This window comes from Malus domestica, chromosome 16 (genome assembly GCF_042453785.1).
Source record: "Malus domestica chromosome 16, GDT2T_hap1".
Taxonomy (NCBI): Eukaryota; Viridiplantae; Streptophyta; class Magnoliopsida; order Rosales; family Rosaceae; genus Malus; species Malus domestica.
In genome coordinates, this window is record NC_091676.1 from 38,014,553 (window position 1) to 38,086,641 (window position 72,089).

Genomic DNA, 72,089 nt, shown 5'->3' on the forward strand with positions numbered 1-72,089 from the left:
ACAGCTCTATGTCCCATTTGTCCACATGTAAAGCATCATCTGTTTTCTCGCCTACTCTCTCCAAAGTGTATGCTATTGCACTTACGGCACAAAGGTACATTCATTCTACCAGAGTCACTTCGCCTCTGTAATCTAGGATCTCCAGTAAATCTACCACCTCGCATCTGACCAATGGTACTAAAATCTCTGCTGGCAGAACTAGAATTAACTCCACTTCTTTTGAAGCTCTAAGTCTTGCGAGGTTCTTAAGACACATGACTTTTACCTTGGTCATCTTTCCTTTGATTCTCATTCTTTTCCTTGTCTCAAATTGTAAACTCTTGTTTCTTACCGTCCATATATGCCGGAGGAATAAACCTTTTCTTAAACAACTTTTTAAACAATTCTCATTCAGCTGTTTCCTCCGGTGACATCGTATAAGACTCCTATCTCCACCAAGATGCAATTTCAATACTCAGAAACCAGGTAGTCATCTCGACCTACCATTCAAAAGAAAGATTCCCTTAACTTGCAGAATCTTAAACGCCTTTTCCAAATGATTAAGCCATCGATCTGCTCCCTCCGGTCTTTCATGTCCATAAAGTGATTCAGATTCAACTTATAACCATTCTCAAAAGGAGTCCTTTGGGAAGGACGAATAATAGACTGAATCACATTAGTAGTAGTTTCCCATAACTAAGTTAAATCAGGGAAACTAAGCTCATCTGAACAAAATGGCTATCTATGAGGCGGTAAAGTTCTGACAGAAGACACTAGGAAATTCTCAAGATGTCCAGGACTGCAACCTAGGCTTTGATACCAACTGACACACCCCGTCCCGAAGGAGGGCATGCTAGCCGTCACGTGAGAGTGACGTAACCATTTACACAGTTTGGAAGCTTTAAAGATGCAATTACTAAGATGTAACACCCGAGGGTGAGTCCTACTTTTGTGAATTCTGTCAGAACACCGTTAGATTCCTCGTGGCCACCAAAGCTCTGCTATCTTGAACCTGGAGGGGCGCAAAACAAAGTTGAGTGGGTCAGTAAAACAAAGTTTTTAGAAAATATTTCATTTAACAACACTTCTAACCCCTCGCTGTAAAACCTGTATACTTTCCCAGAAAATAGTATATATATAACCATATATAATCTCAAAACTCAAATCACAAGTCTTTAACACTTTTCAAGAAAATATGCCATGCTATGCATCAAAACATAATAAAGATGCATCAATATAACAGGTGAAATAAGGAATCAACCGGAGACCCTGCAGTTGGTCCTGTACGGTTAATTCTATAGCTCAATATCAAATCCAACCGGAGTCACCGTTATGACCTGTATGGCACTACTCTGCACATAAATCGGAACTACCTAAAGTAGTCTGTACAACAAGAATGGTGTAAGAATACGCTCTAGTGCTTCTCTCATCAACAGCTGTATAATAATCTAAAGTCACCTACAAGTCGGAACCACCTCTAATGGTCTGTACGACATGTCAGAATCACCACTAGTGATCTGTACGACATGCACCTACTTGGATCTAAGGTGAGCGTGTGGTGCGGGGTGAATAATATAAGCACTAACACCAGGGGTGCAGGTTATGAGCTCTCAACACAATTCACATCAACAATAATTCATATGAACAAAATAAAACTCACCTGATACTCACCTGTGCGTCCACAGCACCATTTCATATATGCATCAAATACTAATTCATATAATTCATATATATGTATGCATGGCAATTTAAAACATACTTTCATTTAAATTCAATTTCTAGGAAAATCAATAGTATGTAGGTAAATACAAAACATATTGCCCACTAACCTGGAGTTTGCCCTACAACTCCCTAGCACAACACATCAAGGCATCATGACGATCGGCGCCTAGAACAATAATCAAATCAAACCTCAGAATTCAAATCGATAGAATATGTAACTTATATAAAATACGTCACTACGTAGATCGATCCGGAAGATCTGTAACTCAGATTTCTAATCCATAACTTCCAGAGATCCACAATATATCTCTAGAACAACATCCTACAATTTCCTTACCATCCAACGGTCGGATCTCCGTCAATTGTCAAAACCAAGTGACGGTTAACATTCTATTTTATGAACTTACAACTCCAATTCCGGAATATCCATAAATCAGATTCCCAATCCGTAAGTTCCTATGATCCTCAAATATTACGTATTACAACGTATCAAAGATTGGTGATGATCCAACGGTCGGATCGTCAATTCACATTTTCACCTAACCACGAATCGTAACGAACTTAGGTTCAATTACTCAATTTACGTCAATCAATTATCAAACTGAACCTAGAACATTAAACACATGCTAATAATGAAATTGGTGGGCCATTGGCCACGCGCTGCCGCACGGGCCGTCGCGGGTGGCGGTTGGCCGCCCTGGCTCGCCGGAAAATCCAACAATCTCCAAAAATTACCAAAATTTACAGAAATGAAGATCTCAATGAGTAGAGTAAACTTTATACCTGAGGCCAAGGCCAATTTGGCTTGGAAACACTTCAATTTTATCAAAATCCGTGCGGACCGTAGAAATGGGTGAGTTCCAATTCATCCTCAAATCAACTCCGCCATCCCAACCAATGCTTGGGCTTTGTTCTAGGCCTCAAGAGGAAGCTATGGGTGGTGGTAATTGGAAGAAATTGCTTCAAACATAGGAGAATTTTGAACATGAAGCTCGCGGCACCCACGGGTGCGTTCTTCACCAAACCACCATCAAATTTCATGATTTTTGGGGTGAAACATGAAGAGGGAAGGCCTATGTGTTGATTGGGAGTGATACCTTGATCCAATATGCTAGAATTCCGGTGAAAATCGTCGGAAAAATGGAGATGGGTGCGTGGGTACACGGGTTGGGGGAAAACCCGTTTCTGTTCTTCTTCCTCCGCTTCTTGCCCTCTCTCCTTTCCTCATTTCCCCTTCTCTGATTGGCCAGAAGCTTCTCTCTCTTCTCCCCATTCGCCCAGCTTCTCTCATTTCTCTCCCGGAGCTCCTGCTCTCTTCCTCTGGTTGGGCAGTTTTGCCCAATCTCTTCTTCCTCTTCTTCACCAGTCACGCACACACACATATACACACACAAAACCTTCCTTTTTATTTTTATTTTTATTTTCTTTCCCTTACATCCGAGCCATCCATTTCAGATTTCCTTTAATCTTGGCCATCCAAATGGCACACCAAATTTTTATAATAAATTTCATAAAATGCCCAAACTTCAAACTTTAAAATCTTTTTCGTTATAACTCCAAATCACGAACCGTCTGCGCCCACACTTCCGTAGCAACGAGTATTACGAGGATATGTCAAGAAAACAAATCTTAGATGGCACGACACAACGATTAACCTCGAATAATGCGCGTGCCTCAAAGGGCATTTTTGTAAAATCCTTTATTAAAACTTTAAAAACTCTTAAAATCAGGGACGGGCTGTCACATTATTAACATTAGTAAATTTATTCGACTAAACTTGACATGGATACATTTTAAAATCAAAGAAAAAAGAATGTACTCATATAAGTTAAAAATGGATTAGAAAAAAATTGATTAGATTTTGTATAAAAAAAGGGTACATTTTACATATAACAAATTGGTATATTTAATAATGAGTACATTTTGAGATTAAAAAGTTTTACATGAATGGGTAAATATAATTAGCATGTGTACATTTAGTAAAATAAAAAGTAAAAATAAAAAAATATATATGGGTACAAATACAAATAAACTTTAAAAAATATGGGCACAAAAATAAATTAATATATGGGTACAAATAAAAACTGAAAAGAAAATTGGTACAAGTTAAAAAAGAATTACAAATTAAAAATGGGTACAAACTAAAACTAAAAATATATGATAAAAAATTTAATCATAAATATAAATATACTAATTGTAACATTTTTAACATTAAATGAATATATTTAGAAATAAAAAAAAAATTTATTATTGAAATAATTAATGATGTTATTAATACCCAAGGACCTTGATCAAAAATTGAAAAGAATAGGATTTTAATAAATGAAGTAGCAAAAGAAAGGATGAGAACCTAATTTCTCATTTTTTTAATATTAGATACATCTTAACATCACCTGTAGTCTGTAGATGAGGCTTCAATAAAAAAAAAAATTTGGATTTGTGAATTACATTATTGCCCATCATTTTTTGGTGTGATAGAAAACTAAATAATATTTTCATCATCTTCTGATTGACAAAGAGGGTTCTATTAATAGATAGTTTAAATTTAATTAATATCTCAATATGCTTGGAAGAAGTAGTGGGTCCCACGTCTGCCAAGTCAGCAATTAACAGATAAACTGACGAAATATGTAAATGAGGTCTAATAATTCGTAAATTGATGTATGACATTGTAATCAATGAAATTGTAAAGTGATGTATGATATTGTAATGTCCAAAATATGAGATACTTAAAGTTGAGGTGGTAAAATGTAATTTACCCTTTCCTTTTATTTTTCTCCTGAATGAATTGAAATTTAATTCTAAACTATTCAAGTTTGACATCCATATTTTCGATCAACATTTATTAAATTTATGAATTATTTATTGCAAGCCAATATTAGTATCAGACCTATAATCCATTTGAAATTCAAGCGTAAAAATTAGGAAATAAAAGTGTCATTTGCTTTTCAAAAAGATGCGGTGCTTGAATACTAGGAAGTATTTTTGCTCACTACCTTGAATTATAGTGTATGCTCATCATCTACCTAATCATCTGTCACGTATCTTTTCATCTAACTCTAGTTAATTTTTACATTAAATGTTACTTTTTCAATTTTGAAAAAAAATAATCAAGGTTAAGAGTAAGGACACGTGACAAATGATTAAATGTATGATGAGCAAACACCATTGTTTAGGGGTGGTAAGTAAAAATGCTCCCTGAATACTATCAAGCGGTGTAACACAAAAAAGAAACAAAAGACACGTGTACCAATTCGATCTCTTAAAATTCTATCTTTCTAACGATCATGATACATTAAGTGTTTGGTAATTATTAATTATCAATAAACACCATATTACTACTAAACACTACTCATGCACATGTGATGCCCTAGACATACTTTGCGAATGTTAACGCTAAAAATTGGTATGGTTATCAAAAGACTTTGGCAGTCAAATATGGTGACCATGGAGGCTGTGAAATGGTGTACTTAACAGTAGAAGATTAAGTGGTTTGCAGTGGCTTTCTTTTTGGTAGATTGTTTTTTACCCTTTTGGTTTTTAGACAATAAACATTGTTTTCGGCAATCCTCTTGGTGAACGATTTGTAAAAACAATAAAACCCCTTTAGTAAGTCCTTAAAGAGATTTGTGATATGTCCTGGATCTGGGATGAGGTAGCCTCCCCTCCCAGCTAAACTTGTTTTTTTTTTTACAACCAAAAAAAAAAAAAAATTGATATTTAATCATAAAATCTGAATATTTATTGTGAAACAAAAACTAATGAAATTGTTCTTACACCAATTACTATACACATTACAAGCAATTTGAAAAAAAAAAAGTGATATTAAATTATTAATCAAATTCACTTGAATTCAAGTACAAATTTAATTGGTGTCACATTATTTGGTGTCTCTAACATTATGTGTTAATGTGGAGCACTTTTAGGCTCACATAATGGTGCAGGCTGAGAAAGAGGCCGCGAAAAGCCCAAGGTTAAGTCAAAGCCCAAGGTCCAAGGAGCTTAGAAGAGAATACTCTCGAGCGCTAAAGTTGGCCCCCAACTAGCTCACCCTGACTAGGTTATGTAAAATGTTTTCCAACCACCAGAGGCACATGGGAAACCTGACAACTTTATAGCACAAGGTTTCAGGGGCAGGTCCACTCAGACGTCAATCAGGTCACTTGGCAACTTGCAATTAGGAGTAGAGGCTTAGGGTGAGATGTAAAGGTGGTTGGGACGATGCTCGAAGAGGCATGGTTGGATAATCGAGACCAAACAAGGCATTCGGCATTCATCCCTTTGAAAATGCGTGCCATTTTGACTAAGCACCTGTCACTTCATCGCCGAATACCCAGTCAATATGTGAAAAGGTGTCAATACGCTTGTCTACGTAGGTGGCGCACTAAATGCCAGATTGGGGAAACCTAAGGCTAGGGGAGTTCATTAAGGGCCTTTATAAATGGGTGGGAACCTCTAGAAAGGGGGTCAGACGACCGAGAAAAGAGAGAGTTCATGTTAATTGACGAGCGATATTTGTAGTCTTGAAGTCATAACAATTTGAGCAACACAGTGGATGTAGCCCAGTTTTGAAGGATGAACCTTAAATCTCTGAGTCCATATCCCAAGGTCACCAAGGGTTTATTATTTTAATTTGTTAACCAGCATTGAGCGTTAACATTATAAATAAAAAAAATTCCATTTTAATTCCTACGTCAACATAAATGAAATGCTACATATTTGTTAGAATTTATCAAAGGAATACGTCCTATCATTGGGTTAATTTCACAAAGATCCCTGAGGTTTATCCTTGGGTTACGTTCAAGAAAAAGAATATCAGGCATCACTTGCAAGAGATTTATGTCGCATAATTCTGCTCGAACCTTTTAAATAATCAGATGCCTTCTCCCTCCCTTATATTCGATGCCACTAAATTGGCTAACAAGAGACGATTTCGTGGTTATAGCATTCTATATTAATTGTCCAACGGGGAGTTTCGAACACAAAACGCAAGAATAAAGACCAAAAACTCTATCAACTAGGATACGTAACTTTCTATTATTGTTTTTGGTCTAGCTACGCGTATTAGAATTTGAATGTACAGAAAATTGATTGAACAGTTGCAATTCAAAGTGATCCGGACCATCCATTTTTCTACTAGGATAAGTAACTTTCTACTATTGCGTTATAAAATCCAGATTTCAGATAGTTTTACCAGGTCTACATCATTCAATCAATTTAGATAGTTTTTGGGGCAATATAACGCTAGTGCAGTTGGTATTAAAAGAATTGCAAGGTACCAGGGAATACCACGCTATCTGCATCTTTTTGACAAGGTTACATATTCTTTCGACTTAATTGCCATGCAAACTGATCAACAGCCGCCATAGCACGAGATGCTGAGCCAATAGAACCATCATACCTGCACAATTGAATGATAATTCACAAATGATCATACATATCTTGAAATTCCAAAACCCTGTCCGTTGTTTAGAGTAAAATTAAAGGCAGTACGTGCTTACAATCCAACCAACAGAAATGCTGCTGTTTGCATAACGATAGCGCCTTCACCAGAATGTTTTGATGTGTTCATGCATCTTGCACAGAACCAATTATCATGAATTGATGTCACCACATCTGTCATTATTTTAGATCCAGCAATATATACCACAATTAGATGTCAAAACTAGGTGAGGTGAGGTCTACAGTACTATACTCGGTATACTAACAAAGATTCATACACGATCAAATCCTTCCTGGTATGCACATACGAGCACTTCTCATGAACTGATATGATAACATCTATCATAGTACGTGCAATGTTTATTCTATTATATTTTTTTGTGTCTCGGGTTCGAGACTTGGGAGCAGCCTCTCCATAAATGGGGGTAAGGCTAGCCGACATTCACCTCTCCCAGACCCTGCGCAAAGCGGGAGCCTTGTGCACTGGGTACGACCTTTTTTATTTCCGTCATTGGTTTTCTGTTCTCATAAACACCCCATTTCTTGTAATGAAAGAACGCACATACGGCTAACAACAAAAAAACACACATAGTTCATATATTGAAAAACTTACAGTCAAAATTCATGACAACTTTTCAGTTTTCAGTAATTCCATACAAGACCACTTCAAATTCCTTAATAACAGAAAGCAAAATCATGCCCCTCCTCCCAATCCTCCAGTTAAGCAGACAAATATTAGGAACTGTGATTGCACATTGCACCCACAGGAAACACTTACATTGGTTTGTTCCAATAACGAAGCTCTCAGTCTGCTGCTTGTCACATTTGATGAAATCAACAAATTGACTCAATTCGATCGGATTCACTTTTATTCCTTCCTCTTCAGCGCTGCATGCATGCAATCAACCTTCAGGTACAGTGTATCCAAACAGAACAACATGACAAGCATGACAAATTTTAAGTAAAATTCTCTTTTCACCTAAACCAAGCATCCAGTCCAGAGAATATAAAAGCAACAATAGATGTGAAGGTGAATGTTCCGTTCTGTATCATATACTTCAGAAAGAAGGAGCACATAGGAAATATGACATGCTAAGTGAATGTAGATATTTTTCATGCAGAGATCCATAAACAAGTCATGAGCAGGATCAAAATGAACTGGAAAAATAATGCCAAATGTGGATGAGAAAATAGAATCACATGTGTGAAAAAGATGGACAGAAAATAAGGATTCAGGACGTCAAGGAGAGCCTGATTTTAATCCTTATACCATTAGAAGGAGAACAGTCAGATGTTCAGAACAGATTAGAGAATTTGCTAATCCTTGTATTCCTCCTTCAACGTTCAAAAGTTTCATTAAGACTATGGTTTGTGTTAAGAGGACGCTAATCCTCTAAACAAATCCAGAAACCGCTAAAGTACATCCATTGTGCCTTACCTTTAAGTATCTGAGGTATACCCCTATACTTGAAACATCATTTACATACTCCCTGTTTTTTATCTTTCTCTGGATATATATGTAACAACAGCAACATGCAGCAAAACCAATTTGCACATATCGACCTCCAACAAGAATCCAATACTGATATGAAGGGACTGGGGAGTATCTAACATCCAATTTGACTGTTAAGCAAATGTACTAAATTTCCCAAGAAATTCCCCCCACATTTCTGCATTGAACAAGGTATTTTAGAAGTCCTATAATGAATATTTCAACTAGTCCCTAAAATTTGAACTGATGAAATTTTAATAATGAATAGGAGTTGAAAAGCTAAACTAGTCCTAGCGTGTAACTTTTTTATTTTGGAAAATGAAATTCGAGCAGGTAGTACAACACTACAACTGAATGAAAACTGTTGCCCTCTAGGTAATCTTGGGGATATTCTTGGCCATAACGTATTCAGAAATGAAATCAAAATTAATCATCTGCATTGGCTGCAAATTGTTATGAAGGCACATGAATTTAAGAATATTTTACCAAAATGCAGGCGGTTCAACTTCAAATCAAATTTGAGAAAGGGAAAAAGATTGAGTTACTAATGTTGAAGAGGGTAAAGATGATCAAGGCAACAAGTCAACTCATATGAACCCCAAAACTTGAGACGTGAAAATTGAATCAAACCTATGTCATAACCCTTGCAAAAATATAAATTTTCCTTGGAATCAAACAAAGATAGTTCTCAAAGATGAAACCTAAAAATCGGAGGAAATGTGAAGTCGGGCGGTCCAGAACCACGATGAAATTTAGACTATAGAGAAGAGAAAACAAATTCCTTAAGTATAATGCCAACTTTGTGAAAAGCCGATAGATATAGCATGACACTCCCATTGACAGAGAAGAACACCATGTGTCTTGTGTCAATTCTTTTATAATAGAAACACCTAAAAAGATGCTTTTAACTTGCTCCTTCCAGAACAGTCACACAGACACTTATCAAGGTCATCAAAACCCAGGCTTTATTAGTCTTGTGGTCTTGAAGAAAGTAAATAACCAAACTCGTAGATAATAATCAACCCCTGCTCATGACACTAGCAAAAGTTTTACTAAACACATCTTAAAACTCAGGAGTCCAATATTTGCACCAAATGGAACCATTCTTGTCAAACACATTATCCTTCTCCTTCTATCGCCTCCTGTTTATTTTATGAAGATAATTGATGAGACTAATTGACAGTGACTAAACCCTCAATCAACTATCAGCTCAATCTCTGGAAGAAATTGGATAATCAATGTGGATTCGAACAAATATTTCGAGGACGAAGTTATAAATCGAATCGCATTTGTACAATCTGGAACACAAATTCATAAACAAAAAGCAGAAAACAGAAAACAAAAGCAAAAAATTAATGGAATTGAAAGGAACATACATGGTAGACAACAAGCGAGATGGTCCAGTTGGGTCGTAGTTGATGAGTAAAGCTGCTTTTAATGGCTCATCTGCAACCATTTCAATTCAACGCTCAATGCCATGAACGAAAACCAATATATAACGATTCAGGCAGTCAGTAGGAGAAGCAATGTTGAGAGGAGCTGCTTTTAGTATAAGCTGCTTTTAGTGACTCAGGACTCACCAGGAGAAGCAATGTTGAGGGAAGCCCACTTGTCCCAAGCTTTACGCACAAAACCCCAATCCATTTCTCGCCTCCTATGAAGTGGTAGCGAATTGCCCTCCCGGAGCGGGAAACGGGAGCGCCGGGCTTTCGCCCCAATTCGTTTGAGTGACAGTTTTGAGCGGCTTGAAACTTTTTTTCAGGAATCGATTCCCTCTTCGACGCAATTCGACCATTTCCACCCCTAAAAACCCCTGGACAATAGACAATTAATTTTTCATTTATAACTGACGTCAGTCTTTTGTCATATGGCCTAAGAGTTAGGTTCCCTAAGGGTGCGTTTGGTACGTGGGACGAGACGGGACGGAACGGGACGAGGCGTTCCGTCCCGCGTTTGGTGTGCCAAAAATGGGTGGAACGGGCTGTTCCACGGGACAGATTTTGGGTGTTTTTGCGTCCCACCTGCCCCCTGGAACGGGTTTGTTCCACGTCTGTGGAACACACTGTTTTACCATTTTAAGACAAATATACCCCATGTATTTTTCAAAAATTACACCTTCGTTCCGTCCCGTCCCGTCCCGTTCCGTCCCGTCCCGTCCCGTCCCGTTCCGTCCCGTCTGCGTACCAAACGGCTCGGGACGAGACGGAACGGCTCGGGACGCCGTTCCGTCCCACGTTTGGTGAGCTTAAAAACTGTGGAATGGGTTGACCCAATCTCGTTGACTCTCTCTCTCTCCTCCCTCTAGGATTTTCTTCTATTTCCGTACAACCGTACGGACAACCTCGAACCTAGCTCACTAATTTCAGATCGGGGTTTTGGTAGTTGTTTTCGTGTTCCGTGTGAGCTCAGGACTCGATCTATACCTTTGGTTGGTTGTGAAAGCTTCAAAAACCCCCAATGAGGTGCACTGTTCACTCAACGTGATAGCGATAGTTTCTTGAAGTTTTGAGCTTTTTGGAGGTCTTAAAGCTTCGAAAACTCGAGAACCAAAAACCCCCAATGAGGTGTTCACTCGACGTGATAGCGATAGTTTCTTGAAGTTTTGAGCTTTTTGGAGGTCTTAAATCATCTTTGCGAAGCTTTTAGAAGAATTTTGAAGGATTTTGGACGTCGGGAAACCCTAGTTCGCGGAGTTGCAAAGGTGGCCGGACTATCGTGGGTTTTTTCCAGCGAGTTTCCGGTGGATTTAAGACTTGAGAGTGGTAAGGTTTTGTTCATCTCATTACAAGCTTCATTTTGGTATATAATTCATGAATTTTGGTTGAGAATCGAAGAAGATATGAAGTTTTAAAGATTTTTCTAGTTTCCAGCGATAGCGGCGTCGGACTCCAGAGAACCAAGGTTGAAGGAGGAGAATATTCCGTCAAAGTTGACGGAATATGCTAACGCCGTCAGGTAATTATAACGGTATATGCTGATTTTTAACGGAATATTCCTTAACGCCGTTAAGGAATCCGTTTGGTGTGCCAGGCACGTGCCTGCGCATGGGCCGCGCGTCTAGCCGTGCCTTGGCCGACGCGTGACGGCGCGTGGGTGCTCAGAAAATTCTTTTAAAAATATGGGGGTGTTTATGAGGTTGAGTAGGTCTTGGTGGTATATTCAAATACCCTATTTGAGCAATGTGTCAGAAGTTATTTCCTAGTTTTGTGTATGTGCTTTAAATAACGTTTATATAGTTGTTTCGCATATAGGTGAGACCTATCCTGAGGACGAGCACAGTCAAGCAAGGCTCGGGCGTTACGACCCTTCCACATATCAGTGAGTGGGCTTTTGGTTTTCAGTATATACTTATATACTTGGTATTTTTCCTAGAAATGCGTTTAAATGAAATTATGTTTTGAATTGCCATGCTTATTGAATTATGCTTAGAGTATGAATTAGTATAGTATGCATAAATGTGATTTGACACTGTGGACGCTCAGGCAAGTACCAGGTAAGTTGTGGACTGCTTATATGTGATTTGATGATGATGTGAGATATGTTGAGAATTTGTAACATGCACCCCGGTGTTAGTGTTCCCGCCCGTGGCCAGGGCATAGGCCTTCACGTGATGTTCACCTCCTGCACCATACGCTCACCTTGGATCCAAGTTAGGTGCATAGTCTTGTCGTACAGACCACTATAGTTGGTTTCGACTCGTAGGTGACCCGCGATTATTCGCACAGTCTTCACGTGATCATAGCACTAGAGTGTATTTATTTATTTTCACCCAGTCATGTGGTACATACCACTTTAGGTGGTTTCGACTCGTGTGCAGGCATACTTGTTGAGCTATAGATTTAGCCGTACAAGCTACTTTAGGTGGATCCGGTTGATATGTTATTTCACTGGAGTTACTTATTCTGTTATTTTGAGGTTCGGCATGGCATACTTATGAATATCATTTCTGAGCATGGTTTTGAGATATGTATATGTATATATGCATTCTATTTTTTGGAAAATTATACAGGTTTTACGGCAAGGGGTTAGAACTTTTATTAAATGAAATGGTTTTGAAAAACTTTGTTTTTACCCACTCACACTTTCTGTTTTGCGCCCCTTCAGGTTCTAGTTAGGAGTGCTTGTTGGTGGCTTATGAGGAATTCACGGCAGCTCTGACAGATTATCACCAATGTAGGATTAACTTTGATGTTGTATAATTAGTATTCTTCATGCTGGACTGCACTTAGGCTACTTATGCTCTGATTGTGAACTCACACTTATTCTCGTTTTGCACCTTACCTTATCTAGTGCTCTAGTTAGTTGGTTTTTATTTATTCGCATTTCCTTATATCTTTATTGCTTCCGCATTGTGCACATGGCTACGTCGCATGCCTCGATCTAGGTCGGGGTGTGTCAGTTTGGTATCAGAGCCTAGGTTTGGCAATCCTGCATATCTTGTGAATATTCTAATTGTTTTGGTGTCTTCTGTCAGAATATTGCCGCCTCATAGAGAGCCACGTCCTTCAGTTGAGCCTAGTTTCCCTGATATTGCTCAGTTAGGGGAAGCTATAGCTAATGCTATTTAGTCTTCGCTTCGTCCTTCCCAAAAGACTCATCTGGAGACTGTATATAATTTGAAGTTGAATCATTTCTTAGGTAATGAAGGGTCTGAAGGAGCAGAGAAATGGATTAATCATCTTGAGAAGACCTTCTGTTTGATGCATAGGCAGGGGAATCTTCCGGAGGATGGGTGGGTTGAGACGACCACCTGGTTTTTAGGTGAGTAGCCTACATCATGGTGGAGACATGAGTCTTATCAGTTGTCACCAGAGGAAGCTGCTGATTGGGAAGTTTTTAAACAGTTATTTTCGAAGAGATTTATTCCTCCTGAGTATATAGATCGTAAGAAACAAGAGTTTACAAATTTGAAGCAGAGGAAGATGACGGCTAATGAGTACTACAGGAGGTTTACTGATTTATCTCGTTATTACCCGGAGGTTGCTGCTAATCCAGTTGAGATGCTTCATCGCTTTAGATTGGGTACTAAAAAGAAGTGGCATTCTATGGTGACCACAGCTTCCTGTGCTACGTACTAAGAGTTTTATGAGGTTCTGCTGCGAATTGAAGATTCAGAGAATATGCCCAACGATAATGAGGAGGAGGAAAATGATGGAAATCAGAAGAAAGATGATAAAGGTAAAGGTCAGTCATCTTTGGTACATCACAAGACTCAGAGCTTTAAAAGAGGTGAAACTAGTTCCAGTTTTTCTAGCAGAAGTATGAGTTCCATTGGTAAGAGGAGAGGTGGTAGATTTTCTGGGGGTCCTCGTTTTCAGAGGCAGAGAGATTCTGGTGGCACAGGTGCACCTTTATGTCGTAGGTGCAATAATCGGCACTTTGGAGAGTGTAGGCGAGGTAGTAACATATGCTATATTTGTGGTCAAATGGGGCATAGGGCTATGCATTGTCCCCAGAATTAGCAAAGGCCCCAGCAGCCTTCTTTACCACCACTAGTGCCGATTCAGCATATTTTAGGAGCTAGCAGTTATGGTCAGGCGGGTCGCGGAGGTACTTATCATTATTAGAGCGATGTAGCTCCTTATTCTGCAGGGCAGTATCAGTATTATCAAGACCCGTATCAACATAGTGGTTATCCTCAGTATCCTGGAGGTAATATGCCATATCCTCCGTATTCAGTTGGTGGATCTCAGTGGTATCCTGGAGGACAGTCCCAACACGTAGAGGTTGCTTTTAGTAGTGCTGGATCTTCAAGGTATCCTGGTCAGCCGAGTCAGGGACAAGGTGTGCAGGGACGAAGTAATCAAGCTAGCAAAGGTCGTGGAGGTCGACATCAGACCCAGGGACGTCCATCACATGACATTGCAGGATGCTCAGAATAATCCTGATTTGATCATGGGTACGTTGAATATTCTTGGTCATTTTGCTAGAGTATTAATTGATTGTGGTGCTACGCATTCTATTATTTCTCTTACGTTTGCTAAGTTGACGCAACCTCATCCTACGCCTCTTGGGTATGATTTAGAGTTTGCAATGCCTAGATTGGAGCGATGTTATGTTAGTTGTGTATATCCAAGATGTCCCGTGTTAGTGGAGGATGTAGTTATGCCAGCTAATCTTATCCCGTTAGATATTGTGGATTTTGATGTGATTTTGGGCACAGATTGGTTGCATTACAGTCGTGCCAATATAGATTGCTACGGAAAAATAGTTACTTTTCATTGTCTTGGATTGCCCGAGGTTATTTTTGTGGTCGAGCGTAGTTGGGTGAGGCATGGTGTTATTTCTGTTGTAAGAGATAAGAAGTTGTTAGAGAAAGGTTGTTGGGGATATTTGGCTCATGTAGTGCTAAATGATAATGTTCCTAGTAGTGTGGAGAATGTTCGAGTGGTCAGGCATTTTCCTGATGTGTCCCCTGATGATTTACCTGGATTGCCGCCAGACCGAAATGTGGAGTTCACTATTGATTTGCTTCTACATACATATCTTATATCTTTAACTCCTTATCGAATGGCTCCTGCTGAATTGAGGGAATTGAAGATTCAATTGCAGGAATTAGTAGATAAGGGTTTTATTTAGCCTAGTACTTCACCTTAGGGAGCTCTAGTGTTATTTATGAGGAAGAAAGACAGAACCTTGAGGCTATGTATTGATTATAAGCAATTGAATCGGGTAACGGTTAAAAACCGTTATCCATTGCCGCGTATAGACGATTTATTTGATCAGCTTCGAGGTGCCTATGTGTTTTCTAAGATTGATTTAAGGTTTGGTTACTATCAATTGAAGATTAAAAGTGAAGATTTTCTTAAAACAACTTTTAGGACTCGGTATGGTCATTATGAGTTTCTTGTGATGCCATTCGGGTTAACTAATGCACCTGCAGCTTTTATGGATTTGATGAACCGAGTATTCCAGCAATATCTAGACAGGTTTGTTACTGTTTTCATTAATGATATTCTGGTATACTCAAAGTCTAAATCAGAGCATGTTCGACATCTTACTTTGGTGCTAAAGAAATTAAGGGAACATCAGTTGTATGCTAAGTTTAGCAAATGCCAATTTTGGCTGGATTAAGTGGCATTTTTGGGACATGTCATATGTGCTCAAGGTATTCAGGTGGATTCTCAGAAAGTGGCAGCTGTTGAGAATTGGGAGCAACCACGAACCATCACTAAGGTACGAAGTTTTCTTGGTTTAGTAAGTTATTATCAACGGTTTGTTAAAGATTTTTCAGTTATTGCATTACCGCTGACGAGATTAACCAGGAAGGATGTTAAGTTTGAGTGGGATGATAATTGTGAGCAGAGTTTTCAGCAGTTGAAATATTGTCTCACTCATGCACCTGTTTTGGCGTTTCCTGATGATAGTGGTAATTTTGAGAACTACAATGATGCTTCCTTGAATAGCCTAGGTTGTGTGTTGATGCAGCATAATAGGGTGATTGCTTATGCTTCGCGACAATTGAAGCCTCATGAGATGAATTATCCTACTCATGATCTTAAGTTAGCAGCTATCATTTTTGCTTTGAAGATTTGGAGACATTATCTTTGTGGCGAAAAATGTAAGATCTTTACGGATCATAAAAGTCTTTAGTATCGTTTTACTCAGAGGGATCTTAATCTTCGACAACGAAGGTGGATTAAATTGCTCAGTGATTATGATTGCACGATTGAGTATCACCCTGGTCGTGCGAATGTAGTGGCGGATACACTTAGTAGGAAGCCTCAAGGGAGAATTAATGCTTTGTACGCTTGTCATGTTCCTCTTCTTGCGGATTTAAGGTCCATTGGAGTGAAGTTAGGAGTGGAAGATCGAGAGGAAGCCTTACTTGCTAATTTTCAAGTCAGGCTAATATTAATTGATCGAGTGCTCGAAGATTAGATGAATGATGAGGAAACCCAGGAATTAATTCATGCAAGGAATAAAGGGAAAAAGAAAGATCTTAGAATTCGGGAGATTGATGGCATGCTTATGCAGGAGAACAGAATGTACATGCTGAATAATGTGGAATTAAAGAAAGAAATTTTGGATGAAGTGCACTGTTGGGTTTATGCAATGCATCCTGAAGGTACTAAAATGTATCATACCATTCGACCATTTTATAATTGGCCGGGTATGAAAAGAGAAATTGCTGAATATGTGAGTAGGTGTGCTATTTGTCAGCAGGTCAAAGCTGAAAGGAAAAAGCCATTTGGATTGATGCAGCCACTTCCCGTTCCACAATGGAAATGGGAAAACATTACCATGGATTTTGTGTACAAGCTTCCTTGTACACGAAATGGTTATGATGGAATTTGGGTGATAGTTGATTGGCTTACTAAATCAGCGCATTTTATTCCAGTGAGGGAGAAATATCCTTTAAGCCAACTAGCTGCATTGTTCATATCGAAGATTGTGAAGTACCATGGGATTCCAACTAGTATTATCTCGGATCGAGATCCTAGATTCACTTTTAAGTTCTGGGTGGCATTTCAGGAGTCTCTTGGTTCAAGATTACTTTATAGTACGACATATCATCCTTAGACAGACAAACAATATGAGAGGACTATTCAAACACTGGAAGATATGCTAAGATCTTCTGTCTTACAGTTTGGTGACGCTTGGCATCAGCGGTTAGATTTAATGGAGTTTGCATATAATAATAGCTATCATTCGAGTATTGGTATGTCACAATTTGAGGCACTTTATGGAAAATCTTGTCATACACCTTTATGTTGGTCAGAGGTTGGTGAAAGAGTTTTGGTAGGCCCTGAGATTGTAGATGAGACTACTCAGAATATGCAGGTAATTAAGTCTAACCTAAAAGCAGCCCAGGATCGACAGAAAAGTTTAGCAGACAAGCGTGCCACTGACCGAGTGTATAAAGTTGGTGATTGGGTGTTTTTGAAGCTATCACCATGGAGAGGTGTGGTACGGTTCGGAAAGAAAGGTAAGCTAAGTCCTAGGTACATCGGACCATACCTGATCACCAAGTGAGTCGGTAAAGTTGCTTACAGGCTTGAGTTACCTCCAGAGTTGTCTAAAGTGCACAATGTTTTTCATGTCTCTATGTTTCGTCATTATGTTTCTAATCCATCGCATGTGATACCTCCTCAACCATTGGAAATTAATTCGGATTTGACTTATGATGAGGAGCCAGTGACGATTTTGGATTGGAAAGATAAGGTTTTGAGGAATAAGACCGTGCGCTTGGTGAAAGTTTTATGGAGGAATCACTTACTAGAGGAAGCCACTTGGGAGACTGAGGAACGTATGAAAGAGATGTATCCACGCTTATTTTATGGTTATTAGCGGTTGATCATTGTTGTTTGGAAATTTCAGGGATGAAATTTTATCAAGGGCCGTAGGTTGTGACAGCTCGTCCCAAAATATAATTTATCAATGGTGTGAATTGAATAATTTACGCTTGGACGTTGAGTTGTGTTGTATGTTGAGCTTAATATTTTGACCAATTATTTCCTTTCTTACAGATTTGGACCCAATTGGGACTTAAGATTTTGTTTGTTTTTGGTTTGCTTGGCTAAACCTGGACCCACACACACACACACACACACACACACACACACACACCAACCAATCCCGTTGATTCTCTCTCTCTCCTCCCTCTTGGATTTTCTTCCATTTCCGTACAACCGTATGGACAACCTTGAACCTAGCTCACTAATTTCAGATCAGGGTTTTGGTAGTTGTTTTCGTGTTCCTTGTGAGCCCAGGACTCGATCTATACCTTTGGTTGGTCGTGAAAACTTTGAAAACCCGAGAACCGAAAACCCCCGATGAGGTGCACTATTCACTCGACGTGATTGCGATAGTTTCTTGAAGTTTTGAGCTTTTTGGAGGTCTTAAATCATCTTTGCAAAGCTTTTAGAAGAATTTTGAAGGATTTTGGACGTCGGGAAACCCCAATTCGCGGAGTTGCAGAGGTGGCCGGACTATCGTGGGTTTTTCCAGTGAGTTTCTGGTGGATTTAAGACTTGAGAGTGGTAAGGATTTGTTCCTCTCATTACAAGCTTCATTTTGGTATATAATTCATGAATTTTGGTTGAGAATCGAAGAAGATATGAAGTTTTAGAGATTTTTCCAGTTTCCGGCGATAGCAGAGGCACCGACGCCGGACTTCGGCAAGCCAAGGTTGAAGGAGGAGAATATTCCATCAAAGTTGACGGAATATGCTAATGCCGTCAGGTAATTATAATGGTATATGCTGATTTTTAACGGAATATTCCCTAATGCCGTTAGGAAATCCGTTTGGTGTGCTAGGCACGTGCATGTGCGTGGGCCGCGCATCTGGCCGTGCCTTGGCCAGCCCGTGAGGGCGTGTGGGTGCTCAGAAAATTCTTCTAAAAATATGGGGGTGTTCCTGAGGTTGAGTAGGTCTTGGTGGTATATTCAAATACCCTATTTGAGCAATGTGTGAGAACTTATTTCCTAGTTTTGTGTATGTGCTTTAAATAATGTTTATATAGTTGTTTCGCATATAGGTGAGACCTATCCGGAGGACGAGCGCAGTTAAGCAAGGCTCGGGGGTTACGACCCTTCCACATATCAGTGAGTGGGCTTTTGGTTTTCAGTATATACTTATATACTTGGTATTTTTCCCAGAAAATGCGTTTAAATGAAATTATATTTTGAATTGCCATGCTTATTGAATTATGCTTAGAGTATTAATTAGTATAGTATGCATAAATGTGATTTGACGCTATGGACGCTCAGGTAAGTACCAGGTAAGTTGTAGACTCCTTATATGTGATTTGATGATGATTTGAGATGTGTTGAGAATTTGTAACCTGCTCCCCGGTGTTAATGCTCCTGCTCGTGGCCCCACGTGATGTTCACTTCTCGCACCATACGCTCACCTTGGATCTAAGTTAGGTGCACAGTCTTGTCGTACATACCACTATAGGTGGTTCCGACTCATAGGTGACCTGCGATTATTCGCACGGTCTTTACGTGATCGTAGCACTAGAGCGTATTTATTTATTTACGCCCAGTCTTATCGTACATACCACTTTACGTGGTTCCGACTCGTGTGCAGACGTACTTGTTGAGTTATAAAGTCAGCCGTACATGCCACTTTAGGTGGATCCGGCTGATATGTTATTTCACCGGAGTTACTTATTATGTTATTTTAAGGTTTGGTATAGCATACTTATGAATATCGTTTCTGAGCATGGTTTTGAGATATGTATATGTATATATGCATTCTATTTTTTGGGAAATTATACGGGTTTTACGGTGAGAGGTTATAACTTTTGTTAAATGAAATGGTTTTGAAAAGCTTTGTTTTTACCCACTCACACTTTCAGTTTTGCGCCCCTCTAGGTTCTAGTTAGGAGTGTTTGTTGGTGGCTTATGAGGAATTCACGGCAGCTCTGATAGATTATCACCAATGTAGGATTATCTTTGATGTTGTATAATTAGTATGCATCTTGCTGGACTGCACTTAGGCTACTTATGCTCTGATTGTGAACTCACACTTATTCTCGTCTTGCACCTTACCTTATCTAGTGCTCTAGTTAGTTGGTTTTTATTTATTCGCATTTCCTTATATTTTTATTGCTTCCGCACTATGCACATGGCTACGTCACCCTCGCGTGACGGCCAGCATGCCTCGATCTAGGTCGGAGTGTGTCAATATTTCATATCATCTCCAACCAAAGGGGCCAAAGGGCCATAAGCCAAGCATAATTTATTATTTTAATTGAATTAACATGGTTACTTAAATTAACTATCTTATTAAAATAAGGTTTTCGGACATATTAAAAACTACAACAACTTCAATTTAAAGATTCAACAACTTCAATTTAAAGATTCAACAATTTCATTTTAAAAACTATAACTTAAATTTAAAGACTACAACTTCAATTTAAAGACTACAACAACTTAAATTTTAAAACTACAACTTAAATTTAAAAACTACAACTTAAATATTAAAGACTACAACAACTTCAATTTAAAGACTATAATCATCATCTTCATCCTCCATTGTAAGAGTATAGTCGGATGTAAACAACTCCCATTGGGCCATAATTTCCCTCTTTTTCCTATCAAACTCATTGGAGTGTAATCCGAAGTGTTCCTTTACATGTTCCTATCATCCATCTCTTCTTGTATTTGTTTTGCCCGTTCTTCGTGCCTATGGTTCATTTCTTCTGCGGCAAAGGTATTTTGCTCCGCCATTAATTGCAATGAGGGCACCATTTCCTGTTGAAAGGCGTAATCATCATTTGCCTTGCCTTTTTCCTTCAATTTTGGGCCTTATTTTGTCCCGTAGCCCCAGGTTGGAAGCTTCACCCGGAGACAGATTTTCTACCCTTGTTTCTTGAATGGTAGGATATCCATGTTCATCCCCAACTGCATTTGAGGAAACATTTCCGAACACTCGGTGTAGGACCAAATCTTTCTTGAGGTGGATCTTCAAATAATACCCACCCTTTACAAATTTCCCAACAACTGTGATGACTAAAGGGTTTCGAGTTGTCCTCCCTATACAATTCCTCCGATTGGCGTACCTATAAAATATAATTACAAAAATTAAAGGAAATTAATTTATGAAATTAAATGTAATATAATTAAATATTTAAAATAATTTGTGAAAACACTTACTTCGTCGTAGTAATTGGCTATGCTTTCATGTCTGCTTTCGGCCTTTAACATTGCTTGATGTTATTTATTCAAACTTGGATGAAGATGTTTTTTCCATCTTGAAGAACAACTCTCGTGGTTTCGGGAATTCGGTGGAGTGGTGCCTTCGTAGAACTCATAGTACTTTTTGGACGTACGAGTCCAAACACCTTCACTTGTTTGAGAACTCCCCTTCACACTATCTTTTGAGATCCTACCTTTCATTGTAGATGTGGCAATTTGAAAATTATTGAAAAAATTGAAGGAAAGATTATTGGAAGAGGTAAGAGAATAGAATGTGAAGAATTAAAATAAAATGAGGTAAGATAGTATGAAATGCTGAAAATTATGTGAAAAATGGTGTAGGAATGACTTAGGTATTTATAGGAAAAAAAATTTGTACGAAAAAGAAAATTCAAATGCAATGGTAACTTGGCGTTGCTAGCTGGCATCATGCTGATGCTAGGTAACCGTTGCTTTTGAATTTTGGGCCGGCCCGGGGCTGGCTAGCTCCCTCATTTAGGCCAGCCAGTTGGCCTGTTTTCTAATTTTTGGCCCTGTGGGGCCCATGAGCCCTTTGGCCTAGTCCTATTTTGGAGACAGTTTTCGTGTCATTTCGAGCTATTTTTAGCCCTATATCCCTTTGGCCGGGTCGGTTGGAGATGGCCTGAAGGCATTGGGTGCTGTGCTACCGGAGACGACACCATTGAAAAGGCTGGAAGGGGAAGGAGATAAGGGTATATTGGGTAAAAAAAACTGATTCCGGCTTCATGCTTTCTTCCGGAATCCAAATACCATATATTGGTTGGTAATCTGATTCTAGGCAATTTAGGGATCTAATTCCCTATTTTCGGTGGGCTCCACATACAATTTCATTCCCCCAATTTTAGTAAACACTTGAATCCCTTAGAATAAGTGCAATTCTCATTCCTTTCACTTCATTCCCCTTACGTAAACATGCCCTTATATGAACTAAGAACCTGAAAAACAAATGATCAACCGCTTGAAATTAAAACCTAAACTAAGAAAAGTAAAGAATAATAAGAATATGAAGTTTTTTTGTGATCGCGAGATCCCATATGCAATCATGCAAATTCTTAAAAATGATCTCAATCCAACCCTTATTCTTGAATTTATTAATAATTTACCATATGCAGTACCGAATCAGAAATTGTCGATAGTTGCTGCCAATCGCCTTTGCAATGGCAGGATCCTGATCCGTGATGATCATTTTGAACTGCTCACCTGGCACAACTTTAAGGAATTATTCAAGCAACCACTCAAAGTTATAGGTCTTTTCAATTTTGATGAATCTACAACCCAATATTGTGGTTTGACCATGATTATTGACTTCTTGCAAAGAAGCAAACATCATCCCGTAGACATTGGTATTGAAAGTAGTACCAAACACAATCACATCACCAAAACATGCATAAGCACGTCTTGACTTAGCCTTCATCCAAAAGAAATTGGCAAGTATTATGGTTTCTTCAATCTCCATCTTGAATTAGAATGACTCATTTTTCTTTTCATCACCCTCAAAATGCTTTTTTGGCATTTTCACATCATTCATGATTAGATGAGCTCGAAAGTCCCTTTTGGCATTATACAAATCATTGGGGATACAACCAGTATTTTTGATTCCTCCACTTTGCACCTCCAATAAACCCACTTGTATACTCGTGGAAATATATCAACTTCGAACATTAATCAATCATCACCTTCTTTGCCTTATGTCTCTCTTTGAAAACTGTTACTACAAACTTATCATGAACATTTAGGTTCAACAACGCAACTTTTCCTTAGCAGTCAATTCTAGTATCTACTCTTTTACCTTTCCAATTGAGTTTGGGATTAATATCCACCTTCTTTTTGCCTTGTTTGCAACAAAAAAATTCCTTCCTTACCAACCCCTCACCAACACCGCCCTTTTTATCACTATGTTCCCGAATACCACCCCCAGCTACTATTGTATAAATTTTGTAAAAACATAGCCTTCATCAAACGAATCAAACTCCATATTCACTTTGAGTTCTAACTTATCCTACATTTGTTACCACAAATTTAGCCCTTGCTGCACCAATTTCATCTCGTGCATCTAAATACTCAATTTCTTCTATATTTTCATTTACTTCTCTGTTATCCCCTATTGAAATCCAAATCAATAACTTGTTGCTTCAAAGTCACACAAATATAACCCAGTTTATCACAATCTAGCACGAGTTTCACCAATATTTACATAAAATATCTGTTTCGAACCAAATGACCCAAGTTATAACAAGTAGCATGATTGATCGGATTTCACGAAAGCAAAAATAGCATAGAAACTTACCCAAAATTGAATTTCACAACCCATAACTTTGAAATAAATCTCAAAGAGAGAAAGAAAGAGTAGAGGCTGATGCTAAAACTTGAAGCAATGCATCGCCATGAACCACCATGCTTCACATCTGGACAACAACAGCGACAACGACGACAAGGGTTTCTGGACAAAGGTCTGGGCTCATTCACTATGAATTTTGATAGGTGTCAGTGATTTGGAAGAACCAAAATCATTTGACCAGATGAAGATGTACATCACTACCAAAACTCGATAGGTTGTTTGTGAAGTGGAACCAAACTCATGAATTATATGGGTCTTTAGGACCCAGTTCTATTGATATACTTGGCTAATCACAGCCATTGGATCTTCTTCTACATGGATCGTCCACATGAGAGAAATGCTCTTTGTTTCTTTCCTCAAAGAGGCACATAAAAGTGGAGAGCACTTATGTATGTGCATCTATTCTTTTTCATATTTTGAAAAGAAAAAGGAAAATATTAATTTTTTTACATCGTACGTGTCCTTCTACAAATATTGCACAACATACATTGCAAATCCAACTGTGATTATTATTTTAAAGTGCAAAGGTGAAAGCCATCCTGTCAAACAGTTAAAAAGTGGATGTATTGGATACATTTTTTTGTATGATTCTTGGTCATATTACGTTACATAGTACATGTTAGTTTTATGTTTTGTACATCTACAAACAGGGGAAAGGCAAGAAGTGCTACGCAGCAATGCAAGTTTGGTATATTTTGTTAGACTACCTGTGAATGACAATGAGTTAACAACTAGGTTTCTTGAATCACATGTAAACTCATTGTGCGAGTTGTGTTGTTGAAGGAATCTGAGATCCTTGATATAATAGGAGTTGTGGAGTTTAGTTATTGTGCAGTTAATTAATAGGAGTACTTGTAGGGTATTCACTGAGATATTAGAGTCATGATGGGACTTGAACTTGTTATAAGGATAGAGTTTATCTTCGCTACTGATAATAGGCCGGTAAGTGTGGAACTCTGATAGGAAAATTTGGTGTATATATACATATTGAAGAAGTCCCCGCTTCCACAAAATAAGACTCTCGAGAACTAAACCCTATTTACTAGTAGAGATCATCACTGTGTGCTGGAAGTAGAAGGCTGATTCATTTGGTCATTCAATGGAAGCAACATCAGGTAAATCGTTTTGCAGATTGCATGTAGAGTTGTGTGTTGAGGTTGTTCGTGGATGTAATCCTATCACTACGTTGATTATGTTGTTGACTTGTGTGTACTTATATATTCCAACATGTGGTATCAAAGTCACTCAACGTGGCTAGGGTTCTTTGCTCTCATTAAAGACCATGATAGAGTTTTGATAAATGCAAAACCACATATAATCGTGGACAAAATTATGCTTCCGCTGTATGTTCTTGCTTTATCAATTAGTGACTTACCTTTATACTAAAATATGATAATAGGCTACTTGGTGTTTCTCGAGTTGTGTTTGTTATATTTTGCAGGAAACCTAATTTCATCAGATGAGGACAACGCTGGAAAGACCAGTAAAAATTCAGAAGAACTTTTGGATGCATAATATGCTTGTCAATAATGAACTGACAAACATAATATGAATTATAAACAAGGATTACAACATCTAATCTACTCAAAAGTGTTTGGATTGTTGTTTTTGGCTTGTTAATCAAATGATTGGATATGTGGTTTATTTGTATTAAGTGAATAATAATCTGCTCAAAAGTGTTTATTTATTCAAGTTAAACAAGTAAATCAATGTATAATGAGTCATTAAACTGACAAGATTATACTCTTCATCTTCTTGAAAGTGTTGAAATTGTGTAAATTGCCCTTGTGTTTAATGACTCAGTTATACAAACCTAATATAAATGGTTTCTATCTAAAGATGATACCATGGTTATATGACTTTGGATGGGGAAATATTGAAATAATAGTTTTTCCTTATTTGATAAATTAGCTACTGAATAATATTGTTTTCGTGATCTTCTTCAGCACCTCACATGACGTCTCTCAACTTTAACAATATAGAGACCTTGACTGGCTCCAACTTCAAGAAATGGAAGGAGGATGTCGAGATTGTGCTTGGTCTCATGGATCTTGACCTGGCACTGAGGGAAGAAAAGCTTAAAGCCATCACTTCCAAGAGTACTGCAGATGAAAAAGTGAAGCTTGAAAAATGGGAGAGGGCAAATCGAATGTCCATGATGATAATGAAGAAAGCAATGGCTCAGTTGGTCAAAGGGGGTATTCCTAAGACTGACAATGCAAGGGAATTCTTGGCTGCAGTAGGAGAGAAGTTTAAGGAGTCAGAAAAGGTAGAAATTGGGACCTTCCTTACGCAAATAACATCAATGAAGTACAATGGTGTGGGAAGTGTCAGAAAGCATATATTGAAGATGGTTGACCTTGCCCAGAAACTGAAGGATCTTAAAGTATCTATGACTGACCAATTTTTAGTCCACATGGCTTTAAATTCTTTACCTCCTAAATATGGGCAGCTCAAATTCTTATACAACACTCAAAAGGATAAATAGGGTATCAATGAACTAATTTCAATGTGTACTCAAGAAGATGATCAACTCAAAAAGGACAAGGCAATGGCTCAGTCGGTCAAAGAGGGTATTCCTAAGACTGCCAATGCAAGAGAATTCTTGGTTGCAGTAGGAGAGAAGTTTAAGGAGTCAGAAAAGGCAGAAACTAGGACCTTCCTTACGCAAATCACATCAATGAAGTACGATGGTGTGGGAAGTGTCAAAGAGCATATATTGACGATGGTTGATCTTGCCCAGAAACTGAAGGATCTTGAGGTACCTATGACTGACCAATTTTTAGTCCACATGGCTTTAAATTCTTTACCTCCTAAATATGGGCAACTCAAAGTCTCATACAACACTCAAAAGGATAAATAGGGTATGAATTTTGTGCTCAAGAAAAAGATCAACTCAATGCCGAGATGGCTTTCAATTTTTAGTCCACATGGCTTTCAATGTGTGCTCAAGAAAAAGATCAACTCAAAAAGGACAAGGCAGTGGATGTGAATTTTGTGCAAGCTGAAAAATGCAAAAGAGACTCTACTTTTGGTTCAACTATACCTGCTGGTAATAAGAAGAAGAAAGAAAACTTTTCTTCATTTAAAAGTACTAACCCCTCTAAAGGATCTCACAAAATTATGCCTGTTAATGCCGAGATTGAGAAAGAAAAAGAATGTTATTTTTGCAAAGAAACAAGAAACAGGTCACTTAAGAAAGAATTGCACTGGATTAAAAAATTGGCTTGTCACTAAACGTAACATCATAAATATTTTTGTATGTGTTGAATCAAATTTAGTTTTTATTCCCCCTCAAAGTTGGTGGTTTAACACTAGTTGCTCCATTCATATAACTAATTCCTTGCAGGGATTCTAAAAAACAAGGGAGATAAACAATGAAGTCTACAATGTCTATGTAGGAAATGGGAGCAAAGTTGCTGTTGAATCCATAGGGAGAGTCGAATTAGTCCTTTCATCTGGTTTTAGAATTAAGTCCAATCTTTTATGTACCTTCCATGAGAAGGAATTTGATTTTTGCATCTAAGTTAGTTAAGTCAGGCTTTACCTTTGTTGGTGACGATCACTGTGTTAAGTTTTACCATTCAAATAATATTAATGAAATGCTTGGGAAAGCTTATCTTGAAATCGATATGTGGCAATTAGACTGTTCATATAAAAATGAATGCTTTAGTGTTCAAGCTGTTGGTTCAAAATTACTGTCCACTTCTGAAAAATCCTCCATGCTTTGGCATAAAAGGTTGGGACGTATATCTAAAGAAAGAATCCTCGCCTTGACAAAACAAAATATGTTGCCACAACTTGATTTTAGTGACTTCAAAGAATGTGTCGATTGTTTCAAAGGAAAACTCACCAACACTAGAAAGTTAGGTTCAAACCATAGTCAATCCCTGCTAGAAATCATACATATTGACATAGGTGGACCTTTTCCAAACAAAACCATTTGTGGAAAATCATATTTCATATCCTTTATTGATGATTTTTCACGTTATGCATATGTTTATCTCATCTCGGAAAAATCTGAAGCTTTGGAGTGTTTTAAATCTTTTCATTTAAAGGTTGAAAAACAACTTGAAAAACAAATTAAAATTGTGAGATCCGATAGAGGTGGTGAGTATTTTGGCAGGTACACTGAGGTTGGACAACATAAGGGGCCTTTTGCAACTTATCTTGAACAAAACGGCATCGTAGCACAATATACCACCCCAGGGACTCCCCAATAGAATGGGGTGGCAAAAAGAAGAAATCGTACTCTCAAGGATATGATAAGGTCTATGTTTGCACACTCACATCTCCTTATTTTTCTTTGGGGAGAGGCTTTGAAAACAGCAACATATATCTTGAACCGAGTACCAAGCAAGTCTGTCAACTTGGTGCCATTTGAAGCATGGGCTGGAAGATAATTGAGTTTCAACCATTTCCATGTTTGGGGATGTAAAGCCGAGGCAAGATTCTACAATCCAATGAAGAAGAAGCTTGATCCAAGAACTACAAGTTGTAGGTTCATTGGATACTCCGAAAGATCAAAGGGGTTTAAGTTTTATTGCCCTAACAGTCATTCCAGAATTATGGAGACACACAATGCTAAGTTTCTCGAGCATTTGAATGGAGATGATGACAGCCCTTCACATTCAATATCATCAAATTTTGAAGAACTATCACAAGAAGGTGAGTTGCTTGAGAAGTAACCAATTGCTGTGTGCATTCCTCTCGAGTCACAAACATTTCTTACACCTGATAGTCTCCCTGAGCAACAAGTAGATGGAATGATGAATGATTACCAAATTCCCCATGATGAAGAGCAAAGTACTAACATTGCAGACGTGGAAGATAATAATATTCATGATCACATAGATGGCATGGCTGTTGCATCGATTCAGGCACCAGTCAGAAAGTCACAACGAGTTCGCAAGGCTATTACGTTACCAGATTTTGTGTATCTTAATGAGGCAGAACATAACGTAGGGGATGCTGATGATCCTACATCCTATCACGAAGCAATCTCAAGTACAAGATCAAAGTTATGGAATGAAGCCATGCATGAAGAATTACAGTCTATGGAGAAGAATAGAGTATGGACCTTAGCACCAAAACCCACGGGGGTTCACAAACTCATGGGTTGCAATTGGGTCTTTAAAACAAAGAGAGATTCAGAGGGTAATATTGACAAACATAAAATGAGGCTAGTGGCAAAAGGCTTTACACAGAAAAAAGGAGTCGATTACAACGAGACATTTTCTGCTGTCTCAACCAAAGACTCCATGAGAATAATACTAGCTCTCATAACTCATTTTGATTTAGAGCTTATTCAGATGGACGTTAAAACAACTTTTCTTAATGGGGATCTTGAAGAAGACATATACCTGAGCCAACCACCAAGATTTGTTGAAAGGGGGAAAGAATTAATGGTTTGTAAGCTGAACAAGTCGATTTATGGGCTGAAACAGGCTTTGAGGCAATGGAACAAAAAGTTTGATAATGTGATGGAGAAGTCAGGTTTTCAAGAGAATAAACTGGATGAGTGTGTATACTTTAAAGTCTGTGGTACCAAGGTAATATACTTGGTATTGTATGTAGATGACATATTAATGGCGAGCTCTGATATGTTTTTGTTACAGTTGACTAAGGGCATGTTAGCTCAGAACTTCGATATGAAAGACTTGGGAGAGGCTCAGTTTGTTTTAGGGATAGAAATCATTCGAGATCATGCCAATAGATCCCTTGGTCTTTCACAAAGACGATATATTGATAGGGTGACTAAAAGATTTAGCATGGATAAATGTTCAAATGGAAAGCTCCTATTGAAAAAGGAGAAAAATTGACTTGCGAGTAGTGTCCTAAGAATGATCTGGAGAAAGAAGGAATGAAAGACAAGCCGTATACGTCACTAGTAGAGAGCTTGATGTATGCACAAGTATGTATAAGACCGGATTTAGCCTTTGCGGTGAGTGTATTGGGCATGTTTCAATCAAATCCTGGTGCATCTCATTGGGTTGCAACTAAAAAGGTCTTGAGGTATCTTAAAATAACCAGGGATTTTATGTTGACATATAGTCATGTGGACAAACTTGAGTTGGTGGCATTCTCCGACTCTGACTTTGCAGGGTGTATAGATGATATGAGGTCAACTAATGGCTACATTTTTCTGCTAGCTAATGGGGCAGTTTCGTGGAAGAGTTCAAAGCAAAAGAGTATTGCATCTTCTATGATGGAGGCTGAATACATGGGGTGTTATGCAACAACTCAACAAGCCATCTGGCTTAAAAATATGATGAAGGGACTTGTGATTATTGACAATATTGAAAGGCCTCTCAAACTTTATTATGATAATAAAGCTGCAGCCTTCTTTTCGAAGAATAATAAGAGGTCTTATGGGAGTAGGTTAATGGACATAAAGTTTCTGAAAGTGAGAGATGAAGTTAAGAAGGGGACTACTGATATTGAGTATATTAATACAAGTTTGATGGTTGCTGATCCAATGACAAAGGCTTTACCAGTGGGAGTCTTCAAGAGGCATGTTTTTAACATGGGAGTAAGAGAGTTCTTTGATTCAGTTAATGAGTGGGAGTAAGCACTCTAAAGACTGTGTTGAACTTGTTTTATTTTGGTTGTTTATTTTGATGTCAGTAGCTAGTTTTAGAACAATGCTATGAATTATTATTGTTTTTGATAATCTATGCAATTTGTCATTTCAAATAGTTTTGGTACTGAAAGGAATTTCAGTTTGTTTTGAGGAACCAGTGTTTTTGTTTGTTGGTTCTCAACATCGTGAGTCTGGTAGTAACATAGTGTTTCATGATAAATGTGTATGTAATTATAGAGTATCAAGTACAGGTTATTCGTACTTGGGCTTTCTATGGTTCTGCATTTTTCTTGGAATGAGAAGTTACTAACTAAAGTGGTTGCAAGCTTTTGTAAACTCAATGATCATCATGATTCTTATTGTATTGAGGAATATCATTGACATTCAAGTGGGAGAATGTTAGACTATGTGTGAATGACAATGAGATAACAACTAGGTTTCTTGAATCACACGTAAACTCATTGTGCGAGTTGTGTGGTTGAAGGAATCTGAGATCCTTGATATAATAGGACTTGTGGAGTTTAGTTATTGTGCAGTCAATTAACAAGAGTACTTGTAGGGTATTCACTGAGATATTAGAATCACGATGGGACTTGAACTTGTTATGAGGATAGAGTTTATCTTCACTACTGATAATAGGCCGGTAAGTGTGGAACTTTGATAGGATAATTTGGTGTATATATACATATTGAAGAAGTCCTTGCTTCCACACAATAAGACTCTCGAGAACTAAACCCTATTTACTAGTAGAGATCATCACTGTGTGCTGGTAGTAGAAGACTGATTCACTTGTTCATTCAATGGCAGCAACATCAGGTAAGTCGTTTTGTAGATTGCATGTAGAGTTGTGTGTTGAGGTTGTTCGTGGATGTAATCCTATCGCTACATTGATTATGTTGTTGACTTGTGTGTACTCATATATTCCAACATATTTTGCTTTACAAGAAAAAAAGTAGTGAGCAAGATACCTAGATGGAAGGGGTACCTACAGCTTACAACACCTATATATACACACAAACACACATACATACACACATACACAAATGCTTTCACATAAGGAAAAGAAGATACCAAAACCTTCCGTACCAATAAGAAACAGGAACAACCTCAACTTAATTCCATGTCTTGGGGGAAGCCACTCAACCCTAAAATTACCACCACCACCACCCTGATCCAACGTTAAACTGCTCGTAATACCCCGAAAACACTTTTGCCCTATATATGTTGTCGCTTTTCGGGTTAGCCCTTAATGACAAGAAAATTAACCCAAGGATCAGCCACGCACACTTTGGTTTGGTTTGCAGCCATAATCTGCACCGTCGTAGCCATAGCCGTGATCATTGCAGGCATCGTGGTGTTTTCCGGCTACATGATCATCCATCCAAGGGTGCCTTTAATCACCGTCACCTCTGCTTATCTCGATAACTTTCAAAACACCGAGGCCAGTCTTCTTGAAACGGAGATCACCATTGTTGTAAGGGCGGAGAACGACAACACCAATGCGCATGCAAGCTTTTCGGATACAAGCTTCATGCTGAGCTTCCGAGGGCTGAACATTGCGGGGCTGGTGGCGTATCCGTTCGAAGTCAATAAAAATAGCTTGGTTGATTTCCATTACTTGGTGCAATCATCGTAGATTCCGCTGAATCCGGAGCTGATGGATGAAGCGGGACAGAATTGTTTTTAACTTGAAGGGAAATTTGAGGGCAAGGTGGAGAGTAGGGTTGCTTGGTTCAGTTAAGTTCTGGGGTCATTTGAATTGTCAGCTCAAGTTTCATCCTTCAAATGGAACTCACCTTGCAGCTCAAGGGAAAAATAGTCAAAACACAGATCCATTGTCATCTTTCAATTTTTACGTACGCAAATTGAGTTCTTCTCCTTTCCTCCATTAAAATAATAGGCTTCATTTCAATTTTCAGGATTAGGATTATTGAAAAACAAATAATCGGTGGATGTAGTCTCTCTCTTTTGCTTTTCCCCTCTTTGTATTCCTTTCTAAATTTTTCTCTTTCACGAAGAAAGAAGAAAGGGTTCGTTGTAATTTCAAAACCTACCTGGAAGCTCCTTTACGCAACCAATAAAAAACACTTATATGAAGCTTTCTGAAATCAAATGATGGCTTTGCTAATGTAGCTCTTAAATATGTTAACGCTTGTATTTCGGAGCGTTTATTGAGAAGCTCCTTTAGTCCCTTATCAACCGTGGAGGGCTAAGAGTGATCGCGATTATGTTTTAGTTCCCTAAAACATTCTTTTTAGTGTCTAGTTTTGGTTACGTAGTTTTCATCTCTACCAATACATGACTATAATAGTTTGTTGTATTGGAAGCGATAATAAGGGGAGAGAGAGAAGGACATAGAAAATCCACACAGGCTCCACCAAAAGCTTTTTGTCATATGACTAGGATTTGGATCCTATTCGGATCCAAATTGTGGGGATTTTAGGAATTCTCACATCCTAACCGTTTATCGTACATCATTCGATCAGAAATTATTTTGAATTTTTTATTTAAAATTTAACATAAATAGTACCTAACGAAAACTGACCACACGATATACGATGAACGATCATGATGTGAGGATCCCCACAAAGAGGATCCAGAGAGGATCCTCATCCATATGACTAAATGTAGTTAGCTCAGGTAGTCGACCTGAAAGCTACTTGTAACTAACCCTGTTTGCTAACGAGGATATAGCCCTTACTGGCCAGTATATACTCTAAGTATGACCTTAAGCAATAAGAATTGAAGTAAAAAAAACAAATGAAGCTTTCAGTATTCAGTGAACAAATGACAAGCCATGACAATCGTGCAAATTAAGCAAAGAACAAGGTAAAGCTACCTAGAAGCAACTAAGAGCACTTCCAGTGTGTAAAGGCTCCCTTTGGTAATAGGCAATTCAATCCCCTCAAGGAATAGTAACCGCCCTTAATGAATTGTAATTGCCTATTGCATTTCCATCCCTAAATTGAATAGCCAAAGCAATTCGCATTAAAATATTAGTATTTTTTATTTTATAAAATAATAAAAAAAATATTTTTTTTAATTCAAATAGGGTTTTATTTTAAATAAAGTACCAAATTAAATAAATATGAAATTATATAAAGTACTATATTAAATAAATACAAATTACATAAAGTACCGAATGGTGTTATTAACTTAAAATTTTAAAATTATATATTTATAGAAGAAAATACAAATTACATATTTATAGAAGAAAAAAAAATTATAATTTTTAAATTTTGTTTTTGAATTTTTTCGGATATTAAAATTTTTATTAACTTAATTAATCTGGACTATTGGATTATGTCACAGCCCGTCCCGAAATAAATTATCGATGACGTGAATTGACTATTTTACCCTTGGATGTGAACGTTGTGGTGTGTTATGCATGTAGATGGGGGTTCAAACTTACATTTTTTTGCTAATTTTTGGAAGAAATTAGAAAGGAATTTTTGTGGTTTTGGTTGGTGACCCACGTGGACCACACACACATACAAACTTTCCTTCTCTCTTCTTTGCCGTGCTCTCTCCCTCGGACTCACTCTCTCTCTCCTTCCCTCACGTACAGACGAATGCCAAACTCACACTTCAAGCGTGGATCGACGTCAAGAAGGTAAGATTCGAACTCCTTGCAAGTCCCTGAGTTCATATATACCATTTTTAAGACCTGAAAACCTCAAAAACCCCGAGAACTCTAACCTCTGATTTGGTGCACTATTCATGCACACGTAAATGTGAAGGTTTTAGGTGATTTGAAGCTTGTAGGAAGCTTAAAACATCCCTACGAAGCTTAGAGAAGAAAAACCAAGCGATTTGGACGTCGGGATCGTCAGTTTCAAGCTTGGCTGGTTTTCCTTGAAATTCTCCGACGAGATCCCGTGAGATTTAGGCCCTAAAACTGGTATGGGTTTGTTCTACATGTCCTAAGCTTCATTTTGATATATAATTCGTGAAATTTGGCTGAAAAACGACAAAGATATAAAGGTTTAAAGAAATTCCCAGTTTCCAGAGCCGGCGACGGTCGCCAGAGTCCTGAGGTTAGGGGTGATGGAATATTCCGTCAACTTTGACGAAATATTCCTAACGGCGTTGGTTAGTTTAACGGATTTCGTTATTTAACAAAATATTCCATGGAATATTCCTAACGGGGTTAAGGGATTCTGTTAGGGTCCCTGCTCGTGGGCGGCGTATGTTGCCGTGCCTTGGCCGGCGCGTGGCAGCGCGTAAGTGGTCAGAAAATTATTCTAAAAATATGGGGATGTTCGTGGAGTTGTGTAGATCACGTTGGTATATTCAAACACCCCATTTGAGCATTGTATGAGAAGTTATTAGTTAGTTTTGGTTAGGTGCTTTAAATTAACGTTTATTCAGTTAATTCGCATATAGGTGAGACTTATCCTGAGGACGAGCGTAGTCAAGGGCAACTCGGGGGCTACGACCCTTCGACATACCAGTGAGTGGGTTTTTGATTTTCAGTATATACTTATATACTTGATATTTTCCCAGAAAATGCAATTAAATGAAAGTATGCCTTGAATGTCATGCATATAGATTTATATTTTGTATTTGCTAGTATATGGTGCATAATATATAATTGTGGTGCTGTGGACGCTTAGGTAAGTACCAGGTGAGTTATGTTTGGTTATGTGAATCATCGATGATGTGATATGTGATTGAGAAACATTGAGCTCATAAACCTGCACCTAGGGTGATTATGATTTAGCCAGAGATATGGCACATGCCTGTTATTGATGTCACCTCCTGCACTATATGCTCACATTGGATCCAATTTAGGTGCACAGTCCTGTCGTACATACCATTATAGGTGGTTCCGACTCATAGGTGACTAGCGATTTATGGCCCAGCTATCATGAGAGAGTAGTATCGAGCATATTTATATTACACCCAGTATTGTCATATAGACCTTTTCATTGGTTCTGACTCGTGTGCAGTAGAGTGCTGTATAGGTCAATGTAGTGACTCCGGCTAGATTTGACTATTGAGCTATGAATTCAGCCGTACAGACTTCCATAGGGGTTCCGGTTAATATGTTATATTTCCATGAATTTATTCTCACCTGAATTACTTACTATGTTATATCTTGGCATGGCATACTTATGATTATGAATATGTGAAGCATGATTTGAATTGATATATTTACATATATATTTATACATATGTTTATATTCTACTTTTGAGAAAATTTATACATGTTTTACAGCGAGGGGTTAGAACTGTTGAGAAATTAAATGTTTTTGTAAAACATTTGTTTTTGCCCACTCACGTTTTCTGTTTTGCGCCCCTCCAAGTTTTAGGTAGACTACTGTTGGTGGCGTACGAGGATTCCGTCGGTTCTGACCTATAAAAATAATAGTAGGACATCTTATGGTACTGTATAATTAGTACTTGTCTTACTGGACGACACCTAGACTTTCTATGCTCTGAATAGGAGTATTTACACTTGTATTTCACTCATAGCACTTCCTGTTTATTAGTGCTCTTTAGTAGCTTTCGGTACTGTGCACATGACTATGTCACCCTCACGTGACGGCCAGCATGCCTCGATCTCGATCGGGGTGTGTCAATTGGATTACAAAAAAAATTGAAATCCAACAGTCCAGATTTTGACTCATAGCCTAATGGTAACAATTTTTTTTATATAAAATTTTTAAAGCCGGAAAACATGGACCGTTAATCTAGAAATCAAACGGTCCAGATTGTCATGTCATCTAGCTGTCGGGGGAGGTTTGAAATTTTTTTTTTACCGATGGAAATCCAACAGCCCATAAAAATAGCCATTGAAAATCTAACGGCTTGGAAAAAGCCACGTTGCTCCTAGCAACAGTAACTGAGTGGGTTGCCACGTAGACCCCACCATCTAAATTGCTGTTGGAGATGCGCCCCCACGTGCCTGATGCAAATTTCTTTTAGAACGTGACTGACGTTAGCCTAATATCACATCCATCTAGGCGCTCAGGCCTTTAATTTCCACCTGATCTCTTGGTTGGGCTGCCCTTAGCCTAATTGCTTGGGTGGGCTAGAGGGGTTTATGGGGGATTGCAATGGATTCGTTGCCAATCCGCTGGGCAATTGCCCATGGTGGAAGTGCTCTAAAGAATCCCAAAAATCTGTGTAGATGGGCCCTAAAGAAAGCACATTTTTTAGTTTTATTTTGTTTTTTGTTATTGTCTTTTCTTGGCTTTTTGTTTGGAGGTTTGTTGGAGTTTCTTCAAGCTGGTATTAATGACCAAGGCCAAGATGTGCCTTTAACCATTTTGACTATGACTTAGATTGTGGGATCATGATTTTTTTTGTCTCATGATTTTATCGGAATATACACAATCTATTAAGCGTAATCCGGCGTCCTAGGCTTAAAGCCTATTAAAGATATTACTTGTCTCCCAAGTAAAGAAACCCTAATTAAAGTCATGTTAAAATATTTGGGGATTAGGCAACGTAAAGATTGAGTATCTTTTCCTAGATTTCTTCCTAAATAGTCTCCTGATTTGATGAAAATTAATTTCCTTGCAAGGACTCTCAAGATCCCTGTAAATACTCTAACTTGGGTATTTATCAGGGAAGACATCTATCTCTCTTTGAGACTTCTCTCTAAGTTTATTATTCTCCACAAGACCACTACATATTTTCTTTATGCCTAGCAGAGGCCCCAACACGTATACACGTCCATGGAGAACTCATCTCCTTAACGCCCTACCACATGCTATTCATCAAGAGTGGTTCACACTATTCTTCCTTAGAACTATACCCGTAGAATGATTCTCCTTCTTGAAGATATGTAGGCGGTCTTAATCAGATTCAACCACACCCACCCTTCCCTAATCAACTCCATTGTGCCCCCACCCCTTAGTGTAGATAATATCATTTTTTTTTCAAAAAAAAAATCCAAAAAAAACAAAAAACAAAAAAAAAAGGTTGCTACTGTCCAAAATGCAAAAACAGAAAAATAATCTTCTGTTTCGGGTGTCTCAATCAATTCCAAGAGCTCTGATCCTTGACTATATAAATAAGCCCAAGGTCCATGCCACCACTCCAATCTTTATTCAATTAATTACAAGGCATAAGAGTTTATAAAGTCTAACAAAACCAGTTTTGATCGATGTGGTATTGTGGCTCTTTTATTTGTATTCAAAATCCAACTAGTGAGTCATGCCACCAAGAATCTTTAGGAAGGCAAGCCTAGTTTAGCAAAGTTATCAGTAATTATGGTAGTAAAAATTTTCCGTCTTCGGTACTGACGAATGTGTACTTACAAAACAATCAACACATTTGATCGATCAAAGATCAAAGCCTCATACGGCCAAGAGGGGGTGGTTTGGCCAGTGGAACTCTGATGCCTAAGTTAGTATCTCTGGAAAGAGTAAGTGTTTAGGGCTGTATGCATAGCAAAAACTTACCAAAATTTGGTGGAGATGAAGGTTTATAGGAAGAGGTGGTCGGCCATAGTGTTAAGGAGTCACCTTACACGTGCCAGTATCCTATTGGTCAATGTGTGTCATTTGTTAGATGAATAAGAAAAGGATATTCTTAGGATATTAATTAGGAGAAAATATCTTTGGATAATGGTGGAAGTATCCCTGATTGATTGTGATATGGATTACTTACTTGATGAAGTTGATCTTCAATTGGGGATGTATTAAAGATAAGATTTAGTTATTAATCCTTATCTTTATTACCTTTAACTTTTCCATGCCACGAGCAGGAGAGCTTTGAGCAGTCATAAACAATTGTTTAAACTTCCAGGGATGTTAAGCTGCGTGTGGGAGTATTTGTATGCCTTGTCCATTTAATGAGGACAATCTTGCCTTCTTCGGGATAAAATCCACATGTCGCCTCCAAGATTTTTGTGATTATTTTTTGCCTATTTAATTAAATTTATTATATAACATATAAATATAGGTGCCTTTTTATACTTTAAAAAAAAAATATTTGTATTGAGAATTTGGGAAACTTAAACTTAAGTCATCATGGCATTGGCTTCATCACAGACTGATGCATCAAATATAGGAAAAACCCAAAAAAACCCAAACGCAAAACCAAATTCGAAAATTCAATCATTGACATCATTTTCCTTCATAGATTAATCAATGATTCAATAAATCAATATATGTAAATAGGATCGTGAATCTAGAATTCAACACTATTCAATTCCTATATGAAGAAAATTAAATATTCAAATCTAAAAAGAACAAAAATTTGAAAACCTACTCACAAAGTTTGAGGAGGCTGCAAAATGAGACCAGGCAATGGCACATGCTAGTGTAGGCAACGGGAGCTATGAGAGATGACATAGGCAAAGTTAGAGTTAGCACGAGCGGAGGTGAGAAAGAGAGAGAGTGAAAACATTAGTGCAAAGAAACAGAGAGAAGAGAAACACGAGATGGCAAGGGAAATAATATGGGTATTTTTTGGGTAGGCTACCCAAAAAGCCCTTCAACTTAATTAAAAAGGAAAAGAAAAAGATAAACAATGGAATGCTAAACCCTTAACTGCCTAGCCACACCACCTAGACCTCACCAGATTTTTCTCTACTTGTTGGTCTGAATCGCATCGGTACTCTACTACTTAGGTCGATTTCTAGAACAGTAGCTGAGAGCAATGTTCACCACCCTCAAGTGGTGTAATGTTCACCACCTTACCTATTATAATTATATGAAATTAAATTTTGAGATTTGTGTGTACGTACTGCACAGATCTCAAAGATAATGAATATAGTTGGTGTAAAAAATATGGGAGTATTTTTGCTCACCACCGTAACTATGGTGTATGCTCACCATATACCTAATCAATTAATACGTGTCCTTTCACCTAACTCTAGTTAACTTTTACATTAAATGTGACTTTTTTTTAATTTTGAATTTTTTTAAGCCAAGGTTAAGTGAAAAGACACATGACAATTGATTAGAGCATCCCCAATGAGGGGCTCTATATGGGGCTAAAAAAAGTGGTGGTGGATATAAACCATTTTAGAGTTCTTAGGAATCTTTAAGGCTTATAAAAGAATTGAAGGAATATTTTGTGAAAACATGTTCATTTAAGCAACATCTATAAGCATGCAATTAACAATTAAAGGCGGAATCATGCTTGCATGCACTTAAAAACAAAACATTAACCATGAAATTCAAAGCCTAGTAGATTGGTGAACCAAGACTCAACTCAAATCAAAGTGAGTTGAGAAATATATACCTTTGTAGATTCCTCTTTGCATAAGCAAAGGCTAATCACCCAAAGAGAGGGCCTTCATTCCTTGCATCTAAAATCTATGGATTTGGAGGGATGAAAAGGTTTCTCCAAGTTCCCAAAATTGAGAACCTCTAAGTCTCCACACCAAGGAGAGATTGGAGAAGAAAATGAGTGACCTTGGAGTAGTAGTATGGCTAGATACACCCTCCAAGGGGCCGGCCTCTTTAGAGAGAAATGGAGAGACATGTTCTATCCAATTTTCTCCAAAACAAACCCTAAATGAATTTTGGCTATAAAGTCATATTTATACCCTAATTCATTGGAGTGGCAAACTTGTAAATAAGTCCAAAACCCACTCCAAAAGCATTATGGCCGGCCTTGGGGTTTCATTGGGCCTTTTAGGCCTTTGTGAATCATTATTCATTAAGTTGTCATACAACTTAAGTCAATGTGCTTGACGTTCGAAGCCCATTGGGCCTTAAGGTCCAAAACTATCTCGAGGTCTTTAACGAACTTATTCGTTTGATTAATTAACATATTAATTAATCCTTGCCATAAATAATTAAACCATTTAATTATTCTTACTCATCTCCATTGTTTCTTCAATCTCCACCTTACACGGTGTACGATCCATTAGGTTCCTTTTAGCGAGGCAGTGGGCGATTAAAACTCTTTCAAATCGATTGTGAATTGAAACTTACTTTCAATTCTCCCTTTAGTGATTATACACGTTTAGGGCTTTCACAAACCATGAGTGACACCTAGCAGCATATCATGGTTACCCAAGCTAATCAGAAGAGGTAGAGAACCTATTCAGTTTAGGATTACAAATGCAATACGGTCTTTCTCTAATACAATACTCTTGACCACATTGTTTGGTTTGATAGTTTATTTATTCATGTCTACTATCCAATGTGATTCGTGTGCTTATATGATTACCTTGAATGTGATTTGGAACGCCTTCCTAAATCTCATTCATACTCTGGCCAGAGATTCTTAATCATATCATAGAGTATTCTCCCTCAAACGGTTTGGAGGTTAGAGATCCTTTGTTGCGCATTCACTTGCCTCCATGGCTAAGTGGCTTAACCCCAACGATGCCGCGGACACCCTCCAAATGGAGTGACTTTGACATAATCAAAGATCAAGGACTTAACCACAAGACAACTGTGATGCCTCAGGTCAAAGGACTACTTTGCATTATCCCAACCATGAGTTCTCATATGACATGAATATGAGAACTCTTCGTTGATCGTGTTCAGTGGACTCATTCTCTATTGAGCACCTACGTACTTGTCTTGATGTCACACACACCAATGACTCGAGACTAGTCACTCTCCCTGAGAGAAGACACATCACGTACTGATCTTAACGGACTGTCAATGCCCAATTGGCAATCCTATGATCAGGAACGTTTAGGATGTGTCTACGAAAGAATGGTCTCATGAATCTAACTTCTTTAGATCGTATTCTCCCAATCACATATTCCTTGGACTTATCGTTTAAGCATATAACATTTATATGAGACGGCTCAAACAATAATCTTTGCCCTTTATATTTAAACTAGATTAGTTTAACATGTGAAATGTTCGTAAAGTATCATCATATGATTGGCTTTAGGGCACATTTCCAACAAGAATCTCTCCCAATGTGGGGCTATTTCTTTCGGGCTCTAAATGGGACTATAAATATTTATTTATGTAGTAATTTGATTATGTGATTATTATTTTGTGTTAACTTTTCCTAGGTTGATTTTTGACGTATTATCTTAAAAACAATTTATGAACTTTTCAACCTAAAAAAGTTCAAATTCTAACAAAGTTCAATTTCATTGTTTATGAATTGTTCGTTGGATTAGATTCTCTTATTTCAATCTCATATGTTGAAAGATACAAATCTCCACTTCGTTATCTGAAATAATTTGATTTTCGCGTACAACACAACAATCTACCTAGCATCGATTGGTAAATTAGTATCACACAATTTAAAAAAAAATATTATTTGAAAATTTTACCCACCAATACCCGTGAACGTTAAATCATTTTGAAATTTTAATTTTATGAAATTTAAAACAATCATTAATTAGCCAAATTGCAATAAATGATAAACAAACACAACCAAATGTTTCATCACATAATAAGGGGCATTTAGGACTATAAAATTTGTAATCTGAGTCATAAAACAAATTTAATATTTATTTATTTTTTGTTAAACCCCAATAAACGGGTTTAAGTCAGGAAAAAATATATATGATGTGTTAAAGTTTTAAGGGGGAAATTTAAAATTTTAGATTAATAAAAGTGAGCATTTTTAGCAGAATAGCTTATATCATTTTATGTCTTAAGCATTAAACATACAAACAAAATGTAGGAGGATCTTTGGAAAAAAAATATGTAAGAAAAAAGAATTGAAAAAAAGAATAAAATGAGAGTATAAGTGTATTTGCAAGTGGAGGGAGAGTGAGTAATGCTATTCATACCATGTTTTATACCATATTTCTGTACCATCTTAGGTGGCATCTGATGTGGACAACCACATCATTTGAAAAATTTGCAAAACCCAAGGAAATGAAGGAGGAAGACTCCTTGTATACTACAATCATCATTTAATTAACTAGTTTTTCTTAATTATTAGTTTATTAAATAATGAACTAAAATAAAAAATCTGATTAATTTAAATGATGTGGTTGTCCACATCAAATGCCACTTAAGGTGGAATGAAAATGTGGTACAAAAACATGGTATGAATAACATTACTCGATAGAATTTGGTTCACATGGGTTGCTACTTTTCTCGTGGGACCTACTATTTTTTGGGGCTAGATATAACCTAATTTTATGTTACCCAAGAAAGAAATTTGCTAGCCCAAGTGGTGTATTTAGCCCCATTTTCCGGCTCAATGGGTATGAAATTTCTCACTAAGGCTTAAAATGTAGTAACCTCATGGTGAATAAAGTCCTCATTTGGGATGCTCTTAGGTGTATGGTGAGCATACACCATAGTTTATTGTGGTGAGCAAAAATGCTACAAAAAAAATTCATATTTTTTTAGTAAATAATATTATCTACACTAAGACCACCTCCAACCCTTGGTCTAAAACCTAAAATTTTTAGCCCATAAAATTTAGGTTTTAACCCAGAAACAGCTTTTCTGCTCTAACTCTTCTGGCCTAAAATTTTAGCCCCATATTATTAAAGAATGAATTTAGGCTATTTTTAAAATTAACTTTAAAAAAAATTATGCAGACTATCCTAAATTAATTTTATGAACATTTTAACCTAAAAAAAAATTTTAATTCCGATAAATATTGAAAAATCACTAAATTGATACGTGAAACTCATGAAACACTATGGAAGAATATGAAAATCATGATAGAGATGTATATGTGAACACAGAAAATTCCTGAAACGAAAGAGACAAGAACGACGTGGCACAAACAAATATTTGTATTTTTGATGATTTTGGGTTACAATCTCTTTATCTTTTGATCCTTTGATTCGATCTCCGTAAGGTGTGTATTTGTGGATGTGAGATTGATCCAAAGGGCCGTTGGGCTTGATCTAAGGATGAACGTTCTTCAAGGGCCGTGGACTTGATCTTGAAGGTGGATTTGAGCGGATCTTCAAAGGGGCTTTTGGGCTTGATCTTTGAAGAACAGTGATGAACGGATCTCCAAGGGCTTTTGGGCTTGATCTTGAAGAACAGTGATGAACGGATCTTCAAGGGCTTTTGGGCTTGATCTTGAAGAACGGTTGGATGTGTGGATTTGTTGATGTTTATTGATCCAAGGGCCGTCGGGGCTTGATCTTGGATGAACGGATGATGAACGATGGTGCTTTTTTCAAGGGCCGTCGGGGCTTGATCTTGAATTGGTGGATGATTGTTGATCCAAAGGGCCGTTGGGGCTTGATCTTGGAAGAACGATGAACGAAGAACACTTTCTTCAAGGGCCGTCGGGGCTTGATCTTGGAAGAACGATGAACGAAGAACGAAGAAGGCTTTCTTGATTCTTCGGGAACCTGGATGTTTGAGAGCTTCGGAGTTTCAAAGCTTTAGAGCTTCAAGGTGTAATATGAATTGGTTCCCCCTCAAATGAATGAAATAGGCTTGTATTTATAGAATTTTCCAAGGCCTAATTTTGAATATAATATCCCAGATGAAATAAGTCGTTTCTGCCAGGTGTTGACACGTGTCTTATTTGATGACTTTTCCAACTCATTTCAATTTTCGTTGAGTCACACGCTACGTGTAAAATTTATGTAATACATGAGCGTTGACACTTTGATTTACCGGTCAACATTTATTTACGAAATTTCAATGTCTACAGTATAAACACAAAATACATGAAACATGCAAGACACACAGAACTAGGGGTGGAAAAAAAATACCGAAAATCCCAAACCATATCGAAACCAAACTGAAAAAAACCCAAACCGAAAATCCTGAATTTTTTTATACCGAAACCAAACTGATCCCGAATTGTTCAGTATGGAATCGGTCTCACACTTTAAAATATTTCGGTATTATAATCCCGACTTGAACTTTAAAGTTTAAACCTCATATATATATATATATATATATATATATAATATATATATACGTTGGAATATGTATATGGCCTATTATATTATTAAATAACTCAAAGCACATGGGTACTATATTGCTATCTACAGAATTCAACATTCACACACTCTCTCTGGAATTATCTCTATCTGCAACCCACAAAGGCAGAAGCCACCTTCCTTTAACTCAATCCAAACCAGAGTCGACACATCCCTACTCACTCTCTCTTATTTCTCATCTTTATCCCTTCACTCATTCTCAGATTCTCTTTGTCTCTATCATATCCCAGCCTAGGACGGATCACTTCCCGGGCCCGCTCCACCACCGTAGCACGATGCTGTCCTCTTTGGGCCCCGACCACACTTTCATGGTTTTGTTTTTGGGAACTCACGAGCAACTTCCCAGTAGGTCACCCATCCTGGGAGTGCTCTGGCCTCCTTCTCGCTTAACTTCGGAGTTCCTATGGAACTCGAAGCCAGTGAGCTCCCAAAAGGCCTTGTGCTAGGTAGGGATGGGAATATACATTTAAGGATCACTCCCCTAGGCGATGTGGGATGTCACAATCCACCCCCTTAAGGGACCGACGTCCTCGTCGGCACACCACGGCCAAGGTTAGGCTCTGATACCATTTGTCACATCCCGACCCTGGGCGGATCACTTCCCGGGCCTGCTCCACCACCGTAGCACGATATTGTCCGCTTTGGGCCCCGACCACACCCTTACGATTTTGTTTTTGGGAACTCACAAGCAACTTCCCAGTAGGTCCATCCTGGGAGTGCTCTGGCCTCCTTCTTGCTTAACTTCGGAGTTCCTATGGAACCTGAAGCCAGTGAGCTCCCAAAAGGCCTCGTGCTAGGTAGGGATGGGAATATACATTTAAGGATTACTCCCCTGGGCGATGTGGGATGTCACAGTCTCTCATCGAATTCGAAGCTCTGCAGCCACCACCCTCAGTGTCTCACTTCGACGAACTCTCTCCGCTCCGGCCACCACCACACCTCACGGCTTCATCCACACCTCTGATTCTCTATGTGGGTTTCGAATAAGGTTAGGGTTTCGAATTGGGGCTTAGGATTTCGAATTGGGGGCTTGGGTTTCTAATAAGGTTAGGGTTTCGAATTAGGGCTTAGGGTTTCGAATTGGGGCTCAAATTGTGATGAACAAATTTTAGTGGATGCTTTTGCAGAGAAAATTTATGTGAAATTACATGGTTTTGTGGCTTAATTTCATTTACTTGGTTGGCTACAATGTTTTATGATGATTTGTTGTGTGATTGTTGCAAGTTTCATGCTTTAGTTTCTTTTGAGATGATTGAATTATGCAGATGCAATTAGTTTTTGCAAATTGAATTGGATTGGGAATTTAGGTGTCTTAAGTTCTGCAGATGCATGTCAAGTACAATTGTAGTAGTCTGCCAACAATTTTGTGTGAATTTTATTTGGGATTCCCGATTTGTCCTTGAATTCGAAAATTATTTCGGGATTCCCGAAATTTGGATTCTTGAAATTTGGTTTGGGATCGGTCTTGAAATTGGGATTCCTAAAAACTTCGGTTTGGGAATAGGGACAAGAGTTTTGGTTCGGTATCCCATACTGAACCAGCCCTACACAGAACATCTATAAACCATATACAAAACACATGATAGAGATGTATAACACACCAAACATGTGAAACGGATGACACACACGAAACACATACCAAATACAAACAAAACACAAGAAACGCATGAAACACAAACCTACACACATGAAAAGCAAACCTTCAATCATCCTCTATAAGCATATATTGAATATCTAACCATCACACAACATATTCACCAATCTTTCAACTTTCAAAGTGTTTTTGTTTCCTCAAAATCATCAATACCTCATCAATGGGTGATAGAAGAAAGCATAGCTTGGCAATGCAGATGGCATAATACCAAGCAAGCCTTGCAACTGCGGATGCAAAAATGAACAATGAAGAAGCCATATTTGCAAACTTGCTTATGCAATATGAGCACCATGCCAAATCTAGCTATCGTGGTTCAGTCACGGGGCGTTGATTTGTGCAGTGTGGTAAAGAAGAGTGTCATGATCGGATGATGAAAGATTATTTCATCGAACGTCCGAGATATCCTCCTCATGATTTTCGGAAGCGGTATTGGATGAGGAAAAAACTTTTTGAAAGCATATTGAACGCAGTTGTCCATCATGACCACTACTTTGCAAGAAAGATAGATGTCGTAGGCTGACAATGTCTACGACCTCATCAGAAGCTCACAACTACATTTCAGATGCTAGCTAATGGATGCTCTGCAGACTCAACTGACGAATATTGTCAACTTACGGAGAGTACTGCTATTGAGAACCTCAAGCACTTCTGTAAGGAGATTGAAGCCATATATGGAGCCACATACCTCCGTAAGCCAAATCGTGAAACATGAAGAGGCTTCTACGCAAGGCCAACAAAAGAGGCTTCCTTGGCATGATAGGAAGTCTCGATTGTATGCATTGGGAGTGGAAGAATTCTCGTACTGCTTGGGTTAGCTAATTCAAGGATTGTCACAACAAGTCAATCATCATGCTTGAGGCTGTGGCGTCTGACGACATATGGATTTGGCATGCATTCTTTGGCGCTCCCAAGTCAAACAATGATATCAACGTTCTTTGGTCTTCTCATTTATTCGATGATGTTGTCAATGGATGGGCACCAGAATGGAGGTACAAGATAAATGGTAATAGGCATGAGCTAGGTTACTACTTAATTGATGGTATTTATCCTAGTTGGTCTACCTTTATGAAAAGTTATTCTCATCTCGATAGTGCGAAAAAGAAATTATTTTTGCAGAAACAAGAGTTTTATAAGAAGGATGTGGAGAGAGCGTTCGAGATCCTACATGCTTGATGGACCATTGTTAGAGGGGCTGCGTGATTGTGGACTGTGGAAAACCTATAACAACCCGTCCCGGAACTTTTCGAAACAAAAGGGCATTTCTGTAAATTCACGAAAAATGGGATATTTTGAAATAGGATTTCTTTCGGGCTTTATTTTGTGTGCCCTGTGGGGCCACTTGCTTGTGGGTTGTCCCTTGGCTCACTCTTCTTTCTCCTCTTCCCACCTCATGACTCACTCTCTCACTTTTCTTTTTTCCCTCACTTTCTTTCTTCTCTCTCTCTCCCTCATTCGCTGCATCATCCCTTCCTCAAGGACCAACACACACACATACACACCCACCCAAAGTACCACGATGAACGACGACACCACCACCATCATGATGTGCTTCATCCCTCTCCCTCCTCATCTGTGAAGCATAGAGACACCCATCTAGAACCCAGCACACCAACCTTTCGGGCAAGGTCCAATGGCTTCGAGCCAATTCCTGGCAACTTTTCAGCCACGGCTAGACCCGAAATTGGTAAAATCCTAAATTACTTTTGGTGGTCTTTATTTTGGTGGGTAGATCACATGCTAGGGTAAGGAATCGAAGTTGAACGGAGCTCGGGAAGCACGGCCCCTTTTTTTGTCGAAACCAGTTTGAAACCAGGTCGACCGGACTTGGTAACCCATTGAACCCAGGCTTTTGGGTTGTGCAAACCCAAGCATTCGGCCCAATGAACCCAAGTCCAAACCCATTTGTTAAACCTAGCCTAAAAACCCTTAAGCCAGCCCATAACTAAATCCAGTTGCCCAAGCCTAACCTTACGACCCAAATCCTCGACCCAGACCCGGATTAGGCCCCAACCCAGATGGATCCTAGAGCCCTGGCCAGCATGTGGGTGGCGCGTAAAGCACACACGCCTCCACCAGAGGTATTGTGCTATGCAGCCATCCATGGTAGCGTCGGCGACTTTTCCGATGAACTTTTTGGAGACCCAAAATGGCGCGTAGCGGCGCATGGGGGTACCCGAGGTCCCCTTATGTTTTTCGACGTCCTTAATCCGTTTATGATGTTTGTTTCCTGAAATTCAATCGTTATGGTAGAGTTTTATTAATTGGACCCTTTATGTGCTTAGGTGTGTGTGTTAGCGGCGTTTCAGTCATTCCTATTTTGAACGGCTCTTCAACGACAAAGTATTTGTGAGTAGACCCCTTCCAAAATGCATATTTTTCTATTAGAAATGCATACATGAAAGCATGATTTAATGGCTACATTTTATGAAACGTTTATGAGTAAATTGGTTTTACGCTTTATGATATTTCATGCTTTATCAAATTTACTTTCTTTGTAGCATATATGATGGATAACTATATACTATGAAGATGATTTAAGATATGATGTTCGAGCTTCTGAGCTCCGTTGAGATGTATATATACTTATATTCTGGAAAGATTATGTTCAATGATTTTTGTGCTTATCTAGTGGTCATTATGTTCTGCCTGCGGGCGTATGTTTTGTCTATGGGCATATATTCTGCCTACGGGCATATATTCTGCCTATGGGTGTATGATCTTTCTATGGGCGAATGACTTACCTTCAAGCAATACTGATACCACTATTTAGCACACTATATACGATATATATTTTATTGAAGATTTTATGGCATGCTAGGACCCATTCCTTTGTTCATTCAATTTTATATTATTTCTTTTCTAGTGTCTCGGTTTAGTTCTATGCTTTAAACATGTTTCTTAATTGCATATTCACTATAGTCAAATTTACAATTTTTATTTATGTGAGCTAATTGTTTTAGTTCTCATGCATCATAATATGGCTTCATCACCTTCGGGTGTTGGCCAGCACATGCCTACCTTGGTGTTTGGAGAATATCGGGGTCGGGCGTGTCAATGGTATCAGAGCATGGTTTGTTCAGAGCATACATAGGCTCATATCGTACTCTAGTAGTGTGTTAGTCATGATATCATTTGGATGTCACAACTTTTGGATTTGTTGTCTTTCGACATAGTTGTGCAACCTTCATTTTGCGTGAATAGTCACATCCTATTTAAGAAGAAGAAATTTCGTGTTGGGATTGTGCCTCATCGATGACGTGATGGATTGTCAGACGACTTTCAACATCGGATTGATACTCTGCAACATGTGTTCGCTAGGAATTGCAGGCAAAGTCATATCTACGTTGAAATGGAAAAATTTAAGTGGTTAGAGTTTGGAGACCCGAAATGGTGACGTTACTCTGTGACATGCATTCCTTAGCAATGACCGATAGAGTCATATCTATATGGAAATTGCTCGGAACATTCGAAGTGCGTGTTGGAGGAAGCGAGTAAGAGCTAGTTGTTACGAAGTTTAGTAAGTGATAGTTGGTGGGATCGAATCAATGTTCTCGTACTCATTCCTGTTAAGGAAATTCGTGTGGATCTTTAAAACAAATCTTGGCGATTATTCTATCGATAACCTTCTTGCTTACTCCCACAACGAAGTCAAGTCCCCTAACCATCGACAATTAGCTTTACACCAAATTCTTTTAGCGTTGACTTCGTTTAGATTAAATACTTTTCTTGGGAGACTCTTCGATAACAGACAATATTCTCATCAATTTCCAAAAAGGGGTTGTGACTATTGGAAATTGAAAATCTTCACAAGATGTTGTGAAATGCGAAATATCCTTGGAGTTGTTTTGACCCTTAAATTCTTAAGTGTTCTTTTAGCCTTCTCTAAATAGCCGTTGGCTAAATTTGAGGGAAATTTTCATTGAATCAGCTTACTTGGCTGTGTGTTCCATCTTTTCGGTTTTGGGGTATGCCATCATTTTTGTACCTCACCGTGTTGCGCGTTCCACTCCTAAGTTTTGTGAAGTTTTTCTTGAAGCCTATGGGTACCACATTTCATTCCCAGACATTTAGACAGTCTAAGCAAACTATCTAGACCTTGGAGGACGCGTTGTGTTCACTAGTCTTGTGGCTTTAGCACATTTAGAATTTGCACTTCTCTCGAAAAGTGTGTGCTCTCATGGTTTTTTCTTTTTTTTTTAGGTTGATCACTTGTGAGTCCTTTTTTTTTTAGGTTTGACTAGAAATCTGTAACTAAGCAAAAATGGAGAGGTGGATTGAGCACTACAACAACTCCCAATAGATACTGCTTATTGGGGGAGGTGACTTCTCGTTTTTTGCTTGCTTGGCTTGAGCTCTTGGGTTTGTTATTAACGATAGCCACTTCTCTTGAATCCTAATGTACATTTTTCAATGGGCTCTTTGTTTGCAAAACATTGGAGTAGTTGGTCATATTTAGAAGAACTTAGGAAGATGGGGTGCTTGGTGTTGGATGGAGTTGTTACGACGATAGTTTTCATTTTGTTAGGTTTGGGTATGGCACTTTTTGTGTCACGGTACGAGAGTTTCTATAGGCAACACTGGTTGACAAATGAGTTTTGCGAACTTGTATTCGGATGATCGAATTTACGATGTGGGAAATTGTGCACCCTTAGGAAATCATTACTTGCTTATTGAGACAACAATGTGTGGTCAATATCGCGGGCGGCCAACTGTGATATCGATGGCTTATTCATTGGGTTTGTTAAGCAAGTGGGCAGATTGACCTGTCTACGGTAGTAGTTACTGATTAGTTAGTGTTGGGGCTCGACCCAAACACACACACACATTTTTTCGTAGTACGTGACGTTTCGTATGCTTGGGTGAGACCCACTTTCATTTTCGGTTTGGATTTTCAGCACAAGTATTTTAAGTTACCTTATTATAGTTATATATGTGTTTTCTGACATTACAAATGTTTTGGGGGAAGTTTCTTCCATTTTCAGTTTTTAGTTCATAACGAGTTTTCGACCTCTATGTCATTACATATCTATTTTGATGTTATCATATATTAAATACACTGATGGAGGAAGAAGGTGTGAGCCTGGAGGCATGAAAAGATGGAATCATTGTAACCCGATTGCGATGAGGTGGCATTTTCCCTTTTACGCAACTGCTCTGACTTGATTTCTTCTGTGTGTGTGTATATATATATATATTTTTTCTTCTTTTTCTTCTTCCTATTTTCAAGTATTTTTAGTATAGCAAGTTATTTCAAATTTTGTCCTGAATTTTTCTTAACAGGGGTAGATTGTAACATCTGTCTCGGAGCATTTTGAAACAAAAGGGCATTTATGTAATTTCATAAAAAATGGGATATTTTGAAATAGGATTTCTTTTGGGCCTTGTTTTGTGTGCCTTGTGGGGCCACTTGCTTTTAGGTTATCCCCCGACCCATTCTCCTTTATCTTCTTCCCTCCCCGTGACTTACTCTCTCACTCTGTCACTCTCCTTATCTCCCTCATTTTCTCTCTTCTCTCTCTCTCCCTCCCTCGTTGCATCCTCCCTTCCCCGAGGACCAACACACCCACCCAAAGTACCACGATGAACGACGACACCACCACCACCGTGATGGGCTTCTTTTCTCTCCATCATCTTCTATGAAACATAGAGATACCTATCTAGAACCCAACACATCCACCTCTCCGGCGAGGTCCGACAACTTCAAGCCAATTCCCAGCCACTTTCCAACCACGGCTAAACCTAAAATTGGTAAAATCCTAATCTACTCTTGGTGGTCTTCATTTTGGTGGGTAGATCGCATGCTAGGATGGAGCGAGTTGAACGAAGCTCGGGAAGCTTCGGCCTCTTTTTCCATCGAAACCACTTTAAAATCAGGTCAACTCGACCTGGTAGGCCTTCGGCCCAATGAACTTAGGTCCAAACCCATTTGTTAAACCCAGCCCATAACTAAACCCAAGCCCAACTGAGAACCAAGCCCAGGTTTAACCTTGCGGCCCAAATCCTCAGCCCAGACCCGGATCCAACCCAAACCTAATCGGATTCCCAGAGCCCTTGCTAGCTCATGGATGGCGTGTGGGCGTCTGTCCTGGACAGCACGTGGAGCACACGCGCCTCTACCAGAGGTACTGTGCTTCGCCCTCGTCCACGGCGGTGCTGGCAACTTTTTTGGTGAACTTTCTGGTGACCCAAAATGGCGCGTGGGGGTACTCGAGGTCCCCCTTTAGGTTTTTTAACGTCCTGAATCCGTTTATGACGTTCGTTTCCATAAATTCAATTGTTATGGTAGAGTTTTATTAATTAGACCTTTTATGTGCTTAGGTGCGTTTGTTAATGACATTTCTGTCCTTCCTATTTCGAACGGCTCTTCGACAATAGAGTATCTGTGAGTGGGCCCCTTCCAAAATGCATATTTTACTATTAGAAATGAATACATGAAATCATGATTTAATGGCTACGTTTTATGAAACGTTTATGAGTAAATTGGTTTTACGCTTTATGATATTTCATGCTTTATCGAATTTACTTTCTTTGTGGTATATATGATGGATGACTATATACTATGATGATGATTTAAGATATGATGTTTGAGCTACTGAGCTCCGTTGAGATGTATATATACTTATATTCTAGAAAGATTTATGTTCAATGACTTTTGTGCTTATCTAGTGGTCACTATGTTCTGCTTACGGGCGTATATTCTGCCTACGAGCATATGTTCTGCCTACGGGTGTATGATCGGCCTATTGGTGAATGACCTGCCTTCGAGCAATAATGATACCACTATTTAGCACACTATATACGATATATGTTTTATTGAAGGTTTTATGGCATGCTAGGGTTTTCGAAAAACCTATTACTTATTATGCTATACGAGTTTTCTAAAACTTTGGGGGTTAGTACGTTGATGAATAATTGTTTCAGTATTACTTACATCGAGAGGACTTAGAATTGAGGCGTACAATCTCAGCGTCAAGGCACTTCCACATTTGCATCTTCGAGTCCTCTCGGTGTAAGACCCATTCCTTTGTTCATTCAATTTTATATTATTTCCTTTCTAGTGTCTCGGTTTAGTTGTATGCTCTGAACACGTTCTTCAATTACATATTCACTATAGTCAAATTTACAAGTTTTATTTATGTTGGCTAATTGTTTTAGTTCTCATGCATCCTACTATGGCTTCGTCACATTCGAGTGTCGGCCAGCACGTGCCTACCTTGGTGTTTGGAGAAGGGGTCGGGCGTGTCAAGATCTCCATTCAATCATGATGACGTGCATAATTTTACGTAACATGATTGTGGAAGATGAGTACGTAGAAATTAAAGAAGATTCAGACGACGATGTGGATGATGACCAACCAACATATGCAAGAGCTATGTCAAGAGATGTTGAATATCTCGCTGCAACTACATACGAGACCCAACAGGATAGGGTCACACTGAGTGAGTAAATGAGACGTTTAAATAGAATTCAAGCTCCTCAAGGTCATGACACACTCTACAAGGATTTGGTTGAGCATATATGGCGCCGAGAAGGAGAATGTTGATGATGGATAATCTTAAGTGTATTAATGTGTTAGTGTTGGTGTATTAATGTGCTATGTTGGTGTATTAATGTGTTCTTGTGTTAAATTTAAGTGTGCTATGTTGTTAAAGTTATGTAATAATTTTAAGTGTACTATGTTGGTATTTTCTAGTAATAAATTGAAGTGTCTTCTTGTGACAAGTCTTTTGTCTAGTACATTGTCAAAATTATTGAAGGCATCTATTGTACATCAAAGTGTGCAACAATAAGTACAATAATTATTAAAGGCATCTAGATTAATAGAAACAATAATTAATAAGCCATAAATGTAATACACACGATAATTAATAAGTCATAAACTTAATACAAGCGACAATTAATAAACCCCATAAACCACTTAAACTTAATACAATCGATAATTCATAAACTTAATAAACTTAATAATGATATCCACCATCTTAACTTGGTGGTGGACTTGGGATATAGCCTTGAGATGAATCATAATCTTGAAACATACTCCTTGTGGCATGCCTTCGCAAAATTTCCTTTTGCTTATCACATAAGAACTTCTTTCTCTCTAGATTGTATTTGTTGGGGTCCTCCATCATGAAATTACATTCGAACCCTTCTTGCTCCCTATCCCTTTCGTGCATAATGGCCAAATGTATTCGGGCTGCTTCTTCCTCCCAAGAGCTATGGCTTTCGGTCAATCTTGCAAATCTGGTAACAATTTGTGCACTAATCAGATCTTGAGACTTCCTTTTTCTCTTTGCTTCCTTTTGCTTATCTCTTCCCGAGGGCCTTGCAAAAGAAGAAGTTGGGGTCAATTCATCAACACCTTCATTGACATCATTTGTATGTGCAGCTTCACTATGAAATAATCTTCCCCATTGTTGGTCCGCATCAGTTCCCTACCTCAGAAAATCCTTGAGGACGTTCCAAGCATGATGAAACTTAAAAGCTTGATTTTTTTGGTGTAGTTCTTGTCTTGTAAATTGCCATTACTTTGTCACCATATGCAAGAAATATAGAAAAACAATTAGTTGCAAAATAATATTATGTACATGACAAATAAAATATCAACAAAGAAACTCACAACTTCTGTGGCGCTTCTTCCACTAGCCATGTCAACCACGGCTCTCTCCAAGCTTCCCTTCCATAAAGTGCACGCTTTGTTGATAACTGTGAACGCGGAAAATTCCTGAAACGAAAGAGACAAGAACAACGCGCACAAACAAATATTTGTATTTAGATGATTTTGGGTTACAATCTCTCTCTATTTTGATCCTCTGATTCGATCTCCGTAAGGTGTGTATTTGTGGATGTGTGATTGATCCAAAGGGCCGTTGGGCTTGATCTTGGATGAACAGTTGGAAGTTTCTTTAAATGGTCGTGGGCTTGATCTTTGAAGGTGGATTTGAGCGGATCTTCAAGGGCTTTTGGGCTTGATCTTGAAGAACAGTGATGAACGGATCTTCAAGGGCTTTTGGGCTTGATCTTGAAGGACGGTTGGATGTGTGGATTTGTCGACGTTGTTAATCCAAAGGGGGGGGGGCCGTTGGGGCTTGATCTTGGATGAACGGATGATGAGCGATGGGGCTTTCTTCAAGGGCCGTCGGGGCTTGATCTTGAATTGGTGGATGATTGTTGATCCAAAGGGCCGTTTGGGCTTGATCTTGGAAGAACGATGAACGAAGAACGAAGAACACTTTCTTCAAGGGCCGTCGGGGCTTGATCTTGAATTGGTGGATGATTGTTGATCCAAAGGGCCGTTTGGGCTTGATCTTGGAAGAACGATGAACGAAGAACGAAGAGAGCTTTCTCGATTCTTCGGGAACCTGGATGCTTGAGAGCTTCGGAGTTTCAGAGCTTCAGAGCTTCAAGGTGTAATATGAATTCCCCCTTAAATGAATGAAATGGGCTTGTATTTATAGAATTTTCCAAGGCCTAACTTTGAATATAATATTCCAGATGAAATAAGTCGTTTCTGCCAGGTGTTGACACGTGTCCTATTTGATGACTTTTCCAACTCATTTCAATTTTCGTTGAGTCACACGCTACGTGTAAAATTTATGTAATACATGAGCGTTGACACTTTGATTTATCGGTCAACATTTATTTACCGAAATTTCGATGTCTACAAATGCCCCCACTTCAAGGCACGTCGTATACATGTGCTTGTCACGTGTAGGAGATGCGTTTTGAAGTCCCTTACTGTAGATGTCGATCCAAGGGCCGTTGAGGCTTGATCTTGAATTGGGCTGGAGATTTCTTCAAGGGCCGTTGAGGCTTGATATTGAATTGGGCTTGAGATTTCTTCAAGGGCCGTTGAGGCTTGTTCTTGAACTTTTGTTTGAAATTTCTTCAAGGGCCGTCGAGGCTTGATCTTGAAGGTTGAAATTGGGACACAAGGAGCTTCATGTGGTAGATGATATTTGGCTTTGGTAGTGGATGAATCGGCACGTATTTTGTTGCGCTTGTTGACTTTCCACAGCTTTGATCTTGAACTGGGTTGGAGGATTTTCTGGATTCCTCCAATTGTTGATTTTCCACAGCTTGTTCTTGAACTGGATTTGATTCAAATATGGTGAACGCTTGATCTTGAATCGGACTTGTGATTTCCTCAAGGGCCATCGAGGCTTGATCTTGAATTTGGCCGGAAACTTCTTCAAGGGCCGTTGAGGCTTGATTCTTGAAGGTTGACTCGAACACATGGCAAGCAGGCACGAGGTGAGGGTGACAACCTGTTTCTTTGTTCAATCTTTCTAATTCACACCTGAGCAGTTTGGTCAACGGTATGATCTTCAAGATTGATGGGCTTTTCTTCCAGTTGGTGACTTGATCTTTAAGGATTCGATTCAAGGGTGGTGAATCGGCACGTGCAGCCCACAACGCCTAGTAAGTCGACCCAAGAATTTGAGGGTCAAAACGAGTTCTTCATCTCAGACTCTTTCTGCCGAGTTGGCTGTGCATGCTGCATTCTTCTCTGCTTGTTTCTTCAGGCAGATATGGCAGCTTCTCGAGTTCCTCAGTTCGGACTTCTTCTGCTGAGTTGACTGTGCAAACCGCATTCTTCTCTGCTTGTTCCTTCTGCACCTTGTCTCCACATGCTGCAAGGTATCATTTTCACTTGCCTTATCTGTTCTCCAAGCAGATGTGGCAGCTTCTTTGGAAGTACAGCAGCAGTGCGAAACGAGTACTCGAGAGCAGTGCTAGGTAGGCAATCAGGGAAGGGTTCCAAGCAGTCGGTTCCTTACCCGAGTTTGAGTGGAAGTTCCGGCATATTGTTTTCTTTATCCTTGTCTTTGTAGGTAAGAACAAGGACAAAGGAAAGGACAGAGAGAACGCATGATATGAGATACTCTTGCTTTCTACCCTGGTGATATGAGATACTTTTGCTTTGGAGTCATTGGCTTGCAGAGGTACCCCAAGGAATAAGGAACACTGAATGACTCGAGAGGTTTCTTTGGGAAAGCATTTTTGGAGATGAAGAAATGTTATGTATGTCTGCCTTACTATGTAGGGTGAAGGTAGACAGTTTATAGGAAGTTCTTTAATACTTGTAGATGTACTATTCTTTCACTCGTGTCGACAACTAACGCGTGATTGAACAGTAAAATTTCACGTGCTTTCTCCTTCACCGAAAATCTTCGACAAATTGCCCGTGATTTGCGCAAAGTTGAGTGTGCATATGACAGGTGATGACGAGGCTGAAAAGACTGGCGCCTCTTCGATATCTGGGATTGGCGCTTTAACAAATTGCCCGTGATTTCCGCAAAGCTGAGTTTGCGTGTGACGGGTGTTGACGCGTCTGGAAAAGCAAGATGCTTCTCCGATTTCTGAGCTTGCCTCTTCGATTTTTGAATGGCCTCTTCGAATTCTGAGCTCGCCTCTTCGATCTCTGAAATCCCGTCGAGTGCTGATTTTTTATAGAGGCATGCAGTTTGTTTCAAAGCACACTTGAATTTTCGCTTGTGAAAACTCCCCTCTTGCACTTCTAAGATCTTGATTTGTCTGATCTCTTCTTCCTTCAACACTTTGAAAATGTCTGGACCCTCCGACCGTCGTTTTGACTTGAATCTTGGTGAAGAGGCAGTCCCGCCTTCTCCAGACAACATATGGCGCCCATCCTTCATATCCCCTACTGGTCCTCTTACCGTTGGGGATTCGGTGGTGAAGAATGATATGACCGCTGCGGTGGTGGCCCGAAACCTTGTCACTCCCAGAGATAACAGACTACTTTCCAAACGGTCTGATGAGTTGGCTGTTAAGGATTCTCTGGCTCTCAGTGTGCAGTGTGCAGGTTCTGTGTCTAATATGGCCCAACGCCTATTTGCTCGAACCCGTCAAGTTGAATCATTGGCGGCTGAAGTGATGAGTCTCAAACAGGAGATTAGAGGGCTCAAGCAGGAGAATAAACAGTTGCATAAGCTCGCACATAGCTATGCGACAAACATGAAGAGGAAGATTGACCAGATGCAGGAATCTGATGGTCAGATTTTACTTGATCATCAGAGGTTTGTGGGTTTGTTCCAGCAGCATTTACCTTCGTCTTCTGGGGCTGTACCGACTGCTGAGGCTTCAAACAGTCAACCTCCGGCGCCTTCTCTTCCTGGAGCACTGCCGAGTTGTGAGGCGCCACCTGATCGTCCTTGAATATCCCCTCTTGTAAATTTGATTTGATTTGATTTTTTTTTTTTTTTTTTTTTTTTTTTTTTTTTTAGGTATGTATAATGCAAATTTATGTAAAATTTCCAGAAAAATAAATAAAATGGACTTTTATTTCTCTTAATGTTTTTTTTTTTATTTTTTTTTTTATTTTTTTATTTTTTTATTTTTATTTTCCTTTCTTTTCCTCTGTTTTATTTTTTGCACATGGTGCCTGAGCACCAAATATCAAACAATTCTTTTCTTTAATCATGGTGCCAGACGCATCTCTCCTTTTTTCACGTGGTGCCATCACCACTTTGCTCCACCATCCTTTTTTTTTTTTTTTTTTTTTTTTTTAATATATTTTTTCTGTATAAATTTGGGTAGTGGGTAGAGGAATTTGCAGGGAGCGGAGCTCGAGTTTGAGGAAGAGCTTCTCGGCCGGCTAGTCGTTTGACAGCGGTCTTTGAAGTTGTTGGCAGCTGCGAGGCAAGAGACGGTGGAGGTGGAGGTGACCAGGGCAGCTGTGACGGACAGAGACGCCATGGCAGGACCTCGAGGAGTTTTAAGATACTGGTGCAGGTACTGGTGAGGATGTGCAGGTTCCTTGGATGGTGCAAATTATTAGATGGAGGCCAAGCGCTGCGGTGGAAGGAGTCGATGCCGAGAGCGCAGCCCAACTTGCTCCGGGTGTGCGCACCATATACAGCAGGTGGGGTTTGGTGGAGATTCAGACGACGCGGCGACAGAGTTGGCACCACCTTCCAGCATCTCGAATGTGGAGCTCTAATGGTGAAGAGGGGTTGGGCTGGATGTCGCAGAGACAGCGGAGATTGATCCTTGGAGAGCCTGAGCTTCTTCCTGCACGTCTCGCCATTCTTTTCGTCGCTGATGCCACGAGAGCCGTCTCTCTCGAGGTCGAGATCCTTGCCGTTGGCGTCTCTCTCGCTCCGCCTGCTGCTACTCTCGACACGGTGCTGTTGGGGAAGGATGATCAGCTAGGAAGAAGAAGCTGGGTTGCTGCTTCCATTGCTGGGCAGCCGAGGAAGAGAAGTGGAGAGCTTGGAGTTTGACGCAGCCGTGGAGGAAGAAGACGGAGGAGTGGAGTTCGTGGCGTATGCAGGAAGTCTCGGCCTTGAAGTGGATGAGGGTACGACGACAGCAGATCCACCATTTTCTCTGAAAGCTTTACGGAGCTCTGACAGAGAGAAGATCCTCAGCAAATCCCTGTCGTCATTAGACCATTTCAGCCCATATACCTCAGACTTGTGGCCAACAGGCTTGCTGATGTAATTGTCTGGGACTCGAGGATCATGTTGAAGTATGTTCCGGTCTCGGCTTTCTGAAGCTAATATGCGCGAGTTCCACGCCAAAATTCCAGTCCTTGTTTGGTGCCTACCCATCGTTCGAACCCTCTTGCACTGCATCCCATCCCGAACCTGGACTCGACCAAGACTTGTGCCAATTGACAAGTCTGACCCCTCCCGTGTCCGTTGGATAGAGCACACACCGTCATTAGGCCTCAAGTCACACAATTTTGTCACCTTGCTTGTTTGATGTACTCCAAAGATAAACACTGGTGCCGAGTCAAACTGCCAGAGCATTTTGGGAAGACCATTCCACAAGGTTCAAGTAAAAGTCATCTTGTAGTGATGGAGCATCCAGAACCTTATGGGGTGTCTTGGGGACCTTGCGAGGAGGCTTGAGAGGACGATGATGATGAGCATGGATGGTCGGGGAACGGCAAAGACAGGATAAAATCTTCAATCCGACCTCGCCCTTGATCTGAGAAAACACTCTCCGTTTCTCCAGTATCAGCTTTGGAATGCGCCCAGTAGTAAAGGCTTGACCCTGCCAGTGACAACAGCGTAAGAACAGTGCCGGCGGCAAACATGCCCTTGCGCAGAGTAGCACAGGACAAGTCATCTACTTTGAAGATTCCCCGGTACTTGGTGTGGTATGCATTCTTTGCCGACCCAGCCAACAAGCACGCCTCCGCTCCCAAAAAGGTTGTCCAGGAGAAGACGAAGAAGAAGACGGTCCAAGTGGTGGAGGAGCCAGTGACTAGACCTTTGCCGCAGCAGAGACACCTGGTGACGACGTTAAGCACCGTCTGGCTGACGGCAAGCAGCCCAAACGCCGCTAGTCCGTACACCGTGGAGGCATCCGTGCCGTACACGCAGTAGGTACGCTCGTCGTACTCATCGGGCACTATCTTTGCCGTGCTACGGCGTCGTTCGGTGCCGACGGCGAAGATGAAGGCGATGAGATGGAGGGAGGTAACGATGGCGACTATGGGTATCGAGACTGCCATTGTTGTCTCTCGCTTTCTCAGTGGGGAGTGTGTGGGAAGGACTGGTTGGAGCAGTGCCTGGTGCGGATCTGTTCCAACGAGCCCGCGCTCCAATGGACGACAGATCGGAGTATGGAATCGATCCGCCGCTCAAGGTCGAAGGCGGAGTTGAGGCAGGGATCCTTGCACACCTGCAGCCACGGCTTGCAGACCAGCATCAGCGCACTCCATCGGTGCTCCAGGGTGAGATTCTCAGGTCGTCAGCGTCGGTCCGAAAGGAGAGCTCTAGTGATCAGGCTGAAGACATGGGGAAAGGAGCCAAGTGGGTCAGATTTTGTAGCCGGGCTCACGGTTTGGGTCTGAGGAGAGATGGAGATGGGCCAAATTTTGTAGCTGGGCTCAGATATGTATATATATATATATATATATTTTTTTTTTTTTTAATAAATTTTTTTTTTTAAAGAAATTGTAATTTAATTTTGTACCAAGAAAATTGCAAGTAAATTTGTAATAAAATTGACCTTCATTAATGAGACTTTAATCAAACCCCCTTTTTTTTTTTTTTTTTTTTTTAATAAGATTGACTTTCTTTAATAAAACATTTATTTATATTTTGATGTGACTGAACTCGAAAAATTGAACATTCGAGCTGCCTACGTACCCCTCCAAAGAAGAGATCAAGTCATAACGTAGTTCAAATACATACATATTTTATTTTATTTTTTGGTATTTTCTTTTTTGTGCTGTTTGCAGTTTCAACTCGTGCAGACAAGGAGCATTTGGTGCCGTGTTGCAGTTTCAGCTCGTGCAGGCAAGGAGCTTTGGGTTGTCGCATTTTATGCTCGTGCAGACCAGGAGCGTTGGTGTTGCCTTTTATGCTCGTGCAGACCAGGAGCATTGTGCCATGCAATTTAGGCTCGTGTAGGCGAGGAGCTTTGGTTCATGCAGTTTTAGGCTCGTGCGAACAAGGAGCATTGTGTCCTACAGTTTAGGCTCGTGCGGACAAGGAGCTTTGGTTCGTGCAGTTTAGGCTCGTGCGAACAAGGAGCATTGGTTCGTGCAGTTTAGGCTCGTGCGAACAAGGAGCTTTGTGCCATGCAGTTTAGACTCGTGCGGGCAAGGAGAATTTGTTGATTTTGTCAAGCAATCCGGGAGAGGCGTTCCTCACAATTTTCATAGCAAGGAGCTTTGACTGCGTGATTGAAGAAGTCTTCGGGCAAGAAGTCGCGCATCGTGATGGCAACGGAAGATCTTTGTGTCGCAATTTCATCATCTTCAACACGTTCATGTTGCTTTGAAGGTTGACAAGAGCTGTTTTGCCCCTTTTCCGATTGGCGGACTTGTGGAGGAGACGTATGCTTCTTGTGCAATTTCTTAGGAGTGACTTGAGTCCATCCTTCAATTTTGCTTGTCTTGGAGGATGCCCCCAGCGGTTGAGGTGAAAACTTCGAGTCGGAAGAGTCAGAAGTGATGGTGGTATAGTTTGACTTCACCACATCGTCAAGATTTAGCTCGATGATTCCTTTTTGAGCCAGCTTCATGATAAGATCTTTCAGTACGAAGCATTTTTCTGTCGGATGACTGATGAAGCGGTGGAATTTACAGTACCTTGGACTGTCGGTGCGATTCATCTCTTCTGGCCGTCTGCACTCAGGCAAGCCGATCACCTTCTTTTCCAGCAAGTCTTCTAACATGGCAACCACATCAGAGTCGGGGAATGGATAAGTTTTCTCCTCGAGCTCCTTCAAAGTGCGTCTACGCATCTCTTGATCACGAAAGCCTTCGGCTTGAATCGCCTTGCCTCGTGTGGAGATTTTGACAGGAGATGTGTTGACCGTCATCGCTTCCTTGGTGGGTTTCCATGCAGCCTTTTCCACCTTTGTCTCAAGAACATTGTCATTCTTGTAGTTGGCGATTGGTTCCTTCTTCCCATGATGGGCGATGCTCAACTCCATGTCATGGGCGCGAGTGGCTAATTCCTCGAAGGTCCGTGGTTTAATGCCTTGAAGGATGTATTGCAAACCCCATTGCATGCCTTGGATGCACATCTCGATTGAAGAGGTTTCCGAGAGCCTGTCTTTACAGTCGAGGCTTAGAGTGCGCCATCTGTTGATGTAGTCAATGACTGGCTCGTCCTTCCACTGCTTTGTGCTCGTTAGCTCTAGCATGCTCACAGTGCGGCGGGTGCTATAGAAGCGGTTGAGGAATTCCCGCTCTAATTGTTCCCAGCTGTTGATGGACTCAGGCTCTAGGTCTGTGTACCACTCAAAGGCGTTTCCTTTCAGCGAGCGCACAAACTGCTTGGCGAGGTAATCCCCTTCGGTTCCTGCGTTGTTGCAAGTTTCAACGAAGTGGGCAACGTGCTGTTTCGGGTTTCCCTTTCCATCAAATTGCATGAACTTTGGTGGTTGATAACCCCTCGGCATCCTTAAGGCGTCGATCTTCTTTGAATACGGCTTTGAGTACAACCCGGAGGTATTTGAGCTCCCTTCGTACTGTGCCTTGATGGTGTTGGTGATCATCTCTTGCAGCTGCTGGATAGAAAGAGATCCCATGAGTGCCGCTGCTTGGTCTGGCTCCGGCTTCGCATCGTTTTTCTCCACCTGAGGCTCATCTTCTTCGTCATCTCTTCTTTTTAGTGGATCATTCTCTGGGTCGGGTTTATCGCCGTCCTGCGCCTCTAGTCGATTGACGAGTGCTGCAATTTGCAAGTCTTTTTCTTCCACAGTTCGGGTTAGCCTTGCGATTGCTTCATTCATTTGAGCCAGTTGTTCTTCAACGGAGGTAACGCCAATAGTCATGACTTGTGCGACCAATAGACGTGACTTTCCTTTAGACATCCAGGATGCTGATGAAGAACGTCGTTGGCTGCTTTGGGATGTCATCTTGTGCGCCCCAACATCGTGTTTCGGTGCCCCCAGTGAGGTCAGGTTGATGACATACTCACACCTTGGATGCTCCCCTTGCTCTTTTAGCGGCACCAATTTTGAAGTGGCATGTTGAGGAACGGTTGTGGCGCCAATGGATTGTCCGTTTGCGGCAGAAGTGCTTAGGATCCTTCCCTCAGTGGTTGCAAGAACGGCTTGTCCCTTGCTTGATGCCATTGACTTTGAGGTGTGCTTGGATTCCTTGAACGGAGAAAGAGATGAGAGGTAGAGATTGTCCCACCGGGCGTGCCAATTTGTGAACGCGGAAAATTCCTGAAACGAAAGAGACAAGAACAACGCGCACAAACAAATATTTGTATTTAGATGATTTTGGGTTACAATCTCTCTCTATTTTGATCCTCTGATTCGATCTCCGTAAGGTGTGTATTTGTGGATGTGTGATTGATCCAAAGGGCCGTTGGGCTTGATCTTGGATGAACAGTTGGAAGTTTCTTTAAATGGTCGTGGGCTTGATCTTTGAAGGTGGATTTGAGCGGATCTTCAAGGGCTTTTGGGCTTGATCTTGAAGAACAGTGATGAACGGATCTTCAAGGGCTTTTGGGCTTGATCTTGAAGGACGGTTGGATGTGTGGATTTGTCGACGTTGTTAATCCAAAGGGGGGGGGGGGTTGGGGCTTGATCTTGGATGAACGGATGATGAGCGATGGGGCTTTCTTCAAGGGCCGTCGGGGCTTGATCTTGAATTGGTGGATGATTGTTGATCCAAAGGGCCGTTTGGGCTTGATCTTGGAAGAACGATGAACGAAGAACGAAGAACACTTTCTTCAAGGGCCGTCGGGGCTTGATCTTGAATTGGTGGATGATTGTTGATCCAAAGGGCCGTTTGGGCTTGATCTTGGAAGAACGATGAACGAAGAACGAAGAGAGCTTTCTCGATTCTTCGGGAACCTGGATGCTTGAGAGCTTCGGAGTTTCAGAGCTTCAGAGCTTCAAGGTGTAATATGAATTCCCCCTTAAATGAATGAAATGGGCTTGTATTTATAGAATTTTCCAAGGCCTAACTTTGAATATAATATTCCAGATGAAATAAGTCGTTTCTGCCAGGTGTTGACACGTGTCCTATTTGATGACTTTTCCAACTCATTTCAATTTTCGTTGAGTCACACGCTACGTGTAAAATTTATGTAATACATGAGCGTTGACACTTTGATTTATCGGTCAACATTTATTTACCGAAATTTCGATGTCTACAATAACCATCCACTGATCGTAAACACCACCACCTTCATTTCAGCTGGTGATACGAGCATATTTATGCGACTTAGTTAGCTTGTTTTCTTGCATTTATGTTGTTAGTTTCTACTTATTATAGTGTTTTGAGCTATTTTCGTGTGTTTGTAGGTCCAAATGACAAAGTTGGCAAGAAAGTGCAATTTTGAGCACTTTGGAGCAGTTTTGGGCCAAGAATGGATAGCACATGCATGGAGCAAGGTGGATGGACATTTTTGAAGTTCAAGAGGCTAGGAATGTGCTGAAAAGATGAAGAAAATAATTCAAGACAAAGAAGATAAGGAATCAGCTAAAATGGATGAACATTATCCAAAACCTTATCCAACCTTATCTTATCTTATCATATCCTAATCTTATCATACCTTAATTCCAGCTGCAAGGGGGAGTTCTTTTCAGACTTGGACACATAAAAACCTATTTCTAGAAGCCCTATCCCTTCTCCTACAAATCAGCCCCACCTAGCCTTTCTAGAAGTCATATTTCCTGCTGCAAAGACCAATCCTTTTCCTCTCTGGAATCTGAAATTAAATACTCCTTATTCCTTGATGATTTGGAGTCCTAATTCTCTTCCTACTCACCCTAGCCGTGCCTTACATTCTCCCTATAAATATAAAGTGACGCATCACTCAGAAACCACCCTCCATATATTTCTACCCACCTTCCATCACAATTTCGTCCCATACATCCCTCATACAAATTCATCCCATTGTGCCGCAGCTTTGCAAGGAGATAGGAGAGGAGACCTCTGGAGCCGTGCTTGCCATTCAAGACGTTGGATTGTTGGAGCGTTTATAGGTGTATTCTATCCGTTGTTTCAATGTTTAAATTTAATTGTCTTTGTTTAATTGCGAACATGAGGAACTAATTTCTTTATAGTTGGAGGTGAATTCGAAGCCATGATTATATGTTTTATATGAATTGATTACATCCAGTTATTGTTTCTTGAGTCTTGAATGTGATTTGCTTATCTGAGTTATCAAAACTTGTTTATGTATGTTGATTAAGGGTTGATACTTAATTTGCATGCATGATTTTGATGCTAGAGTATAAGGGAGTTTCACCTAATTGTTATGAACTTATATTCACAAGTAGTGGAAGTCACTAGTCATGATTGTGTTAAGTAAATCCTTGGCAGGAGTATCATGCTTTTCATAGTTACGAATGCTTCGTCAATGCTTATGGTTTTCAAAGAACTTAATGACCTTTGATGTGTCTTTCTATCATGCTTTTCATAGTTAGGGAACTTGATAAGGATAATTTGGTTGCGATGCGTATTCCATCCAATTCAATGAGTTAAGGAAAATCTGATGGTTAATTTATGCTATCACGGTTAACTTGGGGTGTTGTCATTAATAGTCTAAAGGAATAATAACTGGAAATTGGTTTGTATGCATATGTCATGTGTGGAGAAAAACCCTCTAACTAGCCTTTCACCCTTTTCAATTTACTTTAAATTCGTTTTTATAAAGTGTTTTATGCAAAGTTTCTGTTTTAAGTTTTAAATTCGTCAAAAACAATCCCCCATTCATTAAGTCTTGTTAGTTGAGTCATAATCTGTTTTCTTTTAATCTTTTGAGTCAAATTAAGTTTATTTTCGTCAAAATCACTTGTTAGGTCTAGAATTGAGTCTTTTTTATTGTTTGTTGTTGTTTTTAGTGTTTTGAGTCAGTTTTGAGTCTATAGAGTCTAATTTAGTGTTTTCAAGCCTAGTTTAGTGTTTTTGAGTCAGTTTAAGTAGATTAGAAATCCCTCCTAATCATCGGCCTAGAACGATCCCTACTTACATCTTCACTACAATTGTCAATAAGAGGGTTTAATTTGAGTGCTAGTTAAATTTCACATCAAATTTGGGCGCCGTTACCGAGGATTAGTAAAATTGCTAATCACCTTTTTTTTTTTTTTTTAATTTTTACTTTTGATATTTGATTTAGTTTTCTTTCTTTGATTTCAGGTACTATAGAAGCAAGACATGGCAATTGCTAATATTCAAGCTCAAATAGCGAATCTTACTTCTCAGTTGTCGCAGTATATCTAAAGGACGACAATGAAAAGTGTCCCTACATGTGTCGTGTTATATAGGCAAGGATATCAAACTCATCAATGTCCTCAATTAACTGAGAATGGAGTTGCCTTGGGTTATCAAGGCCATAATCAATCAAGGAACAACCTGTTTTCCAACACTTACAATTCATATTGGATAGATTATTCAAATTTTATGTGGAGGGAACCTCAACAATTTCAACAAGACGAATATTGGCAGCAATCTGAGGAGTTCTATTCAAGACCTCTATAGCCACCACAACCTCCCCCACAACAATTCCAATCGAATTCAAGTATGTCCATGGATAATGATCAAGCTATTCAATTACTAACTTCTGTATCACAGGGATTACAAAATCAAAATAATCGAATAGCAAACCAAGACAAAGAGATAAGTGACATGAAGAAGCAAATAGGGCAGATTTTAGAGTTCCTTGGGAAGTTTAGAGAACAAGGCAAACTTCCTAGTTCAACCGTTGTGAATCCGAAGGAAAGATTTCAAACCGCCAATGCTATCACATTGAGAAGTGGCAAGGAGGTTGGAACCAACCCCAAAATGTCAAAATCTAGCCAAGAGGAGGATGAAAAATTGCAGCAAGAAGAGGAAACATTGGATAAACCCACGACAAGGGTAGAACAACCCTTGCCGCAGCCTCCTAAGACGTTAAAGCAGGCGCTTCTTGGGAGGCAACCCATGCGTTCAAATAAAGAAAACCTAGGAACCTCCGACTCCATAACCAGATTTGCATTCTTAAACTTTACTCTTTATTGCTTTTACTTTTTCATGCTTGTCGTGATTGTTAGTTGTGTTGTTTGTTTGCTTGCGTGTTAGTTTTTGTTTGAAACATTGAGGACAATGTTTGGTTTAAGTGTGGTGGGGGGTAAACAAAGTGTTTTTGCATGAATTTTCGTGGGATTTTACCACCTAGCACCACTAGAGTTGTTTTTCACTGTTTTTAAGTGTTTTTAGTGTGTTTTGAAGTGTTTTAGTGTGTTTTGACGGAAAAATACGAAAATTTGAAGAAGAAAAAATTAGAAAACGTTTTGAAAAACCCAAAAGAGTCATTTTAGAGTCGTTTTTGTGTGTTTGTTTGTGTTTTAGGGTACCTTCCAACACAATGATGAGGATTTGGTTTTTAATTGCATGACTGTTAAAGAAAGTTACAAACATGGGTGGAAGTTTGATATGCTCTTTGGTTAATACTTGATTGTAGTTGTCATTAACGAATTCACATGTAATCACAAAGGAAAAAATCAGTTTTTGTAACATGCTTGAAGGAAAGAACTCAAACTAACGCTACAACCCTGAGAGACTTGAGCCTAAACCTTTTTTTGGAGAGTTATTAATCTGTGATTTGTTGTTTTCTAAAGTCGTTGCATGATCTCATTATTCTTTGCTTGGTTGCTACTTAGAATGTGTTTCATCATTTTAGTTCCAAATACTAGAACTCATGCCCGTTTCATTCAAAGCTTAAAATTGAGTGCATAACATATAATAAGATGAAGTTGTTTAGTAGTTACCACCAGAGCCAAAAAGCCTTAATCTCGTGCATATGTTTTGTAGGTTTAACCCTTTTGAGCCGTATTTAGCCTATTTTCTTTGTTAGCCACATTATCCTTACCTAGCCTAGAATAGGACTATACATACCCTTGTTCTTAAAGAATAGTAGAGTATGACTTAGAGAGAATTCATTTTGATCAACATTATGCAGAAAACAAGTGTGGGGGAAGGTTATTTCCAACAAAAGAAAGAAAGAAAGAAAAAGAAAAAAAAAACGTGGAAAAGAAAGAAAGAAAAAAAGAAGAAGAAAAAGAATGGAGAAATAAGTGAGAATGAACTCATAAGTATTGGTTGTTGAAGAAATGGTCCAAAAAGTTTGAATCTGGCCCTAAAAGTTGTATAAATCCACCCCTTTGTGTTCAAAGTTGGTTGCTGCATTCAAAAGTGAATTCTAAATGTCAATTTCATTACTTTGCTTACTATTGCTTTAAGAACCTTTGTTTATCCTTAACCTTTCTTTGTTAGCCAATACCCTTAGCCCTATTACAACCCTTAGACTTCTATTTTGGTTGTCATGTGTTTCAATCTATGGAGTTTAGGATTGGTATGAGCATATGGTATCCCTGGTTCTCGCGTCTAAGTAGTGGCATTCCATTCATGAGATCATATTTATACATGTATTAATAATTCCAGAAAGTGCTTTCTTTGATTATAACATATGTGAGTGGCTAGTCTACATGTTTACATCAATTTTCTCACATATACCTAGTATAGGGAGTGTAGTTAGAAAATCTATGTGAAAATAGAGTGTATACCCGGTGAGGAATTGAGGGAATTCTCTAAGGCCTGTTACTACATTCAAAATGTTGTTTTAATTTATTAAATGCGAGCTAGTGAGTGGTGACTGCGATTAAGTGTGTGCTCGAGGGTAAGAATGGCTAAAATCTGTGGGAGTAATTTTTAATGTGTCATGTTACATTGGAACTTCCTGAGGCAAACGTTGGAAGGTCCAGGTTATGTTTTGTTTGTTTCGTTTTGCTCGAGGACTAGCAAAAGCTAAGTGTGGGGGAATTTGATAGGAACATATTTATGCGACTTAGTTACCTTGTTTTCTTGCATTTATGTTGTTAGTTTCTACTTATTATAGTGTTTTGAGCTATTTTCGTGTGTTTGTAGGTCCAAATAACAAAGTTGGCAAGAAAGTGCAATTTGGAGCATTTTGGAGTAGTTTTGGGCCAAGAATGGATAGCACATGCATGGAGCAAGGTGGATGGACATTTTTGAAGTTCAAGAGGCTAGGAATGTGCTGAAAAGATGAAGAAAATAAATTCAAGACAAAGAAGATAAGGAATCAGCTAAAATGGATGAACATTATCCAAAATCTTATCCAACCTTATCTTATCCAAACTAACCTTATCTTATCTTATCATATCCTAATCTTATCATACCTTAATTACAGCTACAAGGGGGAGTTCTTTTCAGACTTGGACACATAAAAACCTATTTCTAGAAGCCCTGTCCCTTCTCCTACAAATTAGCCCCACCTAGCCTTTCTAGAAGTCATATTTCCTGCTGCAAAGACCAATCATTTTCCTCTCTGGAATCTGAAATTAAATACTCTTTATTCCTTGATGATTTGGAGTCATAATTCTCTTCCTACTCACCCTAGCCGTGCCTTACATTCTCCCTATAAATATAAAGTGACGCAGCACTCAGAAACCACCCCCCATATATTTCTACCCACCTTCCATCACAATTTCGTCCCATACATCCCTCATACACATTCATCCCATTGTACCGCAGCTTTGCAATGAGATAGGAGAGGAGACCCCTGGAGCCGTGCTTGCCATTCAAGACGTTGGATTGTTGGAGCGTTTATAGGTGTATTCTATCCGTTGTTTCAATGTTTAAATTTAATTGTCTTTGTTTAATTGCGAACATGAGGAACTAATTTCTTTATAGTTGGAGGTGAATTCGAAGCCATGATTATATGTTTTATATGAATTGATTACATCCAGTTATTGTTTCTTGAGTCTTGAATGTGATTTGCTTATCTGAGTTATCAAAACTTGTTTATGTATGTTGATTGAAGGTTGATACTTAATTTGCATGCATGAATTTGATGCTAGAGTATAAGGGAGTTTCACCTAATTGTTATGAACTTATATTCACAAGTAGTGGAAGTCACTAGTCATGATTGTGTTAAGTAAATCCTTGGCAGGAGTATCATTCTTTTCATAGTTACGAATGCCTCGTCAATGCTGACCTTTGATGTGTCTTTCTATCGTGCTTTTCATAGTTAGGGAACTTGATAAGGATAATTTGGTTGCGATGCGTATTCCATCCAATTCAATGAGTTAAGGAAAATCTGATGGTTAATTTGTGCTATCACGGTTAACTTGGGGTGTTGTCATTCATAGTCTAAAGGAATAATAACTGGAAATTGGTTTGTATGCTTATGTCATGTGTGGAGAAGGACCCTCTAACTAGCCTTTCACCATTTTCAATTTACTTTAAATTCGTTTTTATAAAGTGTTTTATGCAAAGTTTCTGTTTTAAGTTTTAAATTCGTCAAAAACAATCCCCCATTCATTAAGTCTTGTTAGTTGAGTCATAATCTGTTTTCTTTTAATCTTTTGAGTCAAATTAAGTTTATTTTCGTCAAAATCACTTGTTAGGTCTAGAATTGAATCTTTTTTATTGTTTGTTGCTCTTTTTAGTGTTTTCAAGCCTAGTTTAGTGTTTTTGAGTCAGTTTAAGTAGATTAGCAATCCCTCCCAATCCTCGACCTAGAACGATCCCTACTTACATATTTACTACAATTGTCAATAAGAGGGTTTAATTTGAGTGCTAGTTAAATTTCACATAAGCTGGTGTTGGAGTTTTCATTGAACTTATCAACGATTTTACCCCACAAAATCTTTTTATTTTGATTCGTGCCAACGACACCATTTTCACTAATAGAAACCCATGCCAAGTATAAAGCAACATCTTCCTCAAAGGTCCAATTACGACCTTTAATATGCTATTTTCCCATCTTGAAAAATTTGGAAATGGGAAGAAATGGTAGAAAGAAAAATGGGAAGAATTGTAGGAGAAAAGTGAGTTTTGTGTGGATGTTTGAACAAATATATAGGTATTTATAGAGTTTTTGGGTGAATTTTGAGTCAAATAATTTTTTTTAATTATTTTAGCCGTTGGATTTATATTTGGGCTGTTATATCTTCTTTTTTTTACCGTTAGATTTAATTATATTTGATTTCAACCATTGGATTCAATAAATATATAAATATATAAAAAAAATTGAATGTAGGCCGTTGGATCAACCAACGACCTGTTTATGTAAGTCGTTGGATTAAAAAGAGTCGTTGGCTCTCTAGTGCAAGTGGCTGACATGCCCACATGGGTGGGGCCATGCCGGTCTCAGTCTTGGCGCGTTGCCCACGTGGGGCGCGTCTCCTGAAGGTGTCGGCGCTCAAGCGTCGGGTTTCATTCGCAATGGTTGGGCCCACACCATTTTTTGGGCTAAATCTAGACCGGTTTCTGGCTTTTTTTTTAGGTTTTAGGTTCAAATTAGAATTCGGATTGGGGGGAATAGAAGGGGAAAAATAGGTTTTAGGCCATGGGTTGGAGTTGGCCTAAGATCATCTCCAATGGTGACCTAAAACCAAAAAATATTTAGCACATAAAATTTAGGTTTTAGCCCAGAAACAGCTTTTCTACTCCAACCTTTCTGGCCTAAAATTTTAGCCCCAAATTATCAAAGAATGAATTAAGGCTATTTTTTAAAAATTAACTTTTAAAAAAAAAATTATGTAGACTATCCTAAATTAATTTTATGAATATTTTAACCTAAAAATATTTAAATTCCGATAAATTTTGAAAAATCACTAAATCAATACATGAAAATCATGATAAACCACATAAACTTAATACCAACGACATTTAATAAACTACATAAACTTAAAAAAAAAAGACAATTAATAAACCACATAAACTTAATACAATCGAAAACTCATAGACTGCATAAACTTAATAATGATATTCATCATCTTGACTTGGTGATGGACTTGGGTGATAGTCTTGAGATGAATCATCATCTTGAAATATACTCCTTGTGGCATTCCTTCGTAAAATTTCCTTTTGCTTACCACGTAAGTATTTCTTCCTCTCTGGAGTGTATTTGTCGAGGTCCTCCATTATCA

General features: G+C 39.2%; 5 protein-coding genes across 5 annotated transcripts; 3 read left to right on the top strand and 2 right to left on the bottom strand.

The window, feature by feature from the left end:
* Positions 1–6,806: 6,806 nt before the first annotated feature.
* Positions 6,807–10,473, bottom strand: LOC114822140 (uncharacterized). The gene is made up of 5 exons (XM_029096290.2): positions 10,216–10,473; positions 10,012–10,081; positions 7,922–8,031; positions 7,203–7,317; positions 6,807–7,102 (listed from the first exon to the last, which is right to left on the bottom strand). Exons 1-5 carry the CDS (start codon positions 10,277–10,279, stop codon positions 7,018–7,020), a joined length of 444 nt encoding a protein of 147 aa, XP_028952123.1. The 5' UTR covers positions 10,280–10,473; the 3' UTR covers positions 6,807–7,017.
* Positions 10,474–11,194: 721 nt separating this feature from the next.
* LOC108173936 (uncharacterized) lies at positions 11,195–26,130 on the top strand. Its single transcript, XM_070816123.1, has 17 exons — positions 11,195–11,199; positions 11,282–11,397; positions 11,506–11,590; positions 12,118–12,128; positions 13,274–13,396; positions 13,517–13,657; positions 13,745–13,978; positions 14,228–14,390; positions 14,566–15,193; positions 15,422–15,595; positions 15,752–16,196; positions 16,335–16,477; positions 16,613–17,120; positions 17,358–17,564; positions 17,649–17,885; positions 25,084–25,125; positions 25,589–26,130. The coding sequence occupies exons 1-17, from the start codon at positions 11,195–11,197 to the stop codon at positions 26,128–26,130; spliced, it is 3,804 nt and encodes a 1,267-aa protein (XP_070672224.1).
* A 3,375-nt stretch (positions 26,131–29,505) lies between these two features.
* On the top strand, positions 29,506–30,213 carry LOC139193148 (secreted RxLR effector protein 161-like). Its single transcript, XM_070816124.1, has one exon. The coding sequence runs from the start codon at positions 29,506–29,508 to the stop codon at positions 30,211–30,213; it is 708 nt and encodes a 235-aa protein (XP_070672225.1).
* Positions 30,214–30,811: 598 nt separating this feature from the next.
* On the top strand, positions 30,812–31,861 carry LOC114822332 (uncharacterized). The gene is made up of 3 exons (XM_029096669.1): positions 30,812–30,868; positions 31,033–31,041; positions 31,469–31,861. The coding sequence occupies exons 1-3, from the start codon at positions 30,812–30,814 to the stop codon at positions 31,859–31,861; spliced, it is 459 nt and encodes a 152-aa protein (XP_028952502.1).
* Positions 31,862–57,264: 25,403 nt separating this feature from the next.
* Positions 57,265–60,577, bottom strand: LOC103429299 (uncharacterized). The gene has a single exon (XM_070815585.1). It carries the CDS (start codon positions 60,184–60,186, stop codon positions 59,542–59,544), a length of 645 nt encoding a protein of 214 aa, XP_070671686.1. The 5' UTR covers positions 60,187–60,577; the 3' UTR covers positions 57,265–59,541.
* Between the last annotated feature and the right edge of the window lie 11,512 nt (positions 60,578–72,089).

What these genes read in the sequence shown, in the direction of transcription:
- LOC114822140 (XM_029096290.2), bottom strand. Translation starts at nt 10,279, where the DNA reads ATGGATTGGGGTTTTGTGCGTAAAGCTTGGGACAAGTGGGCTTCCCTC. An exon ending in CGTTATTGGAACAAACCAAT is followed by an intron (nt 7,318 to 7,921) that starts GTAAGTGTTTCC and finishes AAATAATGACAG; the next exon opens with ATGTGGTGACATCAATTCAT. An exon ending in GCATTTCTGTTGGTTGGATT is followed by an intron (nt 7,103 to 7,202) that starts GTAAGCACGTAC and finishes TCAATTGTGCAG; the next exon opens with GTATGATGGTTCTATTGGCT.
- LOC108173936 (XM_070816123.1), top strand. An exon ending in GCTTCATCGCTTTAGATTGG is followed by an intron (nt 13,658 to 13,744) that starts GTACTAAAAAGA and finishes TGCGAATTGAAG; the next exon opens with ATTCAGAGAATATGCCCAAC. An exon ending in GAGAGATTCTGGTGGCACAG is followed by an intron (nt 13,979 to 14,227) that starts GTGCACCTTTAT and finishes CTTATTCTGCAG; the next exon opens with GGCAGTATCAGTATTATCAA.
- LOC139193148 (XM_070816124.1), top strand. Translation starts at nt 29,506, where the DNA reads ATGAAAGACAAGCCGTATACGTCACTAGTAGAGAGCTTGATGTATGCA.
- LOC114822332 (XM_029096669.1), top strand. Translation starts at nt 30,812, where the DNA reads ATGGGACTTGAACTTGTTATGAGGATAGAGTTTATCTTCACTACTGAT.
- LOC103429299 (XM_070815585.1), bottom strand. Translation starts at nt 60,186, where the DNA reads ATGGCAGTCTCGATACCCATAGTCGCCATCGTTACCTCCCTCCATCTC.